General features: G+C 33.2%; 1 protein-coding gene across 3 annotated transcripts; it reads right to left on the bottom strand.

The window, feature by feature from the left end:
* Positions 1-26434: 26434 nt before the first annotated feature.
* Positions 26435-63821, bottom strand: LOC145086257 (glucomannan 4-beta-mannosyltransferase 9-like). Of its 3 annotated transcripts, XM_079024010.1 has the most exons (10): positions 63279-63821; positions 63073-63171; positions 61914-62166; positions 49991-50101; positions 49770-49906; positions 49571-49684; positions 49306-49505; positions 49034-49228; positions 39878-39912; positions 39443-39507 (listed from the first exon to the last, which is right to left on the bottom strand). In XM_079024010.1, the coding sequence occupies exons 1-10, from the start codon at positions 63606-63608 to the stop codon at positions 39458-39460; spliced, it is 1524 nt and encodes a 507-aa protein (XP_078880136.1). In that variant the 5' UTR covers positions 63609-63821; the 3' UTR covers positions 39443-39457. The 3 variants fall into 3 exon arrangements, with proteins under 3 accessions (XP_078880137.1, XP_078880136.1, XP_078880135.1); XM_079024011.1 differs by lacking the exons at positions 39443-39507; positions 39878-39912 and adding an exon at positions 26435-26489; XM_079024009.1 differs by lacking the exons at positions 39443-39507; positions 39878-39912 and adding an exon at positions 44383-45003 and having other exon boundaries at positions 63279-63820.
* Positions 63822-72089: the final 8268 nt, after the last annotated feature.

The following is a 72089-nucleotide window of genomic DNA, read 5'->3' as shown; positions in this document are numbered from 1 at the left end:
TGATTTTATTTTAAAAAGCATAAATTAAATCGGTCTTTTCTGGCCGAGAAATATGGGGATGTCACATATAATGAAAATACCAAGTAACTAAACATTTATAAATTCTCAATCTTAGTTACTTAGGAAAAATGTGAATTTGGTGCGAAACCATGAAATTGCACTTTGCACCATGCTAAGTCGTTAGCGGAGCGTGTGTGGTTAACCAGCTCACTAATTTAGGACTAGCAAGGATGGAAAAAGGTAGCTTGGTGTTAATCATGGATCAATGGAGCATGTGTGGTTAACCGGCACATTAATTAGGTGATATGTAACATCGAGAGTACCAAGCTAATTTGCATGATTATTCATACCTTGTTTGTGATCCTCAGCATCCCAGTCACAAACTTGAAGGGCGTAATCGAGATTAAACATGTCCTTGAAAAGTTCAATGAATATCAAAGAATCTAGGAATTTCAATTCATTTAAAACCTAAAATTCATTTTCGTTTTTCATGGTGGAAATTGGTAAATCATCATTTACCTACCTTCAAATATTATGCAATTGGATTACGGCATCCCTCTTCCGAATTGTAAATTATTGTGTTGGGTCCTAGCCTTAATATTTCATTTGGGTGTTATATTAAGGACTTAAATCAACTAAACTTGAATTTCTCTGTTGTAAATGTCTAGTTCAGACAACTATGGTCTTCCCGAATCTTTTGGAAAAAGCTTTACCCATGAAGATGATGTTCCCAGAAATCATACTTCACTTCCTTCACCTCCTCCAATAGTTCTCCCTAACCCACATGTTTGAAGACTTGAAAATTTCAAGATCACTCAAGCCTTATTGATAAGCAAACATGAAGATGGAAAGTTTGTATGTGCTCACGTCTTGGACATGAAGCTACATATTGATAGGCTAGGAATGTTGGGTATCGTGTTCCCAAGGAAGTTGGTTGTTGACTTGGTTCTTCATTCACTTCCTAAGTCATATAGTCAGTTTGTTAAACACTACTATATAACAGATCACGACGTGACCCTTATTGATCTTACATATTTGCTAATTGCTGGTGAATCAGCAATGATTTGGCGCACTGGTAAAGAAAACCTGATTGGAAGATCTACTTCCCAAGCTACCATGGACATAGGCAATGACATGGATATCCCAGAAATGATTCCTTCTCCTAAAGGAAAGGAATTGTCCATGGTCAAAAATTTTGATCATAAGAGAAAATTTGTTTCTAAAATAGTTCCATGTGCAAATGCCAAAGAGTCCACTTGTTTCTACTTCCATTTGAAGGAACATTGGAAACGAAGCTGCCCAGATTACCTGAGAAATCTAAGAGAGGGTAAAATCAAATTGTATGGTTCTACTTCAGGTAAATCCACTATCTAACTCTATTAAGTTCCTATTTGGAGATTCGTAATACATGATGTGATAAGATTACATTTTGATGTTTTTTAGGATCGAAGAAGAGAAAGGAAGCTGCTACTTAAGAGTAAGTTGAGTCAGATCATGAAGAAATGGATTTCGATCGCATGGTTCGATGATCGGATTTTTGAGCTGCTACTTAAGAGTTATGATAGATTGCTTAGAAATATGTAGTGGCATAGTTTTCATCTGTAATTGCATTGTAAGGACAAAGATTTTTCCGCAATTTTAATAAATAAAGAAAATTTTGATTTTATTTTATTTTATATTTCCTTACAATGGCATTTGTGAAAATTGATGTTTGTATCTTTCTATTTTTAGCAATATGGATTTGATTCTTTTGTTTGTGGTAGTGTCAGAAATTTACCAAATAAGGAAAGATTCTCATCAACCAAGTTTCATTTGGACAGAAACTTGGAATCATGCAACTTGTATTGTATGATGAATGAGAACCTTCATATTTGGGAAATTAAGACTAATTTATTATTCACATGTATATGTGAGTTAAGTGAAGGACTAAGGGATCTAGTACACATCATTATGCACTGGTTAGGTCCACCACAAAGAACAATAAGACTATTCGTTATGATTTCCTAAAAGTTTGGTAAATATGGTTATGCTTACAAGATTAAGTGTGATTCTGAATCATTGAAAAAGTTTCAATGTATATCAGAACGAATAAAAGGAATCAAATGGGCAGAAAGATTAAAAGTTTCTCCAATCTGAAATTAAGGAGAATACTTTAGTATCATGTTTTATGATCATCTTAATGATTATGGAAACATATCACAATTGACCCTCTAAAGTCACCTTAGTACACTTGTATGACTCAGAAGAGCAATCAAGAATTTATTAAATGGTTAAATCAATTAAGGTGAGTCATACTTCGTTCCAAAATCAAGTCTTAGAGTCATGCTCCAAGATTGTGACTTGAGTGATATATCTTAAGTAGGTATATAACACATTTAGAATTGGTAGTTGTGATGTCTTTAAGACAAAGACCAACTAAGACCAATTATATGAAGTGTGATTCTTGAGAAGAATCCGCACTAACTCTTGAATATTTGTTTGCCAATCGTGACGAGATAATCTTATATGTCAAGAGGACGGTGGGAGTCTTAAAGGTCTTGAAAATCTTCAAGAAACTAATCAAGAATAAACCTGTAATTAATCACTAGCACACGACTTAAGGTTTGTAACCTATCGTGTTTACACATTCTTGTTTTTGCGCCCATTCCAGTTAAGTTGACTATGCATGTGAGTTCTATGAGTTATCAATTGTTTGCATAAGGTAAAGCACCTTTATCAGTGAAATTTCATTGATCAGTAAGGGTGATCTCAACAACTTGGAAGACATGGTAGGCCCTTGTGCTGCCCCGTGACAAGAAATTAAGATTGAGTAAGTACAGTCCATGAGAAGTTGATTTTGTCATAGACCTTGTCTAACGATAATGGTTGGAAATGACAATTTTCACATGGATAAGAACACATACACCATAAAATCTAAGTGACAAAGGTTTCTCTCTATTTCAAGAAAATGATTGTGAGGAAACACTTTCACTAAGAAGATTTTAAGGAGATAGCAGTTGTGGTAATTGCATTCTCAAATTCGATTATGATTACGGCATCCCTCTTCGTAGTTCGAATTGTGAGAAATGGCAAATAGTCCGAACATTCGGAACTTATTGTTGTAAGTTTTCCAATAGTTTAGACACACATACGAGCTTTCTTATAAAAGGTGTATGAGCTTAGATAAAGGCTTATCAAAGCATCTCAGATCAGAAATCTGAACTTTGGAAAGAAATTCAATAAGTATTGATTTCTAGAAGTCCAACTGATTTCTGAATACATGTCAAAGCTAATAGGATCATAAGTGTTATGTTGGTAAGAATATAATTATCATGATAGTGGGAGCATGATTATTATGTTAAGTGTTGCAGGTTAGTAATACTAGTTATAGGAAACAAAGGTTACAAATTTGCAAAATTGCAAAATTTGAAAGATTATTTCGTTATAATAAGGGAGAGGATACTTATACTTTATTTCAAATCTAGAAGCTTAGATTGAAATATTATATAGACTTAGTCATGGATATATATATATATATATATATATATATATATATATATATATATGATTACCATATTGGAATGTTTCAACATGGGAATTCTATATATGGAAATACTATAGCAAAAGACTAGTCAAGTATCATGTCTTTAAGTAAGACATTATGAATCGTGTCCCATATGCTTCGGATATAGGATCGATTGCATATGCTATAACATTCTCGTGTTCTAATTTTCCAAATGCCTAATATATTAAGAGGGAAAGAGGACTAGAACCGGATATGACTAAAATGGTTAAACAACTTTCAATGACAATATAAGGTTCGCCAAGGATTGGTCACTTATGGGCAGTTGGAAGTATAGTAATGAATGGACTGTATTGACATTATTATGAACAAATAGGATTCTATTAATAATGAGTTGTCATATGGTAAATATGGAAATGTTTCCGTATTGGGAGTTGGATATTAAGAATCTATCTGAAATTTAGAAACTTTTGTGCAAGAAGGATGTTCAAATGAATGTACTTTGAAATTGAGACTTCGCTTCCATGGAATTGTTCTTGTGATAACCTCCAAAGGAATACTTTGTAATATCTTTGGCAAAGTATCTATGACTTTTGTACCTCGACATTACGAAAGGAATCATTTCATAATACTTTAGAATCTGACACATTCTAATAGTGGCAAGAATTTGGAATTCTTACACTTGTGATAAAGATTTGGAATTGGGAAATGAGTTTCATTGGGGATGTGTTCAATTGATCTATTTCACAAAGAAAGGACCATAGACAAATATAGTGTACATGCTTGGAGCACGGGATAACTAGTGTTTTAATTCAAGTATTAAGTTGATAAATCGAAACATTATACAATGAATAATGTGTAATCAATATTGTCATTAAATAAAAGGTGTTTTATTTATATTCAAAAGTTTTGAGACCATATTGGATTCGATTATTCTTGTGTTTCACTTTGCATGTTTTGACTTCCCAAATAATAAGATTATTCAAACTATCCACATTCGATCACACTTTGGAAGTAGGTATTGAAGCTAGACTATCATGAATGGGTCTGTAGATTGTCTAAAGGTGTTTAGACATAGCACAAGTTTGCAGCAATATTTATGAGTACTCCTATAATAAGATTCCAGTATTGGACTAAACCTATGCTCATTTGAATCACTTCATGGATTTTATCATGAGTGATCATGAGACAATAATATCTTATATTCTTGAAACGAAGACATGTGAGTTGTAGTTTACAAGTCGGTTGCACATTGACATATGTAAATGCACCAGTAATTTGGTGTTATAAAACATATTGTTGTGTGTGATTTGATGAGTAAATAGAGAAAGCACATGAGTTAAAGTTTAACTGTTCATTTTACCCTAAGAGGGATAAAAGCGATATATGTGGGCCCTTCGATGATTTAGTGATGACAACCTTAAGTTCTTGGCCAAGCCTGAACTAATTTGATTTTTTTTCAATTAGTCAGTTGTCTTAAATTGAAAATAGGGAAGCAACACATGAACAGAGAGAATGATTATAATCCACGTCTCTATTCATACGATATCTATAATGGAGGAATATATGATCCCTTATCTAATGGACGCCTTACTAAATAAGATCAGAGTTCGATAGCGGTCTTTTGAGAGCTACGATTGTCAATCGGATTCTGAAGTCGTACTTGGAATTATAGTTATTAGACTTATCCAAGTGGGAGACTGTTGGATTATGTTTCTAAGCCCATAACTATAATAGGTATGTACTTGACCCGATATAGCATGCTCCATTTGGGTTGTAACACTCTGGAACAATTTGATAGGATGGATATTTGAGAAAGATATTATTTGTGATTTATTAATATATATTATAAGTATAATATATTAATTGAGAAATCATATTATTTAATTATTATTGATCAAGAATTAATTTGGAATTAATTTAGTGATCAAAAGAGACTAATTAAATTTGCAAGGACAGATTAAGTAAATAAGTAATATTTATAGTTTGGGCTAATGATCCATGTTGATTAGAAATGGAGTAAATCTTTATGAGGATCCATGAAGAGTTAGTCTATAAGGCTACTAAGTTATTGGAGTAAAAGCCCAAGTGAATTAAGTTTTGCAAGTTTAAACCTTAAGGATTCCATACTATAAATATAATCCCTAGCATGCTAAAATTGGGCCCCTATGAGTCTAAGAGAACCATAATCGATTTTATGTCTCCTCCATTCTCTCTCAAATTCCTCCTCTTGTTCTTGGTTTGTTATAAGACATTTAAGGCATCGCACTTGAGGTGCTATTGTAAATATAAATAATCTTAACCAAGTTGTAGAATATGTCTCAAGGGTTCCATACATATAAAGAACGTCGAAATCCAAGTTATAACGAAGAAGTTATGGCCCATCAAAGCTTTTCGGCAAAACCGGCACGGCACCGTGAAACGTAAATAGTGAATTTAAGATAGAGGACTTTTTAGCCTTAGTAATATAAACCAAAGTTGTAGTATACGTTAAACCGACAACATCCATAAAAAGAACGCCCAAATCTGACTTCGTGTGAGGAAGTTATGATTTTTCTAAGATTAGGCTGAGCAGTGCACGGCCCAGAACTCGAATTTTAGTTCGAGTGGTTTTTGTATTACGTGACCTAAATTAGAGTTGAAGATCTCATTAATAGGAACTCAACGGTAAAAAGACAGACGAAAACGGAGTCCGTATGAAGGAGTTACGAATTCTTGGCGATCATTTAACAGTCTAAACTCCTCCTACTATTAATTTTAAGATTGGTCGAGAATTAGCCGATGGAGTCTAAATGAAAGTTGTACATCTTGTTTTTACCTACGCGTGGATATAAAGAATGTCGAAAATGGAGTTCGTATGCGAAAGTTATGAATTTTTGAAAATCGGTTGATTTCCACCATGTGTACGATGTCACGTGTAAGCACCAGGCTGTGCCTGGCTGTAGCCAGCCTGGCTCACGACGTGAGCACCTTAAAACTCACGACGTGAGTGAACCTCCAGCCTCCTATAAATAAGAGGTGAATCCCTCTTCATTCCTTACACCTCCCCTCACTTCCCTCTCTCTCTCTCTCTAACTTCTCTCTAGCCCCGAAAAGCCTAGGGAACCTCCCTAGCACGAGGCGGAAGCCCCGGAGTGCCCGACGGCTCCGAGAAGAAGAGACTTTCGGCTCGGGAATGCTGCTCCAGTGGCATCTGGTTTTGAGAAAAAGCCGCTGTAAGTGAGCTACGCCTACGCTATTTTTAATATACCTTTTATTTAATTATAGTAACGTTATTAGGAAGTTATAATAAATATTTGGGCTATTATTATGGGTTATATAAGTATTGTTTAACTCTTATATAATAGTAATAATAGCTAGACTATTAATTAGTCTCGGTAAATATTAAACTAAACCCTAGTGGTAATGATACTAGGTTCTATCGAGGGAAATTGTTTTAAGAGTAACGAAGTGTTATCTGAATTCAGAGTCACCACCTTATCAGGTGAGTGCATAGTTACTTTCATCTTACACATAGATATGAAGTATTTAATATAAATTACATGCTATGTGTGCATATTTTCTGTATACTTGTTGTCTATGTTGGGTGAAAGATTTTTATACATGCTTTAAATGATTTAAACTGTATATAAATTTTATATCTACAAAATATGTTGGGTAAAACATGGGTAGATGAAATATGAGTCGGATGATGAGATGAGACGTGAAATAGACCATGAGGTGAGGGTGAGAGGTGGACGATGTGAGAAGCCTTGTACCCAAATGTTGGCCCCGTCATCTAGCAGAGTATAGATGACAACCATAGACTATTCTAGACAGTCCAGTGGAACACTAGCAGGCTCGCAACCTGTAGGTGTTGTGAACGATGTGTTCACCGATGTACTCTAAAAACCCATTGACATGTATTGCGAGTGATTCTCGGAAACGATACCTTCGATAAACGAGATAACCCTGGCAGCTGCGCCTAAAGGACAATACCGGCAGATGCTCGTCATAGAGAATGTCACAATTTTGGCAGATGCGCCTAAGTGATAGAACTAGCAGTTGTGCTTGATAGATGTGTCATTGGCAACGATGGACTTCAAGCCGATTCCTTAGGATAATCCTTAGGAATGAATGAACGAGGAATAGTTGATTCTTAGGGTAGATCCTTAAGAGTAAAGAAGATAATGGGGATGGGTAATTGGATTAATTGTTTGATTGCTAAACATAATAATTATATTATTGTGGGTTGAAAACCCTATGTACTCACCAGGTTTCCCAACCTGACCCACTTAGTTTTATTTACATCACATGTGATGATATGAAGTCACATTACACTTAGAGATTAAGGAGATATAAATCACTAGTGATAATGAATGTAAGTTCTGTTTATGCTTATGTTTCTGTATTGACCATGATATCCCAAATGTTTTAAAATGAATAAAAATACTTTTCTTCGGAAATGCTTTGATAACATATTTATCATGTTTTACTGGGCACAAATTCCACAACATTTTTATTAACAGAGGTACTCTGATTTTTATAAAGCATAAACAAAATCGGTCTTTTCTGGCCGTGAAAATGGGGATGTCACAGCTAGGCTCTTGAAAGACCAATTCCTACAAGCAACAATTAAGAGGTATTCTTCTAACTTACTTTTATGTTTCAATTACCAATATCGTATGCTAGTTGTAAGTCTGAAGCTTTGGAAATTTTTGTAGCATGTATAACTAGAGAAAACTTAGATCCAAAGCTATTAGGGTTGTATGTGCACCATAGGAGTGTTAGAGTACATAAAACCCAACAGGTTTCATATTCATAAGATGTTGCATCAATTTCTTCTTCATTTAATTATAAGAATAGAAGCATGTCATGATGGATTTGTTTTAATATGGCACAATTATGATAAATTTGAGTTAGTTTTTTATACATTCTCTTAAAAATACGAAAAAATATTTTTTTTTGTTTCATTAAAAGTCAACTATCATTCTTTTGTTCCATTTTGTATTTTCACTTAATTTTGAAATTGTATCCCTTAGTTCACTTAATTCATCATCATAACGATAAATAGGAATATATATATATATATATATATATATATATATATATATATATATATATATATATATATAAGTGTGCCTTCTCGATTACATTCTCACAAGACTCCATGTGTTCCATAACACTCTTCGCAAAAAGACAAGTATTATAAGGGTTAGAATAACAGATTCCACAATCTTCAAAATTATAGCCTTAACCATTAGAATTTGAACTTCTAACCATTAGAAACTTGTTATCCTTTGCACTTGCAGAAACATTTGAAACAAACAAAGCACCATGAGTTGATCTTCACACTTCCTTGTCGTCAGCAGAACCAGTAGACCAACGTTCAATGTTTCATGCATCACTATCCTCTTTCTCCACAATCATTGTATTCCTTTGAATGTTCATCTTCTTTATATCCTCGCTCTTCTTCATATAGTATGCTTCATCCTTCCTTTTCACATTCTTCTCACTTTTATTCCTTGGCGAAAAATCCTTCACAAAAGGGTTCTTTCCATTGCAAAAATTCCAATCGTAACCTAAATCACCAAGTAAATTATACTCTTTCTTTTATTCTTTTTGTTGTTGGTAGTTTATAGTGTCATCGTTTTTGTTCTTATCAGCAAATGAGTTACCACCATTGTATCCTAAACCTCCACTTTTAGATCTTGCACTACCACTATTCCTAAACTTCAAAAAGTTCTTCTTGAAAAACTTATTGGGATTGCTCACGAATAAATCCTTTTCTTCACTTGTAAATTCATCATTTATAGCATCGAAGTCAAAATCTGCTACAACGAATTTCCTCTTTTGCAACTAATGCAATGGAACAGCATCACGAGTTGACTTTAAACCCTCAATGACCTCATCATCTTGCGATTTAAGAATTCTTATCTTTTGCAACATCTAGTACGATTTGAAATGTTCATGAGCCTTTATAGTTGACACAATCATTTCCGGCCGGGGACAACATGCCATCCGGCAGGGGGATTCTAAAATTGCAGAGGCTTGGTTCAATCAAGCCGCTGAGTATTGGAAACATGGTATAGCACTTACTCTTGGTAATTATATTGAAGCGCATAATTGGTTGAAGATCACTAGAAGTTTCGAATAAAAGACAAAACCCTTTTCTTTATTTTAGTTATTATTGAATTTCTAATTTACATTGTTTTAGATATTTTTTTGTTATAATTAATTTTTTGTTGGCCCCATCAGTCAAATAAAATAGATCATTCCTTTGGGAAGAACCAATCAAATAATTTCTTTATATCCATTCTAAGCATTCTATTTCGTATGGTATTTTTTCCATTCAAGACAGAGTACTTGCAGGAATGTAACCATCTTCTCGATCAGTGATCGTTCCAACTCATATTTCATCAACCTACTCAACAGATGATTATATCATTCATATACCTGATTTATACTCTCTATATTCCTCAATTTGAATAAACCAAACTTCAAAAGCAACGATGTTTATACTGAGTGACGTTGATCGTTTTCATCTAAATATCGTTCCTTCAAACGTTTCCAAATTTCGGTTTCAATTTTGCAAGAACTAACCAGCATGAAAGTGTTTGATGCAACAGAAAATCAAATGTCTTTTTGCTTTTCAAATCATTCGCAAAATTTTCTTTCACTTCACCAGCCATGTCAGTGTATTTATCAGAAAGTTGTCAATATTCAGTAAGTGAATAAAGAGGTTCCTTCGTCTTCGTGAACTTATGTTGACCATCGCTTATATATTTCTAGATGTATTAACCATGACTATTGATTCTAGTGATGTAATCTTCAAAATGCAACACCCACACGTGTAATCGTCTGGAAAGAGAATTGGAATCCTGGTATTTGAACCGATGCTACAGGGCAACTTAAATGACACAATATGAGAATATTTTTTTACATGATTTCAATCAAACTTTGAACAATGAATCAAATCAATGAGTGAAAATACAAATTCAAACCATAATGAGTTCTTGAATAACAATTTCAAGATCAAAAAGCAAACTAATTGCAAATGCGGAAGAAATCTAGAAAAAATCAAAAACAAAGAACGAAAAACTCGATGAACTTGATGAACTCAGGAGAATTCAAAGATTTGAAATTCAACTCAAAGATTTCCTTGCTTTGATACCACTTGTAAGATCAAATAGATTTTACAAGTATGCAATCATGTTTGAAATGAAAGAAATGATACCACTCGAGATTAAATAATATTTCGATTTCAATTAGAGTATGAAAGCTCAATTACAACGTTGGATGTAGAAACTTGCAAAAAGCATACTCTACTTTCTAACTAACATCCCTATTTATAGATTGACAAAACCGAGAGTCGGTTAGAGAAAGACCAATAAGAACACGCTACCTAGGTAGTAATAGACTATCAAACAATTATGCATGTCACTACAAAACCTAGTGTACAAAAGTCTGAAACCAAACATACTTTCGGAATAATACAATGAAGACTTAAGATATTACAATTGTGGAAACTTTTGTGATTCAGACACACATATAGACTACGGGACGTAACAAAATCGACTGTTTAAATTGAGTTCTTTGCTTCTGTGTGCTCAAAATAAGTTATTAAATCAAGTTTAATTTTGACTAAACAAACACCCCCTCGTTTTTACTTTTATGTTTCTAGTTTAGTTAATAGCTTTATTTTCTAAATTAAATCATACTCTTTCGCCTTGTGTTCGACACCTGGTCTTACCACAATACCACAGCTATACTACTACTCGATTAGGTATACTGCCTAGTGTATTCATAAAACAGTTTTATAAATTTTTTACTTTGCTTTCTCTCTCTCTCTCTCTCTCTCTCTCTCTATATATATATATATATATATATATATATATCCACATATTAAGTTTTTGGAGCTGTTGTCGGGGAATAGTTTGATTTGTTTAGATTAATTAGCCTTTAGTTATTGAATGCTTTTTATGAGATTTATTCAGATTTATTCCGCAAAAAGTTATTTTTCTGAAGTTTGGTATTTCTTTTTCTAAAATTTGAGCCTTCGCACCACAATTTTCTATAGATTGCAACACGACCTCATTGTATTCTAGTATATTTTATTTTTCGTTTTTGTTTTTTTTACGCGTATTTGGTTTAGTTTCTTTTCATTTTAGTTAATTGATTAATTAAGCTTCCACACCAAAAACAGTTCCTTTATTTAAAAAACAAAAAAAACAAAGAAAAAAAAAACAAACCCATGCAAGAATTTCCAAAGAGAAATAAGCAAGCCAAAACCAACTCTACTTTGGAGACCAAATTTGTTATGAGTGACATAAGAGATACAAGCAATATCACATTCAAGGAGTATGCAAGTCGTACCAGAGACGGCACTGGGCACTTGCCCATGTCTAGTTTGTCTGACAATCCTGGAAACAAGTACTTTTGATCTTAAGGGCAAGTTTATCACATGCTATAAGAAACACATGTTTATGGAAAAGATGGTGAGGATGTGCACCAGCACATCGATGAAGTATTAGATATTGTAGATTACTTCAACATACCCGGAGTAACCAAAGACCCAATGACGTTTCGTGCATTCCCCATAAACTTCAAAGATGCAACAAAGAATTAGGTAAATCATTACCATTGAAAAGCCCTTAGATCAATCAATTTATCAAACAATGACAGTAAATAAGAATAAGAAGAATTCACAAAGAAAAACTTTCACTAAGAAAGATAATCTCACAAAGAGATTATCGTGTGCACAAAGCAGCTATTAGGGTTTGTGAAAGGCGTAACCTTTCACAAACCGATACAAAAGATTATATACTGCTATTCTAGACAATCCCTACAAATCAGGGATATGCCAGCTAACTAATTTACACTAACTATGGAAACAAGATAAATACAAAATCTGTTACAATGCACTGAATAAACTAAACACACTGAGCTGCTAAAATGCTGATGCTGATACTGAGATATACGCTGATGCTGAAAGATTTATTTCAAACATCATCATATTTCAAGGTTTGACCTTACAATCTCCCCCAATATGATGATGTTCAAAACCAACTAAATAAGAACACCTCTGGACAAGAACTCTTCATACTTAGCTTCAGCTTCTATTTTTACTGGCCAGTAAGGACTATCCAGCAACTACTGTCTTCTATTCAGCAGCTCTATAGCAATAAGGATATGAAACTCTCCGGAGATATCTTGATGACTCATGCACATTTGCCTTAAGCCAACGAGATGAGTGGTTGGAGCCTTTGGAATCTCAGCAGTTCACTGAAAACACATTTTTCTATTTTTGTCGAGATAGAACATCCCGTGTTCAGGAACTGAGATAAATTTATGTTGAACTGGGTCAACACTGATAGGAAGAGAGTTGTTAATCCCACCAGCACCAAAATCCAGAACCAACACATCTTCACAATCAACTTGAAACTTGGTTCTTCGAGTTCTGGGAACAGATGACCTTTGGCCTTGATGTTGTGGTCGTTCTTTAGGAACAAGGTCCAAACGCTGAACTTTCTTGATCAGCAGATGAAGAGCACATGTCAGTTCAGAGGAGTGAGCTGAGGTTTGCTTGGCTGCCAATTCGAGTAATTCCATCCATTCAGAATATCCATATTTGATCAGCTCATCCCTCTTGACAACCTCAGTGTATGAATGTTGTGGACCTTAACGAGTAATCAGCAACATAAGAATTTTCTCATTGCGTGGTTTGGAAGCTTTAACTTTGATGATTTTATCACTACACACTCGTCGTCTAAGAACATCTTCAAACCTCTTTCGATCAATCCTGTCTAGAACACTATCAGTCTTAGGCTTACTGCTGCTAGGAGGAGGCTGAGAAGATTAAGATTTGGACTGAAATTCCAAGAATTTCTGCATCTGAGCTTCAAAAGATCCTTTGGCCTGAAGTTTATGCTGAATGAGAGATTCATCAGCTTAAGCAATGTTCTTTAGAAGCTGAGCTTCATTAGCTTCATCAAGAATTTGTTTAACTTGATCAGGAGACATGTTCCATTCAGCTGCCAAATTTGATATACTGACTATGGACTTAGGTTTCTTGCAAGACAAAGAAGTATCAGTGTGTGAAGGAGCCAAGTCAGTATCTGCTACCTTGCGCTTGCGAGATAGCGGATGAGAATATTCACTAGCAACGTCTAAATCTTCTCCTTGGACCGGAATAATGGGATCAACAATGGGATCAACAAATTTCATGTCTGTCCTTTGAGATTCATTATCAAGATCATCTGAATCTTCTTCTTGGACTGGAATAAAAGGATCAATGAAGTTCATATCCAGTATTTGACATTCATCATCTTGTTCATCATCATGCTCACTATCTTCAACAAGCTTTTCAGTATCTGCTGGACTATTAGGCTTCGCAAAGTCAGACTCGTGCATCTGCTTTGGTGGCTCAGTCTGAACTAAGTAGTTGTCAACATATTCGGTGTCTCTCTCTTTTGGATTATCATCAACATTATCATCATCATCAGCATCTCCCCCTTTTTGAGCATCATCAGTTTGGGGGCTAGAGGAAGGAGTATGCAAGAGAACTTCCTTTAGCTGATGAACATCAGCCTCAACGCATAGAAGACGCTGACTCATGTCCCGAGTCAGTGTCAAAAGTTCATTAAATGCTGAGGCCGGAATTTTAAGGAATGAAGTACCTGGATCTGCTTGTGACTGTGATTGCATCCTCGGAGAAGGTTGGTCCCCCTGGGGTGGATTCTCCCCCTGTGAGGGATGCTCCCCCTGAGATGGGTGCTCCCCCTAAAATGGTTGCTCCCCCTAAATCAGTGGATCCTTTTGAGCTGAGGGAACTTTCTCAGTAACAGAGACCGTATGATGAGAAAGTTGAGGAGAAAAATGACCACCAGCATGTGATTCATCCTCTTGACCGGCATGATCTGCATGGTTACCATCAGCTCCTTCATCAGTATCAGCGGTGAGTGAAGGAACAGTGTATGGATTCACAATCCATTCTCTCATCCTATCAGAGATGCCGATGTCAGTATCCAGGGATCATCTTGATACATTCGAATTGACATGCGAGGGCATTGGATGGGATTTCCAGGGTGTGAGAAGTAATCTGCAGCAAAAAATTTATCGAGCACAAGAGCAATCCAGCGTGGGAAGGGAACGTGATCAGCACGTACATTCGCATGAAGAAGCTGAACAAGTTGATCAAAGAATAAAGCCCCATAATCAAGTCTTTTATTGAGAAGAAGTGAGCAGACGACTTGTTGCTCATAAGTGCTCAGTTGATCACCACTTCGAGACTTATGACCCACGCATTTGCATAGAGCACCGGTGAAGAATTTCCATCCTGGGGTCATACATTGGCGCTGAACAAGAGCTGATCGAGCACCAGCCTTTGAGTGATCATATCCCAGTTGATCGAATAGACGTCGACAGCATTCAATAGAAGGAAGTTCAGAGAATGGTTCAAAGATAGGTAACCTGAGTGCAGCACTGAGGAGTTCAGCGGTAATAAAGAAAGAGTGTCTTCCACGGCCAATAGTCCCGGTGATGACATTGTTTTCATCATTGACTGTTGCGGTGTAGTAGAACTCACAGACTTGTTCAGGGAAGAACTCTGATGGAATGTCACTGATGGCGTATCGTAGGCGGCAGGAGGCTAAGAAATTAACAAAATCATCGAGTCCAAGACCTCGATGAACATCTGGAATATCAGGGTTGAAAACAACGTTGGTGGCTTTGATGTATATTGGAAGAGGAGGAGAGTTTGGGGCAGGGATTACCCTTCGTGAGGTGGAGGAGAAAGTAAACAGAGGTGCCACCATTAGAGAGTGTTTAGGGTTCTAGGGTTTTGAATATAAGTGAAGGAAGTTTAAATTGTTGAAGGAAAGTTTGAAATAAGGTGGAAAGAGGTTTAAATATGGAATTAAGCGGGCCTTTAAAAGGTAATGATTATCTTCTTCAAAAATACAACGTATCGTAACAACCTGTTAGATCAGAAAAAATAGTCGTTGGGAAAAAGAGCCGTTGACTGAAGATGAAACGTCAATCAGTGTTTGCGGAAGCGCTGAGATCAGTGTCACAAAAGTTACATGCTGAGGATGATTCTCCGTCAATTCAAGGTACAACTTGCTTCATTTGGGCTAGCAAGGAGATTGGTGTGTGTGATAGATACTAGTTGTATTATCTAACCATCGGCACAGAGTGTTGTGTCTTTATCAGTGAGTGGTTTATCTTACTGAATCATTAGACACTAAATGAGAAGAAGGTAAAGAAAGGATTGTTGCGTGTGATAAACCTTGGTGTTTTGGTCTAACCATCGGCAAAGATTGTTAGATTCTCATCAGCGTATGTTTAGTCACACTGAATCACGGAATCAGTGTAAGATTGGTAAGAAGAGATAGTTGCGTGTGATAGATCTTGGTGTTTTGATCTAACCATCGGCAAAGATTGTTAGATTCTCATCAGCGTGTGTTTTGTCACACTGAATCATGGAATCAGTGTAAGATTGGTAAGAAGAGATAGTTGCGTGTGATAGATCTTGGTGTTTTGATCTAACCATCGGCAAAGAGTTTCAAGTTGTTATCACTGTATGGTTTAATACAGTGAATCATTCAACTTTAGTTTAGAAGAGTTGAAGAAGAGAGAAAGATAGGAGATCAAACCAAGTACTCAGTATGCAAATATCACCAGCATGTCAACATCAGCACAATATACATCAGCTTATAAGACAATATCAAACATTAGCAAAATTAATCAGCAAAATTAATTACAAAGTAATCATTCCAAGTTCTCCAATAATGTAAGTAGTTGTTTGAGAATCCAGTGCCTTGGTGAAGATATCAGCAAGTTGCTCTGAAGTCTTGACATGTGCAAGAACAACTTTTCCCTTCTCAACATTATCTCTGATGAAGTGATGTCTGATTTCGATATGCTTCGTCTTTGAGTGCTGAATAGGATTTTGTGTGATTTGAATGGAACTGGTGTTATCACAATATATGGGAGTCTTTGAGAACTTGATCCCATAGTCTAGAAGCTGATTTTGAATCCATAAGAGCTTAGCACAACATCTCTCAGCTGCAACATACTCAGCTTCTGCAGTCGAGATGGCTACTGATGTTTGCTTCTTGCTAGATCAGCTGATGAGACGATATCCAAGGAAATGACATCCACCAGACGTACTCTTTTTTGTCTAAGTTGCATCCTGCATAGTCTGAATCAGTGTATCCAAAAAGTTCAAATGCTGAGTCGCGAGGATACCACAATGCTAAGTTTTGAGTCCCTTTCAAGTATCGAAAGATACGTTTGACGGCCAAGAGATGAGATTCCTTGGGATTAGCTTGAAATCGAGCACAGAGAATGGTTCCAAACATGATATCAGGACGACTTGCCATGAGATATAAAAGAGATCCAATCATTCCTCGATACAGAGAGTGATTGACATCAGTTCCAGTTGGATCAGCGTGCATATTATCAGTCTTGGACACTGGAGTAGACGCTGGTTTGCAGTCACTGAGAGAATACTTAACAAGCAAGTCAGAAATATATTTACTTTGGCAAATAGAAATACCTAATTTTTGTTGCTGAACTTCAAGACCTAAGAAAAAGGTCATCTTCCCCATCATGCTCATTTCGAACCTTTGAGACATGATCTCTGCAAATTCCTTGCTCAGTTTCTCATTTGGAGAGCCAAAAATGATGTCATCGACATAGATTTGAACAAGAACCATGTCTGAGCCTTTGTTTTTGATGAAGAGAGTATTGTCGATTGCTCCTCGTCTGTATCCATTTTCAAGAAGATATGATGTCAGCGTCTCATACCAAGCCCTGGGTGCTTGCTTCAGTCCATAAACAGCTTTGTCTAATCGGTACACATAATCAGGGTGATCTTTGTCAACAAATCCTGGGGGCTGATTGAGGAATACTTCTTCTTCTAACACACCATGAAGAAATGCTGTTTTCACATCCATCTGATAAACAATGAAATTCATGTAGGATGCAATGCGAGAAACACTCTGATTGCTTCAATGCGAGCAACTGGAGCAAAGGTTTCCCCGTAGTCGATGGATTCAATTTGAGTAAACCCTTGAGCGACAAGCCTTGCCTTGTTGCGAGTAATGACTCCATCTTTATCAACCTTGTTGCGATAGACCCAGCGAGTTCCGGTGATGGTCTTTCCTGATGGTCTTGGAACAAGAGTCCAAACCTTGTGCCTTTCAAACTCATTCAGTTCTTCTTTCATGGCTTTAATCCAGTCAGCATCTTGAAGAGCTGAGTGTATCTTGTCAGGTAAGATCATTGAAACGAAATTGACATACATGCAAAAGTTATTAGATACACGAGATCTGGTACGGACACCATCATGAATATTCCCAATAATTTGATCAACAGGGTGATATCGATGTTCAGAAACTGATGCTAATTCCGGAGAATTTGACACTGACGAGTTATCAGTTGCAGGAGAATCTTCAGCTTCAAGGGTTTCATCAGCACCTGACGAATTATTTGATGATCTTGCTGCAGTATCTTGATTCAAGGAACATGGAACTGGAACGATAGAATCAGAAATATCAGCTTCATCTCCAGCAAGAGGAACTTCGTCAAATGGGCAAGAGAGAAGCTCTTGAAAAATAGAGGAAGAATGAGTGACTTTTTCATCAGTGTATGATTCCTCATCAAACTTCACATGAATGGATTCTTCAATGCATTGCCTGTTGACATGAAAAACACGAAAAGCCTTTGAAATGGATGAGTACCCAACAAAAATACCTTTGTCAGCCTTAGGTTCAAATTTAGATCTTGGGTCACGCTGATTTAGAATATAACAAATACATCCGAACACCTGAAAGAAGGATACGTCTGGCTTTCGACTTTTCAGCATTTCATATGGTGTCTTCTTGTGAATCCTGTGAATTAGAGATCGATTCTGAGTAAAGCACGCTGTATTGACAGCTTCAGCCCAAAACGACATAGGAAGACCAGCATGAATCATTAAGGTCCTTCCTGCCTCAATCAATGTTCTATTTCTTCGTTCAGCAACTCCATTTTGTTGAGGAGTACGAGGACCTGAGAAGTTTTGCCCAATGCCTTTATGATCACAAAATTCTTCAAGAGTTGAATTTCGGAACTCAGTACCATGATCACTTCTTAGTTGCTTAACTTTGAGACCTGCCAGTGTCTCGTTTTTACGAATCAGTGAGATAATTTCCTGTGCAGCATGAATTTTCTTCTTTAGGAAAACCACCCATGTAAATCGAGTGAACTCATCCACAACCACCAGTGTATAGTTATTTCCACCTAGAGAACGGACAGGAATAGGTCCAAACAAGTCTATGTGTAGTAAGTGAAGAGGGACAGATATACTGGAACATGACTTGGGTTTGAAAGATGACTTGGTTTGTTTTCCTTGTTCACAAGCTGAGCACATCTTGTCTTTAACAACGCTGAATTTTGGGAGCCCTCTAACTAGATCTTGATTGGATATTTTGGATAGGTTCTTGAAGTTCATATGAGAGAACCTTTTGTGCCAAATCCAGCTGAGATTGGTCTAAGACTTTGTAAAGAAGCATTGCATCAGCGCCTTGTCACTTGAGAACATATCAAGAACATATATATCATCTTTTCTACTTGCTGAAAGTACGATGTTCTTGTCAGTGTTGACAACTCTACCTTCCTTCCTTGTAAAGTGAACTTAATAGTCAGCATCACACAATTGGCTGATGGAGATGAGGTTGTGTTTGAGACCCTTTACATATGAAACGTTTTGAAAAACCACGTTATTGCATTTGATATTTCCATCTCCTTTAGTGAACCCCTTTCCATTGTCTCCATAAGTTACTGCAGGACCAGTTTTCTTGACATAGTCTTCCAGGAGAGACTTGGATCCCGTCATATGTCTTGAGCAACCACTATCTAAGTACCAAAGATGCTCCTGACCCTGCAGTGTTGAGAAACTAATTAGAACACACTGACCCATTCGAGGATGGGTCATTCACAAAGTTATTTGATAATAGATTATAACACTCCTTAGGAAGACAGTTTAAAGAATTTGACTTAAGAGTCCATTTTTCATTTCTAACTTTAATATTATCAGCTCCTAAAGATAATTTATCAAATGAACATTCACTGATCTTATGAGAGGTATCACCACATCTGTAACAAACTCTAGTACCAAAGTTCTTCTTGGTGAGCAATTTTTTTGACATAACACATTTCGACTTGTAAGACTCACCAAGAGAGCTTTGTGTCCTTTTGTTTATCATTGAATCACAACTGAATTCAATATCAGACAAATTATGATCAGTGATAGATGATGAGCTATCATCAGTGTCTAATTTGGACTTATTCACAAATGCATTGCAATCAGGAAAATGCTTAAGTTGTTCATGAACAGCATGAAACACTCCATTTGAGATAGGGAAGGCAATAATATTCTCAATGAGAGGATTTGGTCTTACAAGATGTGCAGGGTAAGAGGTTGGATCAATTCCGGTAATTTCAACATTACACTCAGTAACACCATTAGAGTTAGTAACACAGTATTCATCAATTAGACTCAGATTAATAAAAGAGTTACTGACAAACTTATTTTTGAAATTGTGTTTCATCTCATTCATGGAATAAAATTCAGATTCTTTTTCTTGTGATTTAAAAACTTTTTCAGCTTCTGCAAAATTACCCCCAAGAATTTTCTCACATGAATGTGGAATTTGAGCAGAAATAATATAATTAGCATTTTTGTGAGATTTTGCCCAAGTATGAAGCACAGTTTGTTCTTTGATAAAAAGATCTTTAACATTATCAATTTCAGCAGACAAAGATGAGTTTGACAAACTAGTGATTCTAAGATTTTCCTGAGTGGAGTCAATAATGTTATTTTTCATGGATATTTCAGCTTTAAGAAGATCAAGTTGATTTTGCAAATCCCTTATTGTTTGATTCTTCTTAGAATTAATAACACCCAAGTACTCAAACATTTTGATTTTTTCATTCATTGAATAGGAAACAAAGTTTTTAACCTGATACATTGAAGGAGAGTCAGTGTTGTGCTTCCTGGAATTTTCAACTGCATCAGACATATCAGCATCAAATGTACTTGTGTCTTTTTCAGAAACATCCGTGTCTTCTATCTTTACCATTAGACACTTGACTTCATCATCTGATGACTCCTCATCAGTCTTCCATTTTTCTTCTTCAGCAACAAGAACTTTATGTTCCAAGTTCTCTGCTTTCAATTTCTCAATCAGCTTGTTGTACTTCTGCTTCCAGTATTCATCCGAGCCTTGTTTTTTTTGTTTACATTCCTTTGCAAAATGATCAGTGCTCCCACAGTTAAAGCACTGAGCTTTCCCTTTCTTATCAGTACCATGCCTTTTATCAGCTTCTGATCTTTTTGAAAACTTTCCACCCATCTTCTTCTGAAACTTTGAGAAGTTTCGGCCTGATTTCTCAAAAGTCTTTACAATCAAAGCTGCACTAGCCACAACCTTTTCAGTGTCAGTTTTAGACGAATCAGTGTCTGAATGGCTTTCAGTGTCTGAATCTGACACTAGCTTTTTGTTTGAGAATAAAGCTATAGATGATTCACGCTGAGAATCCTTCATCAGCTCCTTTCTTTGAAGCTTGGATTCCTCATAGTATCGAAGATTTCCATAGAGACTTTGTAAGTCCATAGTGTTGATCTTCTCACTATTTTTCAGCACATCAACATGGTTCTCCCAACCTGCACCCAGAGAATCCAAAAACTTCTGCACTAGAATAGTTAAGAGTATTGAATCTGTTAAAGGTTTGAGTCTAAGTTTCACCTTTCTTTGCAAAAAAATGTTCATACCTTCTATTAAGATCATTTATTTGAGGAGCCTTGACTTCTTCAGTGCCTTCAAAAGATACAGTCAGAGTATCCATCATCTCTTTTGCTGAGATGCAATTTTGAACCAGCCCAAAGATATTGTATGGCAGAGCGTAGCTGATTGCAGCACGAGCACGAACATCTAGACCATTTTTTCTTTTGTCATCTGCCGTCTAGTTTTCTCTAGGCGTTTTCTTCATAGCACCATCAAGAACGTTGTTTTTCAGAGGCTGATACATCGGGACATATGGACCATTTTCGACGATGTCCAACATGTCTTCATCTACTGACTCTAAAGCATATAGAGCCTTTATTTTCCACATGGCAAAATTTGTTTCATCAAAAGGAGGAATTTTAGCGGAAGGATGATTTGATGAGTTCGACGAAGAAGAAGATGAAGCCATTTGTTTGATAAAAGAAACCTGCTCTGATACCAATTGAAAAGCCCTTAGATCAATCAATTTATCAAACAATGACAGTAAATAAGAATAAGAAGAATTCACAAAGAAAAACTTTCACTAAGAAAGATAATCTCACAAAGAGATTATCGTGTGCACAAAGCAGCTATTAGGGTTTGTGAAAGGCGTAACCTTTCACAAACCGATACAAAAGATTATATACTGCTATTCTAGACAATCCCTACAAATCAGGGATATGCCAGCTAACTAATTTACACTAACTATGGAAACAAGATAAATACAAAATATGTTACAATGCACTGAATAAACTAAACACACTGAGCTGCCGAAATGCTGATGCTGATACTGAGATATACGCTGATGCTGAAAGATTTATTTCAAACATCATCATATTTCAAGGTTTGACCTTACAACCATCAGATTCAATAACAACTTAGGACACTCTAAAAGAGAAGTTCCTTCAACAATTTAATCTGCCATCACAGATCGTAAAATTAAAATCAAAGATAACAATTCCGAACAGATGGTTAGTGAGACACTATTCAAAGCAACGAGACTTTTGCAAGTAAGTATATATATTTTTATATTTAAACCTATTTTATCCCAAGTATTTATCAAAGTTTCACAAAATGGCTAGATAAATAATTTATTTGGTGTCTTTTATGGAATAAAAAAAAGACAATAAACCCTAATATATATTATATATATTATCAGTGCCGGCCCATGGGGAGTTCAAACAGTGCCCTTGAACAGGGCCCAATAAATTATGGGGCCCCAAAATTTTCCAGCATGTAAACTAGTTGTATTCGGTTTGAGACCCAAATCAAATTAGGTTAACAATCGCATGTATGCAAGACACAGGGGCACAAGGAGCGGGAAATCTGAAACTTTGGGAAAAGAAAAAAACTCTTCGATTTCTCTTAGGCATGGGGAACAAATTAATGATGCCTACCGAATCCTCTCCAATCCTTGACAACAACTGTCTTATTGTTTGTTTAATATCAGACTATTTCAGAGGCAAATCAAATCAGGAGCTTTCAGTTCTCACAATCCTATTGTTTCTACTCTAAAATCAGAAGCATCAATTTTATTTTACTCTAAAAAATCAGCTTTGAGTGCTTTGTGCTTATAATCTTTGGAAAAAAAAACCTGAATGATAGAATCATTCTTGTTTCTTCTCGAAAAACAAATTTTGTAAGCTCCGAAATCATACCTGGTTGAGGTTTCGAAATCAGAAGGTAAGAAATTTATGATTTTTTTGTTTTTTTTTTTTTTGGTTTGTTTTTTATGCAGGTTCCTTTTTTAACTTTAATTTCTGGTTTTTAATTATAAATATTTTTGAAGTATAGATAATCAGAAAGTAACTTATCTAATTTTTGATTATTTTATTAGAAGCAAGTATTGAGTTTGTTTTTTTCTGATGTAACTTGTTGATTTCATTTTTGATTTTTCTTATAGTTTTATTTTAAACAAATCAAATTTTTTTTTTCATAATTGAAAACCAAGAATTCACTTACAAATGTGCATGCATATTGAAGACCTATGATCTACTTTGGCACAAGAACAATTTAATAGATTGGTTTCGAGAAAAGATTGAGAGAAACATTTTGGATCAAGTTATTCATGAAGAGGCTGCGGAAGACCAAGAGAAACCTATTGGAATGATAGACAATTTTCAAGTTAAAGCAAATTTCATTTTTTATGCATTATTTGAATGAATTTTTGTTTTATGTATATTGTAATTGAGCATGGAAAAAAATTTGCTTAAATTTTTATGTCTTTTAAATTTTAGGGCATTTTTTTGTTAAATTGAACGGGGCCTCCGAAATCTCGCGGCCGGCCCTGTATATTATTTATTTGGTGTCTTATTTCTTTTTATATCCAACCACGTGGATTCATATATATATATATATATATATATATATATATATATATATATATATATATATATATATATATATATATATATATATATATATATATACACACCAGTATAGTTAAAATACTTGTTGTAACCATCCTCCATGATTTTGTAGAATGTTGTACACGGTTTAAATTTAAATAAGGACGTTTTTTCAAACTGAAAAGCATTTTTAATAAAAGGGTCTAATGTCTGAGGGTAGGATTGTATTTTGGTTATGTTTAGCAAACATATTAAATGAAAGATATAATCAAATGGACTTCAAAATGTAGGAATAGATCTATCAAAGGATTTTTCCAACTACTCTAATACCTGAACGATATGAATAATCAGTTTGTAGAAACGGGAAGTGTGAATACACGTTTCTACATATACATAATAAATTAAAATACAATTTCTAAATTTGAAATGGTCAATAATTTAAATGATATCGAATACGTAAGTAATTCCTTAAATAAAAAGTGAAATCACAAAGTGAAATCTAAATTCACGGTGCATAAATTAAAAGGTCCCTCTTGAATTTCATACTCATGAAATTCGATTACCAATATAGCCACTACTACAAAAATACCCTTTAATGACATGCATTGGCTGTCATAAAAGCCACAGATGACACGTAAATGCATGTTAAGGAATGAACTGTCATAAAGGAAGACGACATGCATTTGCATGTCGTAACCATACGACACGCATTTACGACGCGCTCTTACGACACGCAATGCGTGTCAAGGAAGGTCTTGTCATAAAGAAGACGTCACGCATTTGTGTGTCATAACCTTATGACGCGCATTTACGACTCGCATTGCTTATCATTAAATCCCCTGTAATAAAGAAAGACGACACACGTTTTTTCGTGTCATAATTATAAATGTTTTAAAAATTGTATTTTGATAGATTTAATAATTTTCAAATTAAATAACACATTAGAAGTCTCATAATACAAAATAAAGTATAATGAATAAAAAAGATAATTCATTACACTAATATGTCAAATACAAATAATCATTCTTATAGTAAGTACATTTAATACATTGCTAATATTGCATAATATTTATTATAGAAAAACAAAACATGTACAACAATTAAAGGAACCCGTGAGTCATTTCTCCTTTGTTAATCTTCATGGCAGCTTTAAGTCTTGCAACATCACCACTTGAAGATGCATCAACAAGTGTTGACTCTTTTTCTACATGTTTCCTGCACTGGGGGACATAAAATGAGTTATGTAGTTAAGAAAAAGTAAATTATGTTTTTTTTAAGTCAAATGACTTTGTTTTTTACTTAATGCACAAAAAAAGACTTAATAGATAAATTCAAGCAATGAAAGCTTTCCCTCAAAACCTGAAGCAGCACTATAATAACGGGGTTCAACTTGGCGTTGATTTCTTTCCCGAACATCTTTTAACTCATCCAATAATGCTACATCACCTACTTCAAATATCTACACTTCCAGATATAATATTTAAAAAAAAGCCAAAACAAAACATAGTTCGAACTCAATTGAAAAGAAAATTATTTGTTAATATAAAAAACATATTTTACCTTGATAGTTTTGGATGATTTTTATTATGTGCAACTGTTTTTAATATCCCAGCCATAAGACTGCTCCCTGCAACCTACAAAGTTCAAAAGTCTGGTAATCAAGTAACTTCCAAATGAATAGATAGAAAATGCTTCATAGAAACTTCTTAAGATGTCACAAGAAAGAGCAACTTCTTGGTCTTGTGAAAACATATATAGTTACAAATGGATATATTTTTCATTATAGAAACCAAAAATAGCCTTGTAGTTTCAAGAAAATGTAGTTTCAAGAGAATAAAGAATACAACATGAGCAATAGGAGCTTAACAAACCCAGAAGCCCCACCTCAAAACTTTGACTCCCTAGGATATCAACCATTTATTTCCATATTCAAAGCTAAATACATAATTATAGATACCAACATCTAGAATGTCTTGAACAAATATGATGCACCTGAACAAGGCCCAAGGGAAAAGAAGTCAGAACAGAATGATAAAACAAACCCAAAGGGAAACTCATTGTGGAAACATTTCCTTTCTCATTGTGGAAACTCTTGACAATTGACTTCGACTACAAGATAGGAAAAAAAATGAGAAAATATATCAACTTAAATAATGTGAAGAACTTTTAGATAGTATGGATGGAATATGTTATTTGTAATTAGAAAAGGGAATCTGTCATGACCACAATCTTGTTCTATAAGAACTCCTTCAAACTGCCTCCCATTCTTGATGAAAAACTCAACTATTTTATCAACCAATTTTTTCATGTCAGATGGAGGATCCATAACCATGCTCTCAGTTTGGGAATTAGAGGAAGAAAACAAGCCCGAATACTAGAGACTGAACTTGATGTTGATGATTCACCTTTTCTCATGTTTCTAGTTTTTACAGCCTTCATTGCATTTGGAAAAGAATTCTTTCTAATAATAGGCTCATAACCAAATAACAAGTCTTAAGTTTTTCATATTCAGACAAGCTAGGACCACCTAGTTTTTGCTGGACAAACCTATTGAACAAATAATAAGTTTTAAGTTTTTCCACATTCAAGAAAAGGAAAATCAGATTCTTCAGAGATTCATTTGAACTTACTCAACAACTGATGAAGGTTTGTCACTCTATTCATATAAAGCCACAAGAACTACATATGATAGAAAGTTCAAGAAGACAGGTTATTTTGTGAAAGAAGTAATGTATCTAAACACCATTATCATTATGTGGTCAAGTGAGATGCACCTTTAGTCAAATCATCTAGAACGCCACTAGACTCTAAATACTTTCTAAAAGCTTCTTTCTTTGCTTCTTTCTCCTGTAAACAAGCATACAAGAAATAGGATTCAGTTGTTAGAAATATGTACAGTGGATGTGGATGTGCTTCTAAATCAAATGAAACCACTTTCTTGTTATGATTGGGTAATCACATTCTTTTGTAAATCAAGATTCTTAAATGTTTATCTTATGTTTTAAATATGATACTTGCAGCCATTTCCAAAGGTCTATTTGGTTCCCTGATGGGATGAAATGCAAAGAGTAAGATATATGAAAACCAGAAATCAAATTATATCTTTTTTTGGTGAGAGATGGCTTAATAGATCTAAACTAAAAAAGATGCACTGATTCTCATTTCATTGCATACAAAATACTAAAAAGAATCAGTTTGTACAGGTGTGAATAAAAAAATGGATACCCTAATCATGATTTTGGATGTCAAACCTACAATTTTCAAGAACAAAGCAATGATTTTATTACAATTTAATAAGAAATTTATTTCTATAATACTGCAATGAAGGCTATAAAAACTAGATTCCTCATTTTTTTATTCAGCTTCAACATTATTTTGATCATTAGATTCCTCATTGTTGCCAAGGAGCAAACTAGCCTGTACCAGAACCGAAAAGTAGGGCAAACAAAATTAGCTCCCTCAATGTGAAATATACAGCAAGAGAAGGGAAACATATAGTCTCAAAGGTAGAGGCACACAACCTAGGGAAGAGAAGAGCCGCACACAATGAAGCAACAGTGTAGGTCGCAAACCAGATATGAGGCGTGATTCTCTCTCCCAAAATTATGAATCGACAAGTTGTTGGATAAACAACGGAGTTTTCTAAATTTTGGGATGAATTGTAGTTTGAATCACAGATTTGGACTTAGCTGACCTTGGAGAACACATGCGAGTTGAAGAAACTCGAGAAATTATCAGTCCTTTCCTAATGGTGGTAAACGATATAGGTGGTGACCAGTGTATTTGATGAGCAAGGGGAAGGAATCGGTAAGAGCCAAAGTGTGATGGAAATGAGAGAGAGAGAAAATGGGAAATCTAGGGATCCACTGTGTGGAATGATTTCAGAGGTCTCCGGTCAAAAAAACCCTAGTTGATCGATTTTGTAATTAGAACGATGGACGCGGGGGAGACGAACGGAGAACGTGCCTTATATATATATATATATATATATATATATATATATATATATATATATATATATATATATATATATATATATATATACAACGACACATTTACATGACATGCTTTTTATGATAGGTTCCCTCCGTGTTTTTTTTTTTTTTTGTTAGACACTAATTTTAGGGCACGCAAAAATGTGTGTCCTCTATTCTTCAAATTTTAGAAAACTGACATTAATTTTAGGAAGTGTAAAAAATACATATCGTAAATCAGTGTGTGTCATTGATTGTGTGTCATTAAAGGGTTGTTTTCTAATAGTGAGTTTTCAGGTATCTCAATACATAAGGAAGTTACTCTTTATACACTATTCTTCAAAGATCAATTGAATTTTTAAGGATGCAAGTAAAATTTGTCATTTATTAGATCAATAACCTTCTGTCTATATTTGCATGTTCTTTGTGTTTTATAAGTCAACTTGGAGAGTACATTGATCTTTATTTGCATATTCTTTGTCTTCTGTCCATATTTGCATTTTTTTGGAAAGAAACTGACACTACTAGAAAATAACAAATAGGAGACACCATATATAATACGGATATAACTAGTTTCGTATCCTAATAGGAAATAGGATACATGATATCAAAAAATCGTATTCTTTTAGGTGTATCCTATGGCAAATATAAATTACAAAGAAATAGGATACGAGAATACTAAGTAGATGTATTCTATTTAGTGTATTCTATTTGAGATATAGAATACACTAACAAAATCCGCCGTATTCTATTTTGTGTATTTTATTTGGATAAGATTAAATCAAACTCGCTTTTATACGGAATAAATCGTATTTATCTAAATCATACTTCAACCCTATTATATATTGACACTTCAACCTTATTATATGTAAATTTGAAGTCGTAACATTAATCTTTTTTTTTTTTAAATCAAATCGCAACTTATTTGCTTAATTGAGAATCAAATCAACGACTTGGTTAGTTGAGGTATGGTTTTTTATTTTCCTTTAATAATCTTTATATAATCATTTCTCAATCAAATTAGTTTTCTTTTAGTTTGTAACTAGATTATGACCCGCGTTAAACGCGGGGATCGCATAAATAAAATATAAATGTATATAGATATTGCAGAATAATTATAAAAAAATCAGGGTTATTGATATTATTGAAATGTGTATAAAATACACTGAGGTTGGTAAATGTATATAGTCGTTGAAGGACCTCTTTGTAGACACCATTTTTTGTTTTATTAGTTGAACGACCTTCATCGCCACAAAGTACGTTCAAACCTTTTTTACTTGTGACACCTGAAACAGCTACATATAGTTAACCATGCGCAAAAACGGGTCTACGCAAGTATAATCCAACGTTTGACAATGTACTTTCAAAATACATTGTTATTTTATGGTTATATTACGAAATAGAATTGTTTATTTAAAAAAATAGAATTTGAAATGAACCACATAACCCCCTCCCTCCCCCCCCCCCCCCCCCCCCCACACACACACACACATACAATATTAAATATATAAAAAAAAACTATAACAAAGAAATATAAAAACATTTATGCTTGCTCGATTTAGATATTGCCCATAATTTATTGAAAATGTCAAAATACATAATTGGCACACAACTTACTTGTTATTATGAGACGAATTAAACAATTTAAACAAATGATGATTTTTTATTTTTATTTTATGACAATGATAAAATAATGGAAAAATGAATGCTTACTTCAAACATTTACAGACGTTTGAGTAAGGTCTATGGTCTTAACTGCTGAGTATTCATATCTTTCACAAATAGCTATTAAATGGTTATTCAAGATGAATTAAAAGTTCATTGCTATTTCTTGCCAATTTAGAAGTATGTTTCGACCACTTTTGCATCAGATAAAAAACATATAGGTTCTTTTAGTATTACTGCAATCCTACTTTCATATAAAATTACTTTTTTTCGCATCAGACCAAACTCGGTGTTTTTAAGCATTATTATCATCCTATATTATACATTCTTGATACTTTTTAAAAGTTAGTTGTAATTTCTCATTTCTTTTTGAAAGTTCGTTGTTATTTCTTGTTGCTTTTATAAATAAGTTTTAGACTATTTTTTTGTATCAAACCAAATTTGAAGGTTATTTTTGCATTATTACCATTGTATATGTTACATTTCATTTTTATTATTTGAATATAGTTTTTGTAGTTCAAAACCGATACGAATACAAAAATAATGACTACATATTAACCAACTCTCTATAATGTATAATTAAAAATCAAGACACTATAATTATAATTTATTGATGTTAGTTAATATGTAATTTATTTGGGGATGAGGTTAGTTTTTGGTTACTTATTTAGGAAGTATAATATGTATTCTGCATTACAAGTGTTTATCTTTTAAATTTAGCATTTGTTACTTTTGAATTTTATTTTGGCTTGAAATAACCATGATCATCCCATATTTAGTATTTTTCTCTTCTTGCACCTTTACTTCCTACTGACTTGCATTCACTAAAACAAGATTTAACATTTTTTTTTAAAAAACAAATATGAACAATAAACTATTAAACTCAATGGATATGCTAAAAGAAACATGAGACTTGCCTTTTGTAAGATCAATAATACAAAATTGGACCACTTTCGGCAAAATAATTTAAGAACTGAAGAAAACCTGATTGCCCAAATATCTAATATTTTTATTTAAGTCATAACCTGTTATATGCCGACAAAATTGAAAATTTCAGCCAAAACTCTATTACATTCCATCAAAGTTGAAAAAAATCCTTTAAAGTTAAATGATGATATTAATTTAAAAAATTATCTTTCACTTTTTGTTGGATGTATTTTTTTAATGACAAGAACAATTATCAGTCCAAACATAATCCGTAAAAACCATCACGACCAAATCATAGACCGCTTCATTAACAAAATAGAATACCACGGTCGTAGATGATAATCCAGTTAGAACATCTTTTTCTAAAAGATCAAGAAATGGACAATTTATTAGAATCTTATCACGCTAATAAAAGTCATAACAGAGTGACATAGGTTGAATCGATAGTTTACAATAAATATAAAAAATAAAGCCCTATCAAAGATAGAAAAACCTGAGGATGAGACAAAAAAAACATGTAACACTACAAAGTTGCAAACATAAAAAACACATGATGCTAAAAATCTAGAAAAAAAAAACCAAAATTTATACATGGTTGTGAGGTGAGCGTAGAGAACTTGTGTCAGATTCTTTGAGACATTTCGTCAAACACCTAAGGTGTCTGTTCTAATAACCCACATTTTGAATGTAACATGACAAAAAAATCCAATGTTACAGGAAAGTATAGAAATAAACTAAATTAACATGTATTTAGATTATACAAATTATTTTGAATACTATTCCTTCAAAAATATACTTACTGTTGTTTCATACCTACATATAAAGTTTAATAAAAACAATGTTAATTGTAATTATGCAATTTGATTCTACAATCAAATAAAAATTTTCTATAATACCGTAAATATGATATTCAAGGAAATAAGATTATTCCTAGTTTAGATTTTAACTTCTTAGCCTACTTTTGATATGGTTCATGTATTAATATTTAGACAAACCGGTAGGAAATGATGTTGATATTAAGTGTTGTATATTGTTGTTACCGATAAAAAACTAAGTTGTAGTTTAAATTAAAAGTTCTTTTTTCATGGTAAGTATGTTGCTATAAATTGTAAAAAAAATCACATAGCTATTGCAGTTTGTAGAGGTTCTTGAGTATGAGTCCAAGTTAATAGGTTAAGAATTTAATATGAAAAATTATACATTTTTGTTTTGTTTGACTTAATCTAGACTGAATGATGTTAATTGATTTCATATAAGTTGTGACAAAGAATATCAAAATATATATGAATATGTATATTTGATACGGGAACAAAAAATAATCGAAAAAAATATAAAAAAGCGAAAGAAGGTATTCACATTCTAGTGCACAACAATGAAGGTTTGAAACAGATAATGATGATGGTAGTGATAAACAATAAGAATGATGTTGTAGGAGAAGGTTTGAAGAAAAACAACGATCGAAAATAAGTGTGAGCCGTAAATTCAAAGATAAATCGTATATGTATGTGATAATTTGAATCTGATTTTTTGGTATTAATGGTTTCCTAATAAAAATGGATTTGATATTAATGGTTTGCTAATATAAACGGATTTATATTAATGGTAGATATTTAATGCCTTAATTGAAATGGTTTTCAGTAATATGTTTTTAAAGTTGACTATTTTAAAACTTTTATAACCGGAAATTCAAGATTTAAAATAGGAGGAAATTTATTAAAATTAAATACATTCCATTTCAATGGATTTAAGTTAATTTTGTTTGACAATTGGAAAGCTTTTATTGGTATTAAATACATTCCATTTGGGGAATATAGTGTCACCAATTTGATCTATGGATGGAAAACATAAGATTGAAATGCATTCAATGAACCAGATTGTTTCAGATGATATCATAAGATTTTTGTTTTAATATATATTAAAGATAACATAATTATTGATATGCTTATTTAAGGAGTTTAAAAAAAACAACTAATCAGGTTTAAATTTTGAAGCCAAAATTATAAATAATGGAATTAAATTATGAACAATATTAATTAGGGTTCATGATGACATAAATCGTCAAAAGATGTCTTGAAGGAGATCCTTGCTTCAGTTTATAGAGATTTGTGTGAAGCCAAAACAGAGGTGTGATAATTAGAGATGCAAGGAAGAAGCAATACGCAAATTCTAAGAATACATGAGAAAAAGGAACCACCTTATGGTGCTACATTCTATTATGAACACACAAAGCATCAATTGAAGTACAACCATTGACATGAGGAAGAAGAGGATTAGGGAATTCTGGTTTAAGAGAAAAAAACCGAGGAGAAAGATGAGGGCGGTTATTCATGTTTTTGGCCAAATTTATAGAGAAACCGATGTCTCATATATAAATAGAATGATATCTTTAATTAATAACATAATTGTTGATTTTAAAGATTCTATAATTAAATGTAATTATGCCTGAATTGTGAAATATATTTTTGAAAGTATGAATAGATTCTATAATTAAATATGAATAGATTCTATAATTAAAGATTCTATAATTTAATGTAATTGTGTTTGAAATGTAATTGGTAAATTTAAAGATTCTATAATTAAACTTTTGAATTCTATTTTGAGAAGATGATGTCATCAATTTGATCTAATGGTGAAAATCATATAATTGAAATACAATCAATGGTCTTGATTGCTTCATTGGTGAATTAAGGGTTCTCTTTTAATAATATTTAGAGATTGATCGATATTATTTGTTTCTTAATTTGATCGTAGTTTTGATTAAAGTTAGATTAAATCTATATATTGGCCTAGATTTTAGGTTTTCCTCTAAAGATAATACCTCAAGTTTTGGAATAATCATATATGCATGTACGAATCAAATTGAAAAGATTAAACAATGGAATTGGTGTTGGCTTCTAATGATATATTGGAAAATATTTTATATTCTTAAAATAGTTAAGGGTTAATGGGGATATGATCTTTGATTTCAAAATGTTTGCATTTGAAAAAAATTATAAACGAAATAAAACTTGCAAAAGTTTGAAAAATCATATTAAACAAAGAAATCATGATAATGGGAAACAAAATTTTGTTTTATTATATACGTTATGTTTATTTTAATATAAAGTATAATTTAAGATTTCATATTGTATATATTGCTTATTAAATCATCGGCATAGGAACTAATGTAATAAATATCTTATTTTTGTATTTACATTTAAACTTAGGTGCAATAATTATATGGGTTTTATGCAGAAAAGTGTCATTATTTTTGCAAAAGTTTTAATAAAGTACTAAAAGTTTTTTTTTAACAAAAAAATCTCGATTATTTAACATTTTGTCCAAATTAACGAAATTTTTTTTTTTTACATTTGAAGAAAAAATGTCAAATTATGTGATTTTCTCAAAAATTTAAGACCTTTCTGTTAAAAAAAAACTTTTAGGACTTTATCAAAAAAAAATTTCAAAAATAATGACACTTTTTTGCATAAAACTCATAATTTTATTTAACCAACAGTGGGTTAAATCTGATGAAAAACGGGCCTCTAGGAGAGTTTGACATAAAAAATGTTTAGCCTATAAATCGAATAAACTTAATTTAGAGTAAGTTACTTAATTTAATGCATAACTAAGTCATTTTGGATGATTCTATACCTAAGGTTAGATATGCACAATCACTTTTGTCGTTTTTTTCATAAATTGTCAATATGCTAATATGAAATGTTGCCAATTTTTTCTTAAATAGTCAATATGTTGATATTTATTCCCTAGACAAATTATTCAAAAAACGGTTTATGAATGTCTACTTGCACCATCTATATCCATCTCATGTATAATTATTTACTAAATATTGATTTTATAATTTATAGATGGACCATGAAACTTGGATGTATGAGTTGCGTCGTGCTAGTGATGAATATTTAGATTGCTTGAATTTTTTTCTTAAAGTTGTTGATGATCATCGGGTGAAAGAAGGAGAGACTCACATTTGGTGTCCATGTAAAAAGTGTCAAAATTTCAAAAAGTTTAGTGAATTAAACATAATACAAGAACATCTGATATGTTATGGGTTTATGAATGGCTATACACGTTGGACACGACATGGTGAATTATTTGTTGATTGTAACATGGTTGATACTGAAAATAATGGCGATGATATTGATGATTCACAAAACGAAAATTTGGATAAAATAGATGACATGCTACATGATATCGAAGATAATATTCCCGATAAAGATTATAAAAATTTTCAACAAATGTTTGACGACGCTGAAAAACCATTGTATGTTGGTTGCACTAAATTTACCAAAATTTCCGCCGTGCTAAAATTGTTTAATTTAAAAGCAAGCAATGGTTGGAGTGATAAAAGTTTCACGGACTTGCTAGAGCTTCTACATGACATGCTCCCCAAAAATAATGAGTTGCCTATTTCATTATACCAAGCAAAAAAACTATTGTGTCCGATGGATTTAGAAGTCGAAAGAATACATGCATGTCCAAATGATTGTATGTTATATAGAAAAGAGCATGCTAATCTACATGAATGTATCACATGTGGAGCATCAAGATATATGAAAAAGAAACAAACAGAAGTAAACAGTGATGTGAAAAAGAACGCCCCCCCTGCAAAAGTGTTATGGTATTTGCCTGTCATACCAAGATTGAAACGATTATTTGCGAACGCCGAAGATGCAAATTTGTTACGTTGGCATGCCGATAAACATACGGTGGATGGAAAATTGAGACATGTGGCTGATTCTCCTCAATGGGAGAATATTGATTCTGAATTTAAAGAATTTGGTGGTGAGATTAGAAATATTCGGTTTGGACTTAGTTCAGATGGAATCAATCCATTCGGAAACATGAGTAGCAGTCATAGCACATGGCCAGTACTTCTATTCATTTATAATCTTCCACCTTGGTTATGCATGAAGAGAAAATACATCATGATGCCGTTACTAATTCAAGGTCCAAAACAACCTGGTAATGACATTGATGTGTTTTTGGCTCCATTAATTGATGAAATGAAATTATTATGGAATTCTGGTGTCAGGGTGTATGATGCGTTCAAGAAGGAGTATTTCCAACTACATGCCATGATATTTTGCACTATAAGTGATTTTCCAGCTTACGTAAATTTGTCTGGATATAGTACAAAAGGAAAGAAAGCATGTCCAGTTTGTGAAAAAGACGCAGTATTTTTATGGTTGGGAGAATGTAAGAAACATGTATACATGGGCCATCGACGATTTCTTCCAAAGACCCATGTTTATCGTAAGAAGGGAGACTTGTTTGATGGTAAAACTGAAAATCGAGATATGTCTGAACCAATGGACGGAAAAACTACATTTTCCCGAGTTCATAATTTAGATATTCAGTTTGGAAAATGCAATAACAATAAGCAGCCAACTAATTGGAAAAAAAGGTCTATCTTTTGGGAATTACCATATTGGGAAAAGTTAGAGGTACGACATTGTCTTGATGTTATGCATATTGAGAAGAATGTTTGTGATGCCTTGATAGCATTGTTGTTGGACATTTATAAGAAATCAAAGGATGGGGTCAACGTTCGAAGGGGCATGGTTACAATGGGAATACGACCACAACTTGCACCCATTGAAAAAGAAGGAAAGCTCACGTATCTACCACCAGCTTGTCATACTTTGTCTAAAGATGAGAAAACAAAATTTTGTAAATGTTTGCATGGTGTGAAAGTGCCATCTGGCTATTCTTCAAACATTAGTAAGTTGGTGTCAATGAAAGACCTTAAATTAATGGGTATGAAGTCACATGATTTTCATGTTCTAATCACACATATGATTCCTATTGCAATCCGTGGAATACTTCCAGATGATGTCCGACACGCAATTCCAAAGTTATGCTTGTTTTTCAACATGATTCATTCAAAAGTTATTGATCCTGAAGTGTTAGATTCATGGCAACACGATATTATCATCACTTTATGCCAACTTGAAATGTACGTTCCACCTTCATTTTTTGATGTCATGGTTCACCTTGTATCTCATATTGTAAGAGAAATAAAGGTTTGTGGTCCAGTATATCTATGATACATGTACCCATTTGAGAGATACATGGGTTTCTTAAAAGGGCATGTAAGAAATCGACATCGACCAGAAGGCAGTATTGTTAAAGGATATGCTTCAGAAGAGGTGATTGAATTTTGTACAAACTATCTGAAAGGTGTCCCTGCTATTGGGATGCCACAATCAAGACATGAAGGTAGACTTCAAGGGATTGGTGTTGTTGGATTGAAAGTGATCATACCTAATCGTGATGAACTCCACCTACCACATTTTACAGTATTACAACACATGATAGTTGTTGCTCCATACATAAATGACCAAATGTCAATGTTACGATCTAGAAACAAACAAAGGTCTGAAAAATGGTATGTTAAGGAGCAAATCAGAACATTTCCAGCATGGTTGAAGGAAAAGGTGAAAGAAAAGTTAGATAGAGAAGATCTTGATCCTTTGGTTAAACTATTAGTGTATGGTCCGCGAAATGCTGTGTCCACTTACCAGAGCTACGACATTAATGGATATACATTTTACACTGGAAAACAGGATCGAAAGAGTACACAACAAAATAGTGGTGTGACGTTAATAGCAAGCTCGATTGGATACTCTAATGTAAATCACCAGGTGCAGGCGATTATAGCCAAAGATTCATATTATGGTGTCATTCAAGAAATTTGGGAATTAAAATATGATTCATCAACTATAGTACCGCTCTTCAAGTGTAAGTGGGTCAAGAATAAAGGAGGTGTTAAAGTTGACGAAGACGGTTTCACACTTGTCAACCTTTCCACAGATGGCTATGTATCTGAGCCATTTATTCTAGCCAATCAAGCTAACCAGATATTCTATGTTGAGGACCCCAAGAATTCTGGATGGCACATCGTCCTCCAAGGTAAACGACGTATACTTGGTGTTGAAAATGTTGAGGACGAGGAAGAATACAACCAATTTGACGAGTTACCTCCATTTTCTATCGGCATCACATCTTCAGATGTCATTATCAATGATATTGCTTATTTAAGGTCAGACCACAACGAAGGAGTTTATCTAAGAAGAGAAAAAGGTATAATGTCATTTATTTAATTTAAAAAACCATAACAAAACAACTTGGTTTTCATTTGAAACGAAATAGATTACGATATTATATACTTACTATTTTTTGTTTGTTTGCAGAAACAAAAAATGACATCTTAGTTATGAAGACATCTACTAGAGAAGATACTTGTGTTTATTAACTTTGTTTTTTGTTTATTATAATCTATTTCAGTTCAATATTGTAAACAATTTAATCATTTTGTTTTTTAAATATATTTCTTTTATTGTTTGATATTTCGTCCCTATCGTTGGCATTTTTGTGTGAGTTTGCCGGTTTGGTCCTCATCCTACCTAAAATGAGGAATACGTCCTTCATTATTTATTTTTTTTAATTTCTTTAAATTATTTTCTTACTATTTTAATTAAAAGAAAAACAAAAAAGAAGTATCACACCCACCACCGAAGGCTACATGTCTTGCAGGTGATTCGATTTGGGTTTAATTTATGTTGTCGTCTCTATTGACCCGGTTCATTTAGCACGCCACCCACCTGGAAACGAAATCTGGTGGGTGATTCAATTTGGGTTTGAGCACCCCTTGATTCGATCTGAGCACGTCTTTCCAGCAAGGGAGATGCGTGGGGGGAAATAGGAGTTTTCTGGCAGGTGGAGAGAGGGAGAACGAGAGGGGGGGGGAAGATAAGGTGGATGGGTGGGCGACGAATGGTAATGGTTGGCGGCAGATGATGGTGTACAACGGTAGCAATTAGTGGTGATGGTGACAGACAGTGGTGACGATGACAGCTAAGGGTTGTATATTCTTGAGTGTGTGTGTGTGTGTGTGTTTTCTTGAGAACAAAAGAAAATAGAAATAGAGAGAGGGGTGGGTGGGTAGGTCATATTTTTAATTAATTGAAATATTAACATAAAAGAATATAAAAACAAATCTAAGGGGTAAAATAGTCCTTTTAAGTTGATAGGGACCAAAAATAATAAAAAGATCAAATTTTGGACTATTTGTGAAAAAAAAAAAAAAAAAAAAACTTTCTGTATCAAAGCCACATAAATTTACCAACCACGGGGACCATTTTTGCGATTTTGTCAATAAGTATTATAGCCTAACAAATAACTTAACAACCAGACACTATTCTTTATTCAAATAAAAGACTCAAAATATATGTCTTATTTTATTGTTTTGCCAAGCAGCTTTTATGTTTTAGATTTCTACGTATGTTAATAGGATTAAACTCATAGTTGACTTTTCCCAAATGTGTTGTCTTCAGTTGGATTTATCTATGCGTTAAATAGCTAAAGTAAATCAACAATCAATGATAATTATTATTCAAACAGATTTTATCATTTTCTGTTTAGATATTGTTTCATGATCTGTTAAGTTTTAAAATTCATATATTATTTGGTATGGACCTTGCATTTAGTGTTGTTTTATACAATTCCAAATTAGCCCTTATTGCTTGATCAAGACGTCAAGCTTGTCCAGTGTCCACGACTCCCATGTTAACTACATTATAGAAACAATTAAGAAAAAAAACAATTGGGCCGATCTTGGTTATTGGAACCGGGCAAGTAATTTACCAAAAAATATTTAAAATCCCCGCCATCCAAGAATTACCCTCCTGTACCCTAAATTGGACTGGTACGTATCATCTTCCAAAAATTACCATCGGTATACCCTCTCCACATACATTGCAGCATCGTCTACACAGACGACAATCACTAGCAATTCTTCATCACCGGCGACCACTATCTACTCTCCCTTTACCGCCAGTGACGATCAGTCAAACTCAGTCGTCAATTAGCCATAAACTCTCCATAACCGGCAATCACTAGTCAAACCTCCGCTACCACCTTCACAGTTGTCGATCGTCGTCGTTCACCATGTACGTACTTTGTTTTTTAGTCGACCCTTTTGAACAAAGTTTGTTATGATTTTACTATGTAAGCACACTAACATCTTCACTCTTCTTCACAGTATCAGTAAACAACTAAATACCCAATTATATGCAGAGTTGGTAACTGTTAACGATGTTTTGATGATATATCAACTTCATTCGTCAAAAGAAAGAAAATAAGGAAATCTCTGTTACAACTTACAAACCACATTAAGTGAATGCAGAATAACAACGAATGCAAAAATTAATTGAATGCAAAACCAAATTAATCTAATGAAAAAGGGATTTAATATTTTAATTGTTGCATTGTAGAATAAGAGATGAAAGTCACGTAACCTGAATAAGAATGGCAACAGCAACTAGTTAACATGTAGGAGGTTTTGCAATATTTAAGTAGGTTTTATTCTAACTAATTAGGTTAGGGTATAATAGTACAATCATATAGAATTTAAAGTAATAGTTAAGCTGTTGGGATGAATTTAAACTAACTGTTACTATTGTTCTTTTCTGTTTTGTTTTTATTATATGAATCCACTATTAATAATAGACTATGAATAATATAAAAAAGTAAACATGTGATTGTTTAATGAATAATGATATGTTTTTTTTACACTTTATGCAATTATGGGTAACATGTTAAAAAATATTAATATTTAATTATTTAAGCAAAATGATGTTATTCTGAAAACCATTTTACTAAACTAACCTGATAGTTGAATTGAATTTGAGTTCTTTAGTAACCTGCCCACCCAACAATGGAAAATATAGAAAGGAGTAAGAAAAGCGCCACATTGATAAGGGAAAAGACTGAAGAAAAATTAGCAACATTGCATGTTGATTTCGATAAGCATAATCAAGCTATAGGAGAGTATCAACCTAAATTTGCAACTTATTGTGGAGTCGCGGCTAGGAGTAGGATTTCTATTCTTAAAGATAGTTGGGATAAAGTATCTAAGGCAGAGCTACATAACTTGTGGTTGGACATTAAGGTATGTATTTATAACTTGCTAAATGTTTTTTAATTAATAATTGTTACTAATAAGTACTATAGTTTATTTTATAAAATAGAATTATTGGAATATACCAAATGATGCACCCAAAAAACAAACACTAAAAGTATGCAACAAGTCATGGAGGGCCTACAAGTCGACTCTTGTTAATGATTTCATGGACAATGATCTTGATGCTTCAAGTTTTTACCCGTACCTAACCAAAGAAGCATGGGAAGATTTTGTTAAGCTAAAATCCACTGCAGAATTCCAGGTTGGGCTTTAGTATCTATTTTTGATATTTTTATACAATAAAAATTCTAATTTCATTTATATGTGTGAAGGAAAAAAAGGAAAAATGGGAAGGAGATTGTGAAGAAGAACAAAAATCCAGCTCACTTAGGCCCATTAGGGTATCGTGGGAACAAAGCTCGGTGGGATAAAGATATCGAGCTAGGTGCAAAAATAAAAGGACACCATATATCAAGTGAGCAGGCAAGAGATTTTATCTACGCTAGGACAAAACGCACTCCTTCAGGGGATTACGTTGTAGTGCCTGAGAGTGAGCAATTAGCAGATGAGTTTGTAAGTGTACTTTATTTTCTTCATCTCCATATATCATTTATTTAATAAGTAGGTTTTAATATAATCCCTTTCTTTGCATTTACAGATATCAAAAGATAAACCCTGAGTTGATTTGATGGAAGAGGTTTTAGGAAAAGGGCACCCTGGTCGCACGAGGGCGGTAGGTTATAATCTCACTCTAAAAGAATCAAGGATTAACCAAGGAAATAGGAAACAACAAGAGTTACCAGATTTGGAAGATTTGGTGACGAGGCTAGAGGAGAGATTGTTTAATAAGTTATATGAGAAGTTATATGATAAGTTGATGACTGATATGGTGCCTGATATGATGGCTAAGGTGGTAGATACTGTCGGGGACATGGTCGACTCTATGGTGGCTACTAGTGTGAATCATGGCATGATGCAACATGATGATACTCGTAGGAACGAGGCAATAAAAGTATGAAGCCCGAACTTGAAGAAACCTAGTGTTCAATCTACAATGATGGATGAATTAGATAATATAAAGGTATGCATTGTTTCTTCGTACATAATTCATTTAAACACATATAAACAAACTAATTAAATGCATGTTATATATATATATATATATATATATATGTGTGTGTGTGTGTGTGTGTGTGTAGGCTCCTATTGACTGTGAGTTGCTACTACCATCGGATACAGAGCATCATACAGTTGCCGAAGGGAAAGTCTACCCATCGGAGAATGGAATGTTACATGGGATACCGCTAAAAGAACATCATGTGAAGGTATCTGTATGAAAGATTTATGATGTTTATAAGTTGTTCCCTCTTCCTGTGCCGACTGAAGAAACATATACTTTGGGGAATGCACTGTATGGTTTTACTCAATGGCCACGAAGTTCAATTGCTCTAGTTAAGGTAAAATATAAATTTCCTTTATTTTTTAATATTATAGTGATATGTAATGAAATCAATATGTAACCATTTCTAAACTTCCCAGCCCACTCCAACTGTGCAAAAAGATCAAAGACCTTCCCACACATCGACAATGGTACCAACGTCGACACCATCACCAACACAGGTTGATACTTATCATAATCCTTGTGATGAAGTAGTAGCTTAACCTTATTATTAGTCCTTAAAACTTTTAGCTGATCAAATGGATTTTTAATGTAGGTACACCAAAAAGAAAGTACGATGAGACCAACAGTTTGCCCCTTGTAAAGAAAATACGACAATTTGTAATGCCAAAAGAACTAAATGGCAGGCCGAAGAACAAGTTAATGTATAAAAATTTTATGAGCCGCAAAATTGAATATCCAGTTCATGTTAGAAGTGAGCCAGGGATCTTTGGAGTTTGGAGGACTGAGGTTCTAATCTATTCAGACTTGATTAAAGAGCTTATGACGAATAAGCAACTCGATATTGATTCTATTTTTTGCTTTCAGATGTGAGTATGTTAACATTTAAATAACTAATATTTCATAGAAGTTTACCTTTATAATATATATATATATATATATATATATATATATATATATATATATATATATATATATATACATTTTTTGTAGGATGCTACATTCAATGTTTCAACACGATAATAAATGTGCCTTCATAAACCCACAAAAAATCACTAGCTTGCAATGTGGAACCGGTGAGGAATTCAGAACAAATAGTGTTGTAAATGAGTTGGTTGATGCGATGAACTTTCATCAAGAAAAAGATATTTTTCTAGCACCATATTTGCAAGGGTATGATATTCTAGAAAATGTTATACGCCTTATATTTTTGTCAATAATTTTTGCTAATATGTTTAAACTTTACTAGGTTACACTACATATTATTTGTAATCTGCCCTCGTCAACATGCGTGCTACATTTTGGATTCATGTCGAGGTATGAAGACGTTTGAAGACTATGATATCGTAACACATATCGAAAAGTAAGAAGTTTATTATTTTTGTATTTTATTACTGCTATTTTTTCTATGGATTCTAAGAAATCAATAATGCTTACTTTTTTAGAGCTGTTGCAACGCTTAATAAACAATCCAAATCCAGATCACGTGCAATGACATGGACTTTCGCAAAGGTAACTAAATTTACTATCAATTATATATATATATATATATATATATATATATATATATATATATATATATATATATATATATATATATATATATATATATATTCTCATGTGTATTTTATATTTAGTGCAACCAACAAACGTCGAATTGGGAGTGTGGCTATTACATCTCAAAGTGGATGCATGTAATGATGTTATACAGACAACGGGGATTTCCTAAAGTAAGTAGTTTTTTTTTTTTTTAATTTTAAAATTAAACCTTAATGTTTATTAAATTAAGTATTTTGTATTACTTTGTATGTAGAACCTTTGGAACGATAAAACACCATTTTCGAATGCGGAGTTGGACGATTTTGTTGAGTTTTGGATGACATCTTTTGTAGAGAAGTATTTGAAATGAAGCTATGTTACATGGTTAGTTGTTTTTACTATTATAATGGTCTTTTCTATCTTCCAAATGATTCGAATTTGGAAATAAATTACAAAAATGTATTTTTTTGATTGGATGGAAATGAATAAAAAAAATCTTAATCTTAAATTATCATTACAATAACAAGTTATTTATGTTAAATGATTCTTTTAAGCTACAACTTAATTGTGTATATTGTCAATGCTTTCAACAAATTTGGAGTGACGAAGAAGACAACAAGAGCTACATACGAAATGTGTTAGATTTGGATCGTTTCAAAAAAAAGATTTGGAGATGGAAATAAATAAGCAAATGTAATTAAGATTTTAGTTGAACATAACACGTTGTTTAGTTGATTTGCCTGATATTGAACATAATATATAAATATATTTTTTTTATATTGTATTGCAACTTAGGTTTATTTTATCACATTCTAGTGGATGATAAAATATTGGCTCATAAATATGATAGGGTACTTCTAGTAGATACACCAATTATAAATATGATAGGATATACATAGAATACAATATGGTGTATCTTATTTTATATATATATATATATATATATATATATATATATATATAAAATAAGATACACCATATATGATATAAGATACACATATAGGATACGATACACCATATATAATACACATATAAGATACGGCAAGATAAATAGGATACACCATATATAATACACTATAATATACATACAATGTACACCCTTGGATAGCATACGGTTGTTTTAACCGTATTCTATTTCTTTTGTAATAGGATACACCCCCAATAGGATACAGATGATTATCCGTATTATATTAGCAAAAACAGCCATATCCTATTCCATGTTTTCTAGTAGTGTTATATTAGTATTTAATATAAAAAGTTAACAAAAACTCAAGTATTTTAGTCTCGATAAAAAAAATAAAAAAAAATAAAAAACAAAAAAAAAATCGCGCCTTGAAAAAAACTCGCGTCATATCGCGATAAGGTGCGCCTTGACACGTTATTTAGACGTCACACTTAACAAACCCGCTTTGGACGTTTTCGTAACGGCTACACCACGCCTCACGCCATGACACGCCATGAGGCGCGCCATGACGCGTTTTTTAGAACCATGAAAATAACATATGACTAACACATGTCATTGCAAAATATGTGATGTACAACAACCAAACCTTCAAGAGCAATGTTTTTAGGAATGGTTACGAGGCTTTATCGACAAAACCTATAATGACACGTCGTCAATGAGTACTTAAAACATGTTTTTCACAGGGTTTAGCTATTTAAAATAAATAAATATTATACATGTTCAACAAACAAGAATCAAATTTCAAACAAAATCTACATAACCCCGTAAATACAAGTAAACCTTCTACTTTATGAACTTTCATGAAACATGAAAAAGGTACCAACCTTTTCTTCACCATTTCTTGTCCTTTGTGTGCTTTTATGATTCTTTGAATGGAACTACAACGGTTTACCTTTTTGTATGCAAACAATACGGTAACGTTCATTTAAATGAACTAGAAGAAAGTTGCATTTTCTCAAACATTGTATGGTGTAGCTAACGAAGAAATGATCGGGCACAAAGATAAAATAATTGTCGATCAAAAATGGCTGACGGAGAATGTCATCTAAGAGCTGGGAACTTGAGTGCCAACATAACCCAAACCCATTACGATGAAAGCTATACCTTGTACACATAGGTAAATGTAGTAGTAATGCTTTCCAAATGCAAGATCATAGCAACCAGATACAAAGAGGATAAGACCCACACAAAGCTCTAGCACAAAAAGCCTGTATGAGTCCAAATATATATTGTTAGATCATTATTTATATATATAATATATGGTAAGCTAATTAAGGGGTTTTTTAGGTAACTTAACCTATGTAAATAATTTTATCTATAAGTATATGGTTTCTTTCTCTCATCTTATATCATCTTGAATAAATACAATACATATTCTTAGATTTTAGTATTTCAAAACACGAGAAATAAATACTCCCATCAATATGCTTTCTCACATTGGTCTTGGAATTTTTTCGTCTATTTTCATTTATCTTTATGACATGTAGCAGGTAATCACTTAGGTGTTGTTTGTTTTTTCGAAGCAAAAATCCATAAAGTCTGCGAACCACCTCTGCAACCCTCTGCGGTAAAAGAGGTGGACCAAACGGCTGCAGACTGTAGTAAGAAGCGTGTTTGTTTTTTTATCATATGCATGCTGCTACAGATATTAAAAAATTAAAATAAACTGATTTTATAATCCGAAAGTAGTGTTTTAATACCGAAAATTTAATAATGTATGACATTTCGGCAAAAATTTATGATATTTCAGCAAAAATAATGATATTTTAACAAAAAAATAAAAATATTTTAGCATAAAATAATGATACTTTATCAAGAAATTATTATTATTCAATATAAAAAAAAAAGAAAAAAAAAAGTTCAACAAGAATAAACAAAAAAAAAACGAAAAAAAATGTGAAATAAGAATTCAACAATATATAATCAATATTTTAGCAAGAAAAAAAGAAAAATAAGAGGTTGGAAGAGGTAGGAAGAGGCAAAACAAGTGCTGAGCCAAGAAGAACACGCGCAGAGGTTTTTTAATCTGAATACTTCTGAAAAACAAATAGCTATGAGATGAAAGTGTTGCGTTTGTGCTGCGTCGCGCAACAATAAAAGGTTTGAAGAGGTTTTTTCCAAAAAAACAAACAACACCTTAGATGTTTACTTTTTCGTAATCTATTTTTGGTCAATAATTTTTTTTTTTTTTACATCTATAGGTTCTTCAAAGAAATTATTAATATCTTTTTTTGTGTTTTTAAATCATTATTATGGATGTTTATTATTTGCTATTAATATAATTAGTTTCTATGTTATTAGCTATATTTTATTTCTTATAAATGATATTTGTATTACAAATTAGTTGATATAACATTAAAGCTGGTTAACTATCTTAGATAACGGGTTGATTTATTTTTTTTATTTTTTTTATTTTTTTTATTTTTTTTTTAATTTTAATCTTGTTTAAATTATACGGAGTACTAGTTTGTTTAATCAAATTTCACACTTTAAATAGTTTTTGAAAATAAATAAAATAAAAAAGATAAGAATTAGTAATTTTGCTTGAGTTATTTTTTACCTGCTTATGAAAATTAAAATATTTCAACACAATGTATTCATACCAATATAACTTATATTTGATTTGTATTTGTTGTAATCATATTAGACTTATTGTAATTGAAAGTTTTATTTTGTATTGTATTTAGTATTATATAAATGTCTTTATATTGTATTATAACTTTCCAGGCTATATTATTTTTGGATTGTTTTGTTACACCTCATGGCTCTTATGATGGGTTAGTGCCATTACAATGACGACATTGAGGAACAACCACATCCGTTTAGTGGAGGTGTTCGAGTGAAATCACTTTTAATAACAAAAAATGTGAAATTTAAAGTCTATAACTTTTACTTATTTATTCAAATATGTGTAAGGATTAACAATTTTTAAATTATATATAATTATTAGATTTTTACGTTTATTTTAAACTATCATAATATTTTAAATACTTTTAGTAATGATTTTATTTGGTTTATTGGTCCTATTTAAAAGATTGTCATGTAAGTCAATTTTAAATTAGTTAATTATAATAGATGTCAAACTATTTGAATCTCATGCATTTGAAACTTTAATGATGTTTCAATTGTCTTTTAATATTGATTGTAATCATAAATCATAAATATTATGATAAATTTTGATATTAAGTATTATTTTAATATTAAAACTCCAGAGCTTTCAACTAATTAACTATTATAAGTCAACTATTTTGTAACTCATAATATATTAGTTTGTTGATTTATAATATATATAGTTAATGTATACAAATTAAATTGTTAACTTCAAATTAAATATCAATTAACAAAACAAAATTTTGACTAAAAGTAATTTATTATAATAATAATTTTTTTAAATGTAGTCTTTAATTATTTAAAAATAACTTTTTTTATAATATTAAATATCACAACTAAATTGAAATTGCAAATCCACACACAACCTCTACATACATTACCTTGAATTGAAATGATCATAAAATATATCTATCTGATAATGGTTAAAATTTGCTAAAAATGAAGAAGTCGATTTATTTTTATTTTCATATGAACTCATAGGTGGTGGTTATTGAAATGATGTGGTTTTAATAGTTGTCTATTTTATCGTATATTTAAAGTAATTAGAAAGTGTTATAACAAATAAATATAAAAACTATCGACTTTAAATTAATAACAAGGGTATAATTATTTATAATATTATATATTTATCAATAATTTAATTATATTATTGTAATTAGTGTAATATGTTTGTCATAACTTTAACCATCATAGTTTTATTCATGCACCATGCGTGGATTTTCGCCTAGTTTATTATGAATTTGGTAATTGGTACTTTGCTAAAAGTTTTAGAAATTAATGCATTTCAATGTGAATTTGATAGTTTGGTATTGTGCTAAATTGTTAAGTGCTTAATGTATTTGTTATGAATTTTGGTAGTTTGGTGTTTTGTTAAATTGTTAACGACTTAATGCATTTTATTGTGAATTTGGTAGTATAGTATTTTGCTAATTTGTTAAGGACTTAATGCATTCGTTGTGAATTTGGTGGTTCGATACTTTGTTAAATTGTTAAGGACTTAATTCATTTGTCGTGAATTTGGTAGTTTAATCGGTTGCCAAATTGTTAAGGACTTAATGCATTTGTGACTTAATTGTTAAGTACTAATTTGGTTTTTCTTAGTTTGTTGTTTTAACTTATATACTTATTTTGTAGATGGATATTAATGCTTATCTTAAAAATTAGGTGTTTCTAGTGGCATTGAGAGGTATGGTTTGATCTTTTACTACTGAAGATAACTAAGATGAAGAAGAGAGGGATGACAGAGATAACGATAAATCGATGCTATTATATAACACAAAAGTTAAAACATATATTATGGATAGTTGTAGTATTTATGCTTATTATATGTATGTAAAGCAGTTTGTAGATTAATATTATTATACTATGGATTTATATAAATTGTTAATCTGTATGGAAATAAATTTGACATTTTAAAAAAGTAGGCATTAATGGCGACATTGGTACGGGCAGAAAGAAAGGCTTAGCGACAATGTTATTAACCGTGGAGACGGTGTTACCAACAACTCATTAGCGGTCTTCTAATTAGCGGCGATATAGGAATATTAGCGACAACAGTCAATAGTGACGAAATCAATAATAACGTCCTCGACGATTAGCTACGTAGCAGTTATGGCGACTTAGACCACCCTGTCGCAACTAGTTCTCTTATTTATTGTTGTGTATGTGTGCAAAAAAACATTTGTTAGGACAAAAATTAAACACAACGGTGGTCTAAATTAGTAACTTTTCAGTAATCGATAATGATGTAAGGGGGGAAAAACAAATTTCTTTAAGAATCCAACATGTATGTATGAAAAATATTTGTTGATGGGTTTGAGAAAATAAGAACATTTGGTTGGAGTATTTCAAAATTTTCATTATAATCAAACTTTAGTTTACTAGTTTTTCTAAAATAAACTAGAGTTTACTAGTCTTTCTAAAATAAATCATTAATAAGGGTGAAATTAAATACCATCTTATATTTTCTACATACTTATCCTCCTATCTATATGAAATGGTGACAAGTGTAATATTTTGATAATCTTAATAACATTTTAAGACACTTGTCATTATTTCACATGGGTAGAATAATAAATATGAGTAAAAATAGGAGGATATTTAATTTCTCTTGTTAAGGATACATACCTTTCACTTAGCTTGAAGCTAAGTCTTCCATGTTGTCTAGTTCCGATTTTATCCTTAGAAGCATCTCCATGTTTTTCAGTTACAACCCATTCGTTCACTCTTTGAGTTTCAAAGAGTCCAATAAACGTAGCCTTACATCGATGGAGGGACATAGCATTCTCAATTACAATCCAAAATACCACCAAATATAAGGACCTACAAAAGAGGATGGAAGTATGACAAACATCCCATTCCTATTAAAAAGACTAGCAATGATATTAGAGAATAAATACCTTGGAGTCCCAACAGCATTTAGGATAGTGATGATGGTTGGGATGTAAATCGTACCCCACCTTGGAACTTCGACTTCAGGTACCCACACACATATAGGAATTACAACACAATAGAGCATGAATGTAACAATATGAGCCACAATCTTCCTTACGAAGAAGAAACTGTATATTAAATGTAGCTTCTTCCACAATGTAACTTTCTGGATAACAAAGTAAATGATTCACAAATCTTCAAACTAAAGGAGAAAGAGAATAATGATGTTACCTCACTTATGATAATCTCATAGACCATTTTCCTGAATAGGTTTGCCGCACCGCAAGACCATCGGTGTTGTTGATAACGATACGCTTTCAATGTGCTTGGTAGTTCGTTTTTAACCTACGTATCAAAATATAAAGACTTAAATTAAGATATAAAGAAAGGTTATATTCATACTGGAATTAATACATTTCAATTGATTTACCTTTATTGAACCAATGTACAAGAATTTCCAGCCTTTAAGACTAGCTCTAACTGCTAGATCCATATCTTCAACTGTAGTACGATCCTTCCATCCTCCAGCCTCATTAAGTGCAGCCATTCGCCAAACTCCAGCAGTTCCTACAAAAAAACATATAAAGGTACACTTTGATTTAAAACGGTGCTTTAGAACCTTTAAATTAAGTTCAACAACATTTCTATTACCATTGAATCCAAAGAATGCATAAGTAGAAGAACCAACTTCTTGCTCCACTTTGAAATGGTAGTTAAGTGACATCTCTTGTGTTCTTGTCAATAAGCATTCATCTGAGTTCACTATAACATCATGACATTGCCACCATAAAACGTATTAATTAGTTTCTATTTGTTTATATTATATTCCCCAAACACCATATAAATGAGACAAGCATAGAAAACGTTGGAATTTCTATATGTGTATGTTAAGGATACGTAGCATTTGAACATACTAACGTTAAAAATAATGCATACGGCAAAACTTTAGCCGGTATTATCCTTTAATTTAAAGAAAAACTAATTAATTTATTTTCATTAAAGGGTAAATTAACAATCGGAACATGCTGACCGAGCACAAAGATACCTTGACAAACCATGATAACCTTCATTTTAAGTATATACCATTCATACTCTATGATCTAAGTTTAATGGAGATGAAGAACATACAAATTTAATGGTACGTAAAAGGTGACATCAAATGATTCCTATTAGACACTCATAGGTCTCTCATACGTTTCCATTCTTTAATGTGATTTTTCATCTTTTTGTACTTTTCCTTATTCTCTAAGGGTTGTATATGTAAATTATTCTTATTATAAAATGCTTGCTTCTCCACGGTATTTGGTATGGAGACTCTTTCTGTCATGGTATCATTTGCCTAAAGATCCTATTTTTTCTTATTTCCTTCTCTGCACGTTTTCTTTTTCTCTCTTCTAATCCATGGCAGGTTCCACCTCCACCGATACTCTCCTCCCCATTAACACTCTTATGCATCTCATTACTATTCGCCTTTCCCCCCTCAAACTATTTGTTATGGAAGAGTCAACTTATTCCTCTCCTCACACATCAAAATCTGATGGGTCACGTTGACGGCACCTCCTGTACTCCACCCACAGAACTCCTCGTTGATGACAAATCCTCACCAAATCCGACGTACTCGGTATGGCTTGCTGCCGATCAGCGCACCGTTATCATCCTCCATGCCTCTCTCACTGAAGAGGCCTTCTCTGAAATTATTGGGCTGGACACAGCTCGACAAATATGGGTTGCCCTTGAGACCGCCTACAGCAACTCTTCTATCGAGCGCATTCAAAACCTACGCGATCAGCTCCGCCAACTGTCTTAAGGCGCCTCTACTGTTACTGATTATGGTCGTAAATTTAAGACCATTTGGGATCAGCTATCGGCGATTGGTTATCCCGTTGAAGAATCTGAGAAGGTTCATTGGTTTTTGTGTGGCCTTGGCAGATCCTTTGAAACATTTTCAACTGCTACTCGAGCCTCTCGGTCACCCCTTCTCTTTCGGGATCTTCTTGCACAGGCAGAGGGGCACGAATTGTTTCTCAAGTCCATTCACGGGTCCATCGCCCCAACTGTTGCGTTTACCGGTTTGTCTCGTGATACTATCTCTAATCGGGGTCGTGGTGGTCGATCCTCCCGTGGCGGCCGGGGACGTGGTCGCCGTCCTCCGCACTGTCAATTGTGTCGTACAAACGGTCATTATGCTAATGTCTGCCCTCGTCTTTCCACCTATGCCACCCATGCTCCCGCCTCTGATGCTGATCTCGCCAAAGCTTTTCATGCCCAATGTCATGTTTCTTCCGCCGGACCGGATTGGTATGTTGGTTCCGGTGCGACAAACCATATGACATCTACTTCTTCATCGGTGACTCAACCCGCACCCTATTCGGGCACCAACCAGGTTACCTTTGGGAATGGTCAGGTTCTTCCCATCTCACATGTTGGCGACTCCTCTTTTAATAATAATATTAGGCTTCGGGATGTATTGGTCATTCCTAAGATTACCAAAAATCTTTTATCCGTTAGTAAATTAACCATTGATAATAATCTGGATGTTTTGTTTTCTCAACCTTATTTCTACATTCAGGATCGATCAACGCGACAAATTCTCGCTCAAGGTCGGTGTGAACCTGGCTTATATGTTCTCTCTACCAGTCATCGGGCGTTCTTTGCCTCCACCAAGTCAAATTTGAAGGCGTCCTTTGAATTGTGGCACTCTCGGTTAGGACATGTGTCCGTTGACACCATTTTACTTTTAAATAAACAGGGCCGTTTGTTGGTTACTTCTCTTTTACCAAACCCGGTTGTATGCTCTCCTTGTCAAGTTGCTAAGGCACATCGATTACCTTTTGTTATAAATGAAAAGCATTCATTAAACATATTAGATTTGGTGCACTGTGATTTGTGGGGACCCTCACCTGAATGTTCAGTTGATGCTTATCGATATTATGTTGTGTTTATGGATGATCATTCTAGATTTACGTGGTTTTATCCTCTTAAAACCAAATCTGATTTCTATGCAATCTTGGATGTATTTCTCAAGTTTGTTCAAACACAATTCACTCGCAAAGTAAAGGTTTTTTCAGAGTGATGGCGGCACCGAATTCTTGAATCATCGTGTTTGCAAATTACTTAATGATAATGGCACATTTCACCAGGTTTCTTGTCCATACACTCCTTAACAGAATGCTCGGGTCGAACGCAAACACATACACATTGTTGAAATGGGTATGGCAATGTTATTTAATGCACACGTCCCTCCATCGTATTGGGTTCACGCATTTAGTTCTGCAATCTATCTAATTAATCGCTTACCTACTTCAGTGTTGCAGAATAAATCCCCCTTTGAGCTTGTATTTAATCGGGCTTCAACTTATGATCACCTTCAACCATTTGGTTGTCGTGTTTACCCGTACTTACGAGACTATGCCGCTCACAAACTCTCTCCACGAAGCCTCCCGTGCATTTTCCTTGGTTACTGCTCTCGTTACAAGGGTTATCAATGTCTTGATCCTGCGACATCACGTATTTATATCACTCGGCATGCCAAATTTGATGAACAATGCTTTCCTTTTTCTGGTGGTACGTCTCAACTTCCGTCAACCATGTTAACCTTGACAAATTTCTTGGATGATCACCCATGTTCCCCTGTTTCGCCAACATCGCCGTCAGCTCCGGCCTCTTCTTCGACATTGCCTGCCTGCGACCTTTGTGATGAGACACAATGCCCGCCTGTCTCCTCTGAATCTCTGGGAGACCATGTGTTTTCTCAGCCCACTACCGTCCATAAGGAGCCTGCTACACCTGAGCCCACGATTGTTTCTGACGAACTTGCTATGCCTTTGCAGTCAGATTCACCCGTTGTTACTCCGACCCCTGTTCCTCCACCCACGGGACATCTAATGACCACACGAGCCAAGGCTGGGATTTTCAGACCAAAGCATCGGGCCGATTTGGCCCACACTTCTTCCCATGCGCTATATTCAGCGCTTTTTGCTTCCACGGATCCGAAAGGGTTCAAGTCCACTGTAAAACATCCACATTGGTTGACTGCCATGCATCAAGAAATGGAAGCTCTTCGCCGGAATAATACTTGGACATTGGTTCCCCGACCTGAACATCATAACATAGTGGGTTGTCGTTGGCTATTTCGTGCCAAATATCATGCTGATGGTTCAATTGAAAGACACAAAGCTCGTCTTGTTACTCAGGGGTTCAGTCAAGTCCCGGGGATTGATTATTCTCAAACTTTCAGTTCAGTGGTTAAGGCATCTACTGTTCGAATTGTGCTCTCACTAGCGGTTCTTAACAACTGGAAACTCCACCAACTTGATGTTAACAATGCTTTTCTTAATGGTGAGTTGCATGAGCTGGTATACATGGAGCAACCACCGGGCTTTCAGGATCCAACTTTACTTCATCATGTGTGTCGTCTAAACAAAGCTCTCTATGGGCTTAAACAGGCTCCGCGGGCTTGGTTTCATCGGCTAAGCACCTTTCTTATTGATAGTGGGTTTGTTTGTAGCAAGGCGGATACTTCTCTGTTTGTATTCAAACGGGACTTGTGCATCTTGTACTTGCTTGTCTATGTTGATGATTTAATTTTGGCTGGAAATCAAGAGGCTGTCATCCAGTCTTTTATCACCAAATTACACGATACGTTTGCTATCAAGGATCTCGGCCGCCTTAATTTCTTCCTCGGGCTTGAAGTCATCTATACTGATACTGGCTTATTTCTCAGTCAATCTAAGTATGCTCATGACATTCTTCAGCGAGCGGCTCTTCTTGACGCCAAACCAGCTACTTGATGACCCGACTCACTATCGGTCTCTTGTTGGTGCACTGCAATACTTGACCATCACACGTCCTGACATTTCATATGCGGTAAATCAAGTTAGTCAGTTTCTTCAAAGTCCTACGCGTTCTCATTTTCAGAGTGTCAAGCGCATTCTCCGATATGTCAAGGGCACTATGTCCTTTGGCCTCACATTTTCTCACCATAACTCCCCTGGTCTTCTTGGTTATTCTGATGCGGACTGGGCTCGGTGTCTTGAGACACGTCGTTCTACTTATGGCTACTTAATTTTTCTAGGCGGCAACCTTGTATCGTGGAGTGCTAAGAAACAACCCACCATCTCTCGCTCGAGTTGTGAATCTGAGTATCGTGCCATGGCAAACACTGTTGCGGAAATAATATGGATCACTCATTTACTGCGGGAGCTGCATGCTCTACCTCCGGATCGACCAACGCTTTTGTGTGATAATAAAAGTGTCTTATTTCTCATGCAAAATCCGGTCTCTCACAAACAAGCTAAGCACATTGAGTTGGATTATCATTTCATTCGTGAACTTGTTTCTTCTGGGAAACTTCACACCAAATTTATTCCTACCAAGCTTCGGGTGGCAGATATCTTTACAAAGACTCTTCCCCGACATCAATTTGAGTTCTTCCGCGACATGTTGTGCATCAAACCGCCACCATTTCGCTTGAGGGGGGATGTTAGACACTCATAGGTCTCTCATACGTTTCCATTCTTTAATGTGATTTTTCATCTTCTTGTACTTTTCCTCATTCTCTAAGGGTTGTATATGTAAATTATTCTTATCATAAAATGCTTGCTTCTCCACCATATTTGGTATGAAGACTCTTTCTGTCAATTCCATTGAATAGAAAGACGTAAAAGTTCACAATTATAACATGAGAATCAATTTACAATGACTGGATGAATATAATATAGAATTCACTAAATAACCTTCTTTTTGTAAGTATATACGATTCATACTTCATGATCTTAAGTTTAATGGAGATGAAGAACATAAAAAATTTAATGGTCAGATTTTGAAGGTAAGTAAAAGGTGACATCATATGTTTCCATTAAATAGAAAGAAGCAAAAGTTCACAATTATAACATGAAAATCAATTTACAATGACCAAAATGAATATAACACCAAATATTTAGTTTTACATTATTATTAATACTAATACCATGGTATTATAAAGTATTAAAGTAATATAATAATACGTTTGATTTCCAAGGGGTGTCAATGTGTAATAGCAACGTGTTGTCAAGTAATCTTAAGGTCACGGGATTAAATCCTGTTAAATAGTTTCATCTGATTATCACAACTTAATTTTTCATTATTATATCACATTATCAAGTCTTGTTCGATACTTTTGATACACGTTTTGATTCGTTGAATAAACAATAATTTTATTCATACAAAATAATTTATGTTTTAGAATATTATACAGTGCAATCTTCTAGTATAATTCTGTAAAATATAAATTTTTATATATAAAATAACTATTATTTGTGAGATCCAAGTATTAAATGAGTTTATTTAAAAAAAAACAAACGTTAATATATCTAACAATTTAAAAAAAAATTTAATTTATGAGGAAAAAAATAAAATATTAATTATTAAAATTGAAATGCTTATTTATCTTTTAAATTTAAACTAATAATTTAAATAAATAAACAACTAAAATAGTTGAATGCAATTTTGGAATTTAAAAATTATAATGAAAATTGCATTAATGAATTAGATATATACATCTATTAATATATTTATTATATTTAAGTATTGTATGAAATTTAATAAAATAGAAAAACCCACAAAATGACATGTAAATATAACTTAATTTAATTACCATAAAATGACATGTAGCATAATGTATAAGAAGATGACAAATAATAAAATTATTTTTATTTATTAAGAAATATTATATAGGAATCTATTCCCATATTTGTTATTGACTTGTTCATTAAAAGTCACGGAAACAAACTTTTTTTTAAAATACCTACTTAGTTATCGCAATTCAACTCAAATATGAAACAACTTGATAGGCTTGTTTATAATATAATATTATAACAACAAAAAAAAATGTAATATTATAATTTGATAGAATTTTAAGAATCTTATACTTAATAAGAAACAAATACTCAAACATTATCATAGAAAACGTGAAAGTTAATTTTTATATGCACAGATAAATAAAAGTAGCAAGAAATTGTATTTAGTTATCTATTTCTAAATGAAGATCGTAAATTTATCTTATGCTCTTTTTACTTTGTAATAATGATAGTAAGAAATTGTATTTAGTTATCTATTTCTAGATGAAGATCGTAAATTTATCTTATGCTCTTTTTACTTTGTAATAATGATAATGATAATTATTATGAGTGCGTATTGGACGACTTGGTGAGCTAAAATCGAACCATAACCATTATAAGCGGTTAATGCATATTATTAGTCAATGTGTATAAGTTAATATAGGTTTTGGTTAACAGATGTAGTCAGTTAATAGTTATATTTAGCGATTAATATTAGTTAACCATAATGGTCCAAAATGATAAAAAGATAATAATAATAATTTACTATAAAAAGTGAAAAACATAAAGTACATTGCTATAAAAAGTGAATGATTAATTTGCTATAAAAAATAAAAAAATAAAGTATATTGCTATAAAAAGTGTATATCCACATTAATAGGATAGAAGATCGTAATCCATCTAATTCTAAATAATTACCCTATAAAAAATTTAGTTCCTAATATAATTACATATGTTTAATATTTTATTATATTAAAAACATTTATTAATATTATTGGTTTGGTTCGACTCATAATGGATTGCTTTTAAATGAAAAATTGAAAAATATGTATTTTTGATTCATAAAAATTAGAAACCACACCACCTTTTGTAATAATGGTCCAGTTATATTAATTTGGTTTTGATTCGGTTAATATGCTCATCCCTGTTAATTATTACCGTTTATTTAAAGTTAAAATATTTTTTTTATTCATATTAACACTTTAATTGTAAATACTAATGCTTTAAACATGGGACGAAACTAAATTTTTCTTTTTAGTAAAAGAATAGAAAAGGAAAATTAATTCTTCCTCGCCCCAAAAAATGATAAGGGTTTTGGTAGATTTAAGAAGAAGAAAACAAAAATCCAGTTTCTTATTGATGTATTCCGGTTACTTCGGATCCCTTTGAAACCTATAGGAACATGTTAACAATCAATGTTTTGAGTTTTGAGGACAAAAACAATTATGCGCCACCACAAATCGTATTATTACAAGAATCTCTTAGCTTATTTGAGATCAAAAGTGTTGGACAATAATATCACATTATCAACATATTAATACCTATATCATAATAATCTATTCATAATATTCTTAATTTTTTTAAATGTTCATAAATGTGTCACATGTTTATTTATTTATAATTTTAATTATCTTAGATCATAAAAGTAAAACATATATTTTGGGTAAAGAATATTATGGGCGTGTGTGGGAGATGATGTTTTGGAGCTTCTAACTTTATGTAACGTTTAAAAAAACACTATCAGTTACTAGCTACCCGTTATTCTTTCTAAACGTATATTATATATAATAAAACTAAAACAAAGTGTTGATAGCCTTTTATAGGCTTCTTTCATATTTTACATAAATAATCCGTATTATTCATGAGTGCCAATAAAATAAATTAATTAAATAAGGTATAATTGTCATTTAATATGTATTTAACATATGATAGTTGACAGTTTTATTCTTAAGGACACGTCATCAAGTTTTGAAAACCATGGAATGCATCATGTCAAAAGTTCAAAAGTTGGACTAGGGATGAACTTTTAACCCAAAACGGAACTAGAACAGCTAGGAACCGATTAGTGGTATTCAGTCTAGTTCCCCTAATTCACCATTTTGGTTTTTGATTCTTTTAGTTCTGATACGGTTCGAACCATTTTCTTTACCAAACACCTTCTTAGATAACACGCGTCCTAATAGAAACGAAATGGAACCGGTTGCAACTGGTTACTGATATTCGATTTGTTCTTAGTCCATCATTCACTCCTTAACCAGTTTTCGGTTCTTTTGTTTTACACCTCTAAGTTAGACTAAAATAGATGTTAGTGCTAACCATAGAGTCCAAAACTATGGTTTACGCTTACTTGATTTTATTTAATTATTAATAAAATAATTACCACTACATCATTGATCACCATTACACAACCATCAACCACCACACTACCAGACCCAATATACCACATTACCATCACTACTATCATAAAATTGAAATCCCTAACTAAAATATAAACCCCAACCTTAATCATAATGAAGACCCTAAACCATCATACAACCACTACAAAATTTAAATCATACTTAAAAATTAAATCATATCAAGAAATGATAGATGTATAACGGAGTTATGGTTGGAGTTAAGCGGGTGGAGTGAGAAAACGAGTGACTTTCCTTTTGCTCGACGATGGTCCTAAAGGTGATAAGTTGGTTTTCTTTACAGTCATCCCCGAGAGAGATAGAGAGAGCCATGGATATATATATATATATATATATATATATATATATATATATATATATATATATAGAGAGAGAGAGAGAGAGAGAGAGAGAGAGAGGTGGAGAGAGAGATAAATAGATAGATGGATAGAGAGAGAGAGAGAGATTATACAAGGATGCGGTGTCAATTTATGACATGACACAAAAAATACACACGAAATGAAATCTCGACGAAATCAAAATTCAAATTTGTGTTCGTGTCAAATTTAAAAAATACGATGTTGTATCGTGTCGTGTTCGTGTTCACAAATCGACACGAAATTGACACGATTGAACATGTGTTTTCCGTGTTATGTTTAATTAAGTATGAATTAAATAAACTAATGGTTATGTAATGTTATCTTTGTCGTTTTGTCGTGTTTTAATTGGTTCGTTTTCGTGTTAGTGAAAAAAAAAACACGAAATCATATCGTGTCGTGTTCGTGTTATATAAAACATTGTCATGCAGTGTCGTGTGAGACAAAAACACAACATGTCTACCCGATTTCACAACCCTAGGTGGGGTTTTCTAGAAACTCAAAGAAAAGATGGTGATCTAGTTACCGTTTGCCGGGTTATAAACGGAGGCGGATTATCTCTTCAAAATAGAGAGGTAAAGAGCGTGATATTTTAGTGTATAACAATCTCATAGGCAGCTAAGTGTGTGATTTTTTGAAAACCATAAGGAAGAGCCATATGACCATATCAATTTTTGAGACCGAAGGGACCAAAAAAATATAACGTACTATTTAGTTATGTAATAATTTGAAAATAACAAACGAAACAGAAAAGCATATGCCAACCAATGGACAGATAATTCAAGTGGCAGTAAACGTGGGAATCTGTCTAACTAGTGGGCTCCCTTCACTTTCTATAGAAAATAAAATTTTATTTTATAATTTTAGATTTAAAAAAATATATATATTTTAAAGTTTAAAAGACCTTTTTATGTATAATTTTTTAAATTAACTATCAAACAAATCTTTAATAAAATTAACTTGTATTAAATACAATTATGCTTATTCGATTTTTATATTAATTAGAAGATAAAGAAAGTGTTAGTTATAATCTTTTCTACATATAAAAAGACAATAGACTTCCAATTTTTATATAATATTGATTGCAGATTTGCAGTTTTAAATACCAGAGCTTTTAAATTGTTACACTTTTTCTTTATATATTATTGTTCTTCAATTAGTTTATATTTTATTTACATAATTTATTTATCAGTTAATGTAGATATTTAAATTTCAAAACAAATTATAATATTTATAAGATAAGAATATCTAACGAAAATGACTACAACACAATGTATTTGACCAAAATTTTCTTCTCACTTCATAGAAAATATCATCGAGTGCGATACAAGGCATCCCGGGAATCAATAAATATATAATGTATTTGCTTTCTCAATTGCAACGAATATTTTTCATACCCCTATTCTTGAAACTATAATTTCGAATTGTCTAATACTATCAGTATTTTTTTTATCAAATCTTATCTTTTAAGTTTTTGTAAGTCCAAGTGTATTATTTTTGTCATAAAACTAGTTGGAAATTCTTATATAGTAGTGGTCATTTTAATAATAATAAAAAATTGTACTATTTTCTTATATTTGAATATTTAAAATGTTCAAACTTGTAAATATCCTTATTTATATAGAGGATAAGATAATAAGCAACTGAAACACAATACTAACATTATAGTTCACTGTTTTACGTATTTTAAAGTTATTAACACCAATATAATACCAATAGTTTTTCAATGATATTATAGTTATCCTCCACATTGATATAATATAAGGAGTGTGTATGATAAAAACGTTATCTTTTATTTGTTATATGAGTGTTTAGAAAAATAGTTGAAAACTTTTAAAATATGTAAAATTACATAAAAAGACAATTGTTTAAAAAATATATATAAATATATTTTTAAGGACAATTATGTAATTTGAATTCAAAAGCTGAGTAGCTTTCTGTTAAACACTATATGAAATAACTTTTATATTTATAGCGTTTTATTTAAACTAAAAGTCAAAAACTCATACTGCCAAATGAAGTTTTTTGTTTAAACTGAAGCGTTTTGTTCAAAACTAAAAACTCGAAACTCTGAAACGCTCTAAATACTTTTTTCAGAATTGATCTTTACTACATATTAACATTTATTTTATACTTAAAAAAATATTTTAGTTATATAATTAGTATAATGGTTAATGTAATGCATTTATAATTTGGTAAAGTATAGTATATTTATTAATATTTAATATATAAAATCAATTTTGTTTTCATAAAAAAGTGTGGCACCTCCGATTAGTTTATATTTTTTTTGGACAATTTTATCTTGTAAACAATTCATCTGATTATTTTTATTGGTCTGCTCTTCGTTCAAGGTAGATAAAACAGATGTAGATTTTCCACCTCTAAAGCTTTGGGGAGTGTCGCTACCACCATCGTTAGAACATGTTATAGGCGTTGAACACCGCCTCCTGGCTCGTTCCATGGAGCTTGCTGGGGAAGGCTTGTCAACACCATAACGAGAGGAGAGAAGAGTGAGAAGGGGTATTGATAGCTTCTAATTGGTTATTGGTTATTGTTTTCTTTTTTAATTTTTTTCCTCCAAAATCACCCATATTAAATTAACACACTATCACTATCTATCTTTTTTGTGTTAGATATGGTAAGCTTACATGGTTTCAAAAAAACTAAAAAATTTTATGTGACAATCTGCTAAAAATGCTATCCCTCCCTCCAACCTAAGATTATAGCATCAGGTCTCCACAAGAAAGAAACTCTCTAAAAGCGTCCATCACTACATGCTAAGTTTACGTGACTTCAGAAAAACTAAAAAATTCTACGTGAAAATATGTTAAGATTACTAAGGCCTCGTTTGTTTTTCTACAAAAATACTTTTTGAGCACTTTTTCTTTCTAGCGGGTAGGCGTTTCTCAAGTGCACGTTTTTTTCCACAAACTTGTAAAAGAACAAAAGAGATTTAACCACTTCCAAAACAAACAACACCTAAGACTCCTATCCTAAGATCACAACATTAAACCTCAGAAAGAAAGCAACTCTCTAAAAGGGCCCGTCACTTTAATTTATGTTTTTTGGACTAATTTAATGTGTTTATTACATGTCACTTATACATACCACATATTTACCAATTTTATAGTTAAACGTCTAATATTAAGTGTAAATTTTAGAAAAAGACATAAAACAAACAATAAATAAGTTTTAGAGGAATATGTACCGAACTTCCAACGAGCTTGAACAAGACCAAGTTCACTGTTATAATGAAGAAACGGGATAGTTTTCTTGAGAAAGTCAGGTTCTGGTTGAAAATCGGCATCAAAAATAGCCACATACTCGCACTCATTAGCATAACAATGCTCTAAACCTTCTTTAAGTGCTCCTGCTTTATATCCCTTTCGATTGTCTCTCACTTGATAATGTATGTTTGTACCTTTACATGCCCATTTTTCACACTCCACTTGCACCATACCCTAATTCCCCCATTTGAATCCAAACCAATGGTAAAATAAATTTTACAAAAATCAGTATCTAATTATGATGATTTTATTTTCATATAAATAGCCAAGTTTTTGGTAAATAGAACATATAAATACGGATTAAGTTTTTGTTTACTCAATGGAATTATATATATATTTTTTCTAATTTATGGTGTTTTAGACGAAATATGCAACTGCCATATCTTTTAGAAACAAAATAAAACATTGTAAAAGAGGGTTGGTTATCTTATGACGTGACACCGACTAAGCATTTATTTATGCAACATTGTTTTACTAATATCAATTATATACACTATGCTTCAGTCAATTAAAGATGATATAAGTAATATATTACATATGTTAGTCACAGAATAGAATATTATTAAACAAATGAATGTTCTAACTCTATTTAAACAGTTTTTCTTTTTGAAAAATAAATAAAGTTGATTGTTTGAAAATTTAAAGTGTCTTGTCTTCATTTATGTTTGAAATCTCATATTTTAAAAACTCATAAGTAATCACATGCTGTAACCTTTTAGTCATAAATAAACAAACTTTATTTTCCTTTATAACAGAAAGCACTATATGTTATTGGTGTCACGTTTCCAAAAACCAATAATAAGAAATTATACTTTACTTTTATTTTGGATTGCGTAATGAATAATAGTAGAACCAAGATGGTCCTTGATACAAAATGGAAAATAAAATTAAACTTTTTATGTGGCTCTTAAAAATACCATTGCTAATAAAAACATATACTATATATATATATATATATATATATATATATATATATATATATATATATATATATATATATATATATATATATATATTCTTTAAGATAATATACCAAAGAAAACGGTATTAATTGTACTAGGTTTGACATTTATTATTTACCTTGATGATAGGATCCGTTGAATCATCAAGAACTTGAATCACAATACGATCAGCCGGCCATGAAAGCCCACATGCAGCTCCAATTGAAAGCTGATAAACCTGTTTTGAATTAAAAAAAAAAAAAACAATAAAAACAAAAACAAAAACAAAACACAAAAAACCAAAAGCAAACATAGAGGAAGGGGAATGATGAAAAGAAAACAAACCTCTTTTTCATTGAACATTGGAATTTGAACAAGAACAAGTGGGTAAACAAAGCTCCCTGATTCAAGCTCATCTTTGAATTCTTCCCATTTGTAGCGTTTTTCAATCTTTCTCCCAAACAAATAATTGAATGCAATCACCAACGACATGTAAACCATCTCTATGAACAACATTACAGACATCGCAAGAGCAACATACATCAATGTTCTCAGAAATGGCACCAAAACTGGCACTTTGAATCTTTCCCAGGTGTCGATAAGTTTCTCAATGATGTCGTCTCCATCAACTGTAAACGATTCTATTGCAAGTTTGATTGTCGAAAGCCTCCTCATTTGGTATTGTTTTCTTGTTTACAAAGAAAGATACTGTAAATAGTGCAAAGAGAGAGTGCTTAGTTTTTTTGTTGTTTTGGGACAGGATATTATCGAAGGGAAAGCCGAAAAAATGGACTTTAAACAAAACCCATCTAAGTTAGAGCCGAATGAACAGTTAAGAATAATGGAAACATAAAAGAATAATGAGAATGGTTACAGAGAGGATGGGTATATAGGCATGTGCATAGAAAGATAATAGACAATTTTGTTTTAAAGGCAAATTACAAAATTTATACTTTATTTTATTTTCTATTATTAAACATGTCCAATATTCAACCATGTCACTCAACATTATTAGACAAAATTTCTTATGGTTAAAAAAAATTCCTTAAAATGGTCCTTTTTTTTTCGACAAAAATTGTCACACTAGTAGTCTTTATGTATAATGTCGGTGAAAGACGTTAAGTTCTCTATAACGACCATTTGTCAAATTTTGTAAAACTTTGCATAATAACCATTTGTGAAATATTTAAAAAGTTGTTTAAATTTTGTATTAATTATTATAAATCAAATAAAAACACAAAAAAAAAAAAAAAAACATAGAAAATGTAATATTTATATATATAAAAAAATATAACATATTAAATTCAATTAATATGTAAATATATTTATTTAATATTTTTTGTTATGTAAAGTTTATCTAAAACACTTAAACTATAATACATAATTAAATGAAAAAAATATGGTAAAATAATTAATCATTCAATAAAAACAAATTATATTTGGACTTATTCTGATATATATTTTAACCAAACCAATTAAACTGAATTTTATTTTTTCTATTTTAGTTAATATATTTAAAGTTAATATGTTTTATTGATTGTTCGTATTTTATTTTTAATTGAAGACAACAATGTACTTATATTATAAAACAAAAATGGAAACTATAAGAAACGGGTTTTTTTAGATTAATTATGTTGTAGAATGTTATTTTGATGCTAAAAGCATTTTGGTCTTATTTATGTTATTAAGATTAGCCAAATGTTTTGATAATATTTTATGAATTTGTCAAGTGTTATGAAGTTATTATGTAATGTCCCAAAACTTATGACCAAAAATTACATTTTAATTATAATAAACCATCAACCAAAACGTGTATATAAAAACCATACAAGAAAATCATAATATGTCAATCAAACATCCTAATACATTAGTCATATAAAGCAGAAATCGTAGTGTGTGTGATGTAATCATACCGAGTTCTTCCCATTCAATCCGGAAGTACTTAAAATATAAACTGAAAATCGTAAGCACGAAGTTTAGTGAGTCCCCCAAAATATCTCATACCATACATATCAAACATACAATGGGTCATGCCCAAAAACTATCGGGCCCGCCCAACTTCCGGCCTCACACAACCAGAACTCACACTTAGAGAACCTCGCATACAACCTCTTCATCCTCAGAGTCTATAACACTTCCCTTAGATGCTCCTTATGCAGCTCCTGGGTCTTGGAATAGACCAGGATGTCATTAATAAACAGACTCATAGACCGATCTAACATGGGTATGCATACATGATTCATGAGGTCCATGAACGCAGCTGAAGCATTTGTGAGCCCAAAGAGCATCACCACGAACTCGTAATGACCTTAACGAGTTCAGAAGGCTATCTTCTGCGTATCCTACTCTTTGAACCTAATCTAATGATAACCCGAACACAGATTTATCTTGGAAAACCAAGATGCACCCTGAAGCTGGTAAAATAAAACGACAATCGTCGGGAGTGGATAACGGTTCTTCATTGTTAGCTTATTCAACTCCCGGTAATTGATATACATCTGATGCGACCCATCCTTTTTCTTCACAAACAAGATCTGCGCTCCCCATGGGAAACTACTCGGCCAAATAAAGCCATTATCTAATAGCTCATGCAACTGTGTAGACAACTCTTGAATCGTTAGATGTGCGAACCAATCAGGTGCTTTGGAAATCAGAGCCGTACTGGAAACCAAGTCAACCTGAAACTCCACTTGCCTCTCTGGAGGCACTCTAGGCAAGTCATTTGGGAACAAATCCGAATATTCCCAAACAAATGGTACATCATCCACAGTCACCTTAGCATTCTCTCAAGTATCAATAACATAGGCAACAAATCCGGAACAACCCTAATGAAGATAACGTCTGGCCCTAGCAACTGAATATAAGATCGGGCCGCGCTGAACACCCTATCCCTGAATCACCAACTCACTCCCACTTAGGGATCGGATACGCACCAACTGCTGCTCGCAAACAATCATTACCCCACTGGGGCACATCCAATCCACCCCACTATAACTTTGCTCTCACGCAGGGAATAAAAATCAAATCGATCGAACACTACTCGCTGATCAACTCCATAACACAACCCCGATGAACCCTAGATACTAATACTGGAGGATCATCAACAATCTCAACCTCTAATGGACAATCCAGCTCCCACGGAGCATCGATAAACCTCTTGATGAGCGCAAGAGATATAAAAGATCGGGTAGCCTCCGAATCAAACAATACCAAAGTAGAGATACCACTCACAAGGAACGATCTCGCCACCATATCAGGTGCTGCACGAGCCTCCTCGGCCGTCAGCCGAAAAGCCTTGCTCCTTAAAACAAGTGCATCCACCTTACCCTGGCGGCCATCAGTGATCCTCAAAGTCGCCAGAGCGGGAGTAAGGTGGATGCACCTGTTGTGAGGAGCAAGGATTTTCAGCTGATGACCTTTCTTATGCCCCCTCTGGCGACTTTGAGGATCACAGATGGCTGCCAGGGTAATGTGGATGCACCTGATTGCAACCGGTCCCCCTGCTGATAAAGTTAGAGAATTGGCATTTCTTATAGCCCCTCTGATTGCAAAGGAAGCAAATCAGATCGGATACTTGGATGGTGGTGGTGGTAGTAGTGCAATCACTATTGAAATGACCCGTTCTGCCGCACTTGAAGCATCCAGAACCACCCACCCTACATGCCCCATCTTGCACCTTGTCGTACTTGCTTCAGCGGCCCTGAACCTGATGGGCACTCTATCTCGAATCAAAAACCTTGGGCCTCTTACCCAAACCTTATGAACCTTGAATCTGATCTGACTTCATCTTCCTTTCCATCTCCAAGTCTATCACCCTCTCTGGCCCTCACTATCATATCATCCAACGTCCTGCAACTGGATTGGCTCACAAACTGCTAGATATCGCTCCTTAGTATCTTGTGGTATATCGCCTTATTCGTCTCCTCATCTGCCACATACTGCAGACTAGTAACGCCCTGTCATGGAACATATCAGTGATATTCGCCACCATCTCAGTAGTCTGGCAAAGGTCCCCGATACTCCCTCACCAACAGTTGGAGCTCAATCACAGGTGCGAACTCAGCTTGAAATCTCGTCACAAAATCCTCCCAAGTTATCGACTTAATCGCCTCGCCACCCAAGGCATGCCCAACTTCTTCCCACCAATCTTGAGCTCTGTCCTTCAGAAGACATGATGCATATTAGACCTTCACCTCCTCAGGACAAAGGCTTGAAGAGCAGGGCTGCTTCACAACAAGGGGAGAAAAGGAGATAAACATAATCAATCTGTATCACACGAGCCCCATGAAAGCTAATGAATTTGAATCGATCAGGTTAGAAAAGAAAACTTTGGCTGAAAAATATCAAAATATCAAAGAAGTCAAAAAAGGTAGGAAGGACCATGTTTCTTCAGGATCAGGGAAAAGGAATGTCAACATCATTTTGGAAAGAGGACCGAAGAAGTTTCAACGTTGACTCAGAAAGAAAATGTTGAAAGAGAGAAGAAGGATAAAGAACTTGATGAACTCAATGCCCTCAGGCAAAAACTAGATGTTGAAGAGGCTGAGGTTAGGAATTCTGAATTTATTCTTGAAAATAAGAAAGCCTTATTCCCATCCTGGACTCTTAAACGAATGTATAAGGATGCTACTGATGAGCTAAACACTTTTTTGTTAGAACCAAAAACTTCTTTTGACATCAAGAATGAAATAGAGTGCCAGCTCGATTTTTCGATCACACAAAGGCCCTTTCACTTTAGATGTTTTGAAAAGATAGAGAAATTCTTAATCTCCAACAACACAATAAACTTCTCATTTTAACTGAAATATGCTAATTCTCAATATGATTCTTGGAGTCCAAATAAAATCGTGGCTCAAAAGGTTGGGCTGCCTGTCCAAACAGAAGACTTTTTGAATATGCAATTCAAAGGATTTTGGGGTTACAATCATATTTTTCATGAGTTTACATTGGCTGATCTGCCATTTATGAACCCATATGATTGGATTTCGTTATTCTATATGTTTGTGAAACATGTGAAGAAGTTTTGAGCCAATATATAAACACTTGAGAAGGATGATCAAATGTTACATCCAGGAGATGACAAAGATGGATGTGGAAATTGCGCCAGTTCTTAAAAGAAAACCTATATTGACATATATTGAACAACCCCAAAACATTTGAAAAACTAATGGGAGGATTATTAACAAGGAAAACTAGAGCATTGTCTACAAGATAAATGAAGGAGGTGTGATTAAGAAATGGATATTCTTTATGATATATAAACACTTCAACTCTACAAATGATCTAAAAACAATCTTATCTTTGGCCAAAGCAAACAAATACAATTCTGCTATAGATGTCAAATGTGTTTCTGATATGATCCACTGGTATCTTTCTATCCAGGGATACATTCTAAAGATTATGGCAAGGATTTTTGAAGATCCAAAGTAATAAATTCTACATCATTCTGATCTAACACAAAGAGGGTGATTGTTAAGTCATTTTTAGTTTTCTGTTAAAGTAGTTGTTTGCGGAATTTTGTCTGGTTCCGATTCCGTAATGGGCATGCGTGTTTTCGGAATCATTATCTTTCTTCTCTATAAATAGAGTATTGTAGCTATCTTTTTCGAGCATAGACAGAATAGTTCCAAAACTGTAAACGAATTGTTCTACTGTTTATTGAATGAAAGTCTACATCTCTTTAATCATTATCATTTCAAATCATTACTTCATTTGTTATTTGTCATTTATATATAGAATCTATCGTTGATTTTAACTCTATCAAAACTTACTTGAGCTCAGTCGATTGCATGTGCCACACCACTTTCTTTCATTAGAAAACTCTTTTTATAAAACATTTCCTTTTGAAAAACCTACCAAATCCTTAGTTTGAGTTCATACACACTTGAGAGTATGCATGAATCCCTCAAACCAAGGCTCTGATACCAACTTGTAACGTCCCAAAACTTAAGAAAAATTTCAATTTTTAAATAATAAAACCATCATTCAAAAGGTTTCATAAAAACCATAATGAAATCATAATATATCATAAATCATCCAGTTACATCATAGTAAAATGAAATGCAGAACAATGTGGTGTGTGCGATGCGATCATCCTGAGCTCTTCCCCTTCGATCCGGAAGTACCTGAAATATAAACTGAAAACTGTAAGCATGAATCTTAGTGAGGTCTCCAAAATACCTCATACCATACATATCAAAAATATAATGGGCGATGCCCAACAACTATTGGGCCCCACCCGACATCAAGCCCCAATCAGAATAGATCTGTCAATAATATGAGATGGGCCCCGCCTCATCACATTCATCAAGCACCGCCTGGCATCAAGCCCCACCCGGTATACATACAGAAACATATACTAATGCAATAATCACTAAGACATATAGTATCCAATACACTCATCAACCCCTGCCTGGCATCAGGTCGTGCCCGGTATATATATCACAAACAGCACATGCAAGAGCCACATAGACAAATAGCATCCTAACCATAACAAATCGTGGGTCGGCATTTGTGACATCCCCATTTTCACGGCCAGAAAAGACCGATTTTGTTTATGCTTTATAAAAATCAGAGTACTTCTTTTAATAAAAAATATTGCGGAATTTGTTCCCAGAAAAACATGATAAATATGTTATCAATACATTTTTGAAAAAATGTATTTTTATTCATTTAAAACATTTAGGACGTCATCGTCAATACAGAAACATAAGCATAAACAGAACTTACATTCATTTACACAAGTGATCTACATCTCTTTTAAATCCCTTAGTGTAAAGTAGCTTTGTATCGACACCTGTGATACAAATAAGCTGGAGTGGGTCAGGTTGGGAAACCTGGTGAGTACATAGGGTTTTCAACCCACAATAATAATTATTATATTTAAACATCAAACAATCAACCCGATTACTCATCCCCGTTATCTTCTTTAGTATTCCTTAAAGAATTATCTTAAGGGTCATCTCCTATATCATATTTACTTCTCATCTTTTTACCTCACATTTCCTTATGTGCTCGTTCCTAAGGCATGAATACGTAGTTACAACGTTGCCTGAACTTGTAATTCATAGTAATGGTTAGAGTATCATCACATGAATATATAGTCACAATATCACCTGGACTCGTAATTCATCACCTACAGGTTATAAATCTGCTAGTGTTTCCACGGATTGTGTAGAATAGTCCGTGGTCGCCATCTATACTCTAGTAGATGACTAAATCTCTAAATTGTCGGACAAGGTTATAGTATCTTTCATCCTACATCACCGATTCATCATCACTTATCCATCACCTAATTATCATCACCTTCCTATCATCACCTATCTCTCATCATTTTATTTCATCACACACCAACTATTTCATCTACCCATGTTTTATCCCAACATATTTGTAAATATAAAATAAATATATATTTAAATCATTTAAAGCATGTATAAAATTATTAATCCATCATAGACAGCAAGTATTCAGATAATATGCACACATAACACGTAATTTATATAAAATACTTCATATCTATGTGTAAGATGAAAGGGACCGTGCACTCACCTGAAAAAGTTATGATTCCGAACTCAGACAGCGCTTTGCTTCTTAAAAATAATTTTCTTTGATGAAACCTAGTATTATTACCACTAGAGTTTAGTATATTATTCGCCAAGACTAAGTAATAGTCTAGCTATTATTACTATTATATAAGCGTTAAACAATACTTATATAACTCATAATAATAGCCCAAGTACTTATTATAAGTTCCTAATAACGTTACTATAATTAAATAAAAGGTATATTAAAAAATAGCGTAGGCGTAGCTCACTTACAGCGGGTTTTATAGAAAATTGGGTTTTGCTTCGAATGGCATTCCCGAGCCGAAAGCTCTTCCTATTGGAGCCGTCGAGCACTCCGGGACTTCCGCCTCGTGCTAGGGAGGTTCCCTAGGCTTTTCGGGGGGTTTCGGGGCTAGAGAGAGGTTCTAGAGAGAGAGAGTAAAGGAAAGAAAGAATGGGAAAGGTGTGAAGAAAATGATGGTGGGAGAGGTTCTACTTATAGGGTGAAAAATGGCTGAACTTGGTTCCACATGTCACCATCTAGTGGCAAGACTTAGGGCGAAAGCAATGGCCAAGATTGTGCCACATCACCCATTTTCGCATAACACACTTCCGACTTCTAAAATCCGTAACTTTCACATACGACCTTCGTTTTTGACGTTGTTTATATCCACGTGTAGGTAAAAATAAGATCTAAAACTTTCATTTTTACACCGTCGGCTAATTCTCGACCGATTTTAAATTTAACAGTACGAGGAGATTATATTGTTAAATGTCCGCGTAAAATTCATAACTTCTACATACAGACTCTGTTTCTGTCTGTCTTTTTACTGTTGAGTTTATATTAATGAGTTCTTCAATTCTCATTTAGGTCGCGTAGGGCAAAAATCGGTCGATCTAAAATTCGAGTTTCGGGTTGTGCACTGCTAAGCCAAATCTTAGAAAATCCATAACTTCGTCATACAAAGTCAGATTTGGGCGTTCTTTTTTTGCATGTTCTCGGTTTAATGTATACTAAAACTTTTGTTTAGATTTATAAGGCTAAAAAGTCCTCCGTCATAAATTCACTATTGACGTCTCCCGGTGCCGTGCCGGTTTTGCCGTAAAACTTCGACGGACCATAACTTCTTCGTTGTAACTCGGATTTCGGCGTTCTTTATATGTACGGAACCCTTGAGACATATTATACAACTTGGTTAAGATTATTTATTCTAAATAATATTTTGTATTATCTCTAAATTGACTAGCCCGGATGTACGGACGTTACAATTATCTCCCCCTTAGGATGATTACGTCCCGGAATCATCAACGAAACAGGGCTCACATGATGACTCCATATGTTATCTCTTCATCCTAAGTAGTAACCGTAACTTTGATGTTTCTTCGAACGAGTATCTAACTCTAAAACTTTCTTACTACAGGCGGTGCCCGATCTTGGGCCCACTCTCTATCTCATGTTAGACTTCCAATCATGATCTTCATGTCACGATCTCGATCTTTATTGGAGACATCTTCTTTAACAAAATTGAGATAAGCTTCTTCCTTCGATTATCATAATAGACCGATGGGTCATGTTCTAATGACCTCTCATCGTATGATGCATTGCTTGGAC

Source organism: Lactuca serriola, chromosome 2 (genome assembly GCF_051521515.1).
Source record: "Lactuca serriola cultivar US96UC23 chromosome 2, Lser_US96UC23_V15, whole genome shotgun sequence".
Classification (NCBI taxonomy): domain Eukaryota; kingdom Viridiplantae; phylum Streptophyta; class Magnoliopsida; order Asterales; family Asteraceae; genus Lactuca; species Lactuca serriola.
This window is presented reverse-complemented; position numbering and strand designations above follow the sequence as displayed.

What these genes read in the sequence shown, in the direction of transcription:
- LOC145086257 (XM_079024009.1), bottom strand. Translation starts at nt 63,608, where the DNA reads ATGAGGAGGCTTTCGACAATCAAACTTGCAATAGAATCGTTTACAGTT. An exon ending in TCAAGCTCGTTGGAAGTTCG is followed by an intron (nt 50,102 to 61,913) that starts GTACATATTCCT and finishes ATGATGTTATAG; the next exon opens with TGAACTCAGATGAATGCTTA. An exon ending in AGCTTCAAGCTAAGTGAAAG is followed by an intron (nt 45,004 to 49,033) that starts GTATGTATCCTT and finishes GGACTCATACAG; the next exon opens with GCTTTTTGTGCTAGAGCTTT.